General features: G+C 38.4%; 1 protein-coding gene across 1 annotated transcript; it reads left to right on the forward strand.

The window, feature by feature from the left end:
* Nucleotides 1–31912: 31912 nt before the first annotated feature.
* Nucleotides 31913–40963, forward strand: LOC113356725 (histone-lysine N-methyltransferase ATXR7-like). Its single transcript, XM_026599936.1, has 20 exons — nt 31913–32051; nt 32174–32358; nt 32464–33061; nt 33218–33334; nt 34349–34657; nt 34766–34846; nt 34955–35179; nt 35263–35523; nt 35640–35930; nt 36033–36488; nt 36672–37020; nt 37154–37294; nt 37458–38131; nt 38213–38335; nt 38455–38535; nt 38845–38898; nt 39015–39166; nt 39596–39693; nt 39991–40107; nt 40569–40963. The coding sequence occupies exons 2-18, from the start codon at nt 32210–32212 to the stop codon at nt 39615–39617; spliced, it is 4083 nt and encodes a 1360-aa protein (XP_026455721.1). The 5' UTR covers nt 31913–32051; nt 32174–32209; the 3' UTR covers nt 39618–39693; nt 39991–40107; nt 40569–40963.
* Nucleotides 40964–72089: the final 31126 nt, after the last annotated feature.

Genomic DNA, 72089 nt, shown 5'->3' on the forward strand with positions numbered 1-72089 from the left:
AAGTAGGCATGCACGGGCGGGTGGCTGCCATTAATTCCTTTCTCACGAAAAACTATCTTTTAGGGTTTTCCCCTTCTTTTTTTTGTGTGGTCGTGCACATAGTTTCTGCGGTAAGATGCACGCCTTCTTGGCCGAGAGCATACTTTCCGCTGCAAGGTACGGCTCTGGCGAGTGGTGTGTTTTCCGCGGCAATGTAGGGATATTCTTGCACGAGTACCAGTTCCCACTCCTTTGGTTATGCGTGTTATGACTTGCGACTAAAATAAATTGGCTTGCGACCAAAATGGATTCTCCGTTATTGATAAAGTAGTCTTCATGCGCTTTTTTTTGTAGTAACGTTTCTTCGTCTTGTTCCATTGTAGTTACTTTGAAAGTGAAAGCAGCGTAAGAAGATTTCGTTAGGATGTCACCTGAGAAAATCCCCACCACCACATTGAAAAACGTTGGCAACTCCAAGCCAAACACGGATGATGAATTCTTTACAATGTCTTCCACAGCTAGAAGAAACCATCCCAAGTATGTGGTGATCCTTATGACTGGTTCGGAGGGTGAAGGAGACTCCCAGTCGTTTCGGTCAGGGGGTGTAATACGGTTTTGTCTTCAGAGGAAAAAGTATTTTGCTTCTCCTGTTGACTTTAAAATCTGTCAGAGTCCATTGCGCTCTTTTGATAAATGGATGGAATTCCTGATAAGTCAGGACTGCGTAAGAGCCAACTTGACCAAGGCGCGAATCATCGATGTTGTCATGGCTTCTGCAACACTTCAAATCAGGAAAGACATCCCGGGCTTGATCACTTTTATCTCCATATGGTGTCCAGATACTCATACGACCATATGTAGGTGGGGTGAAATGACCGTCTCTTTAGAGAGTGTATCCATCTTGATGAACCTTCCCATAACAGGGAACCTTGATGTCATATTGTCTGAAGATGAAGAAAAGATGTGTGTCGTCCTTGTCGCGAAGACAAAAGGGTTCGTTCGGAAGGATTACGAGACGAAGTGCTTCTATGGTTGGTGGGTGTCTCAATGGTTCCCAGATGAGCTGGAGCCGGACCAAAAGAATAGTACGCTTCACGTCGCGGTGTTCTTGGTTCTTGGGTTATCCAGAGATATTTTCGATGATGGCTCTGGTAAGAAGGAGATAAGACAGGAGCTTATTAAGTTTTCCATCAAATTAGCGAAAGGTGTCGTTCTCCCCATCGGTGGCTTATTCCTTGGTTCCCTGTACACTCATTTGGATCATCTAGTTGCGGACATTGGCGCTTAGAATGGTTACATGAAAGTAGACTCGTATGTCCACGTCGCTTTTCTCCAAGCGTGGTTGTGGGAGCATTTCGAAAAATATGCTCCCAAACCGTTGGCTTCACTTCCCGAGTCTTGTGGTGGCTCCAGGATACTTCGCTGGTGGAATAGGTGTCCCAAACCCGGATCAAACCTGGTTGATTTTCTCGACAACGCGTACACAGTTAACTTTCGTCCATGGGCCCCGATGCATGCATCCATAGTTCAGGTGAACACTTTTGCTTCTGCTCCGAACACGTCTTTTCTTTCTGATGAAAAGAATATGAGCATTGGAGAGATTGTATTCATGCGAAGCTGTACGCCCTGTCATGTGTCGTCTTTCTTTCGAGGATCTTTCAAGGCAATCTCTTATAATATTGATAGGGCGGCTCGGCATATGGGATTTGATCAAAGGGTCCCATTTACTCGTTAGCCGGCTGCTCCAGAAGACTTGTTGCCAGCGTTCTTGTGCCGGGTAAAAGCCTCCCTTTCTTGCTCTCAGAACGGAGTCCATATACTACCTACAAGTATAACGCATTCTGGCATGATGAGTTTCTTGCCATCCATGGATTCATGAATGATGTAGTGAAAAGTACTCGCGGCAAGCCTTCCCCTGCGATTCTAGCGAAACATCCGTTGTTGAGGGATCTTTCTTATGCTAAGCGAAAATCTTCCAGCCCGGACGTGGATAGCCCCCAGGCAAAAGAGCGAAGGTCTAAAGACCGTGCAGGTGGTTTTCATGCGGATACGGCAGTCCCCGTGACCTTAAATTCTTCCAACATACGGGTATGCATGACTCCTTATTACTTTTACTGGTTTATTCAAGCCTTCTGATTTGTTGCTGAACGTCTTCTATTCTTTCACAACTCAGGGCCTTGACAACACAAACGCCTTCGCCAGGCTTGCACAAAATTCGGCGACTAAGTTTCCTGAGGATGAAGAAGAATCCAAAGAAGAGGAAAGCTCGGGATCCAGTGGTGATGACGGAAGTACTTCTGAAAGTAGCGCTGAGTCTTCTTCCAGCGAGTCCGCTGACGAGTCGGTGAGTTTCCGCGTGTTTCCCCTCTTGTTTTCTCCCTTTTTTTTGTTTGAAATAAATGCCAAAATCGTAATATCACAGGAGGAAACCGCTCCTGAAAATGGCCTCGAAGTAGAGACTCGTCTCAGTGAAGATGCGGCCTCATCCCCAATTACGGAAGCCGCGCCTGCTGGAAGCTTGGAAAAGGAGGTTGATGAAGACGTTGCCGCAACCCAAGTGGTGGAGAGTACTCCAGTGACTACTGATGCAATTGTAGTTAGGAATCCCTTGCCGGTTGTCGATTCAGTTGCGTGGCGCCATCTTCACTCCTCCATACCTGGTTCCTTACCCGGATCACGTGTTGATCGGGGGCTATAGTGTGACGGCCAAGTATGCGGTACTATACACCAAGATATGGGAAAGATACAGACATATCGCCACGACCAAAAAGATCACTAGTCGACTTGCGTTATTCAAGCGTGTGGAGGAAGCCTTATCTTCGATTGACGACATGTGCAATGTGACCAGCCACACTGTTTCTGAGGATGTAATCTCAAGCTGGAAGTTTCATCGTGACATGTGCGTAGACTTCGAGTTTAACGCTCCCTAGTTTGTTGAGGGTTTTTCCGAGATCCAAAAGTTGCAGGCCGAGGCGATCGAAAGTCCTTTTGCAGATGTGATCAAACAGCAGGAAGCGGAAGTCAAAAGGTTGTCCAAAAAGTTGAAGCTGAAACGGGCGACTCTCCAAAGCACGAAGGAGGCTTTCTCTAAGAAGAGCAAGTCATTGCTGAATAGCTTTCCTTGAATGCACTTCTGTCTTCTGAACTTCTTTACTTAGGTTTTTTTTTTTTTGAAAGGCAAACGAAACGCCTAGTCTATGGTTTAATTTATTTATTTTTTGATTTTTGGATTGGTAGATAATTGTTTCTTATAAGAGTTTTTGGATTGTTTTGGAATAATGGCCCTTCGATCAATCAATATGTCAAAATTTGAATTGCGAATGTAAGTAGCAAAATCATTCGGGAAAATTGTGAAACCGTGAATGTTGCATGAGAAAAGGAAAGATATGAAATCTTGGGGTGATTGGGTTATCGGCTTCCATTGTGAATGTGAAAACCCAAACAATAGATCATGTAAACATTGTCTGACAAAACTTACTCACTTTAGGGTCTTTCACCAAAACAGAATCTTCAGGGAGTAAATCCGAGTCTTTATGCGACGCCTTCCTTACCGCGAAAAGTCCCCATTCATTCTTTATTGTCTGTGAAACATCTTCATGTCGATTCGCGGTAAGGCGAAGAATATCTAGTCCCCAGACGTAATTCTCCTGAATCCATCTTTTCCTGGACGATGCGCTTCGAAGCATTGCATTTACGGTAGGATGATGGAATTGAGAGTTGAATTTGCAACCAAGAGATTAATATCCCACTTGTAGATGGTGTATTTTCGACAAAGGCTAATACCGTAAACCCATAATTATACGAACTTCTGATCCAGCAATCAGACGCGAGTATCGATACACGGGTCTCTCATCGAATCTCTGACTGAGAATACTGTCTCTCAGAGTACATGCAGATATGTAGTCTCTCGGCTAGGCAACGACATATCTCATGAATATTGAACACTTCAGTAATTACTTCTATATAGAATCACGAGATTGGACGGCACCTAGACAACTTGCCTGCTAGTATAGAGCAATAACGTCTTCAGGATACAAACAACAGTTTTCCCTGACTAAATAAAGGATATGACGCTTCAACTAGCTAATGCCTCTCAAAATAATTAATGCTCCTAGATGATCGTACTAGTATGGAGCCATCAATTCATTATTCCTAAATTCTTGGATTCATCCACTGAATTTCTGAAAATATTCAAATATTTTCGTAATATTTCGTTACTTCAATCTATGGTTCTTCCCAACAGAATTCCATGAGTTAGTAATAAATATTCAACGTACGGGCGTCTGAGTTACCTTCAAGTAAGCCCCGACTCAAAAGGTGCAAGTGTATTCGACGATGATGCACTAACAATCACCTGAACGCACGAACGAGTATTTCAAAATACGAAGAAACGATGAACCTATGCAAAATATGAAAGAAAATAATAAATAATAAAATATTAACCAAGGCGTTGGGGGACTGGGCCCACTAGACGGTCGGCCGTGCCGTGGCCAGTCCCATGCCAATTTTATATTTTATCATATTTTTGTTATTTTCCTTGATCTTATGAAAATCCTTTCATTTGAACAAATATCCTTCGTTTTGAGGAAACTCCTCAGTTTCATGGTGTTTCCTTCGCACCAAGGAAATAATATAAAATTGGGAAAAATGCCATGGGGTCGTGTTTATGGGACAACCGGCCATGCCTTGATCCCTGCCGGCCCCATACCTCATGGTTCCTTATTATTTTATTAATATTTCCCTAATCTCATGAAAACTCCTTAATCTCATGGTATTTTCATAAAATCATGAAAAATATAATATAAAATTAGGGAAACTCGTGGGACCGGGCCCCAGCGGGCTGGCCATGCCCTAGCCGGTCCCACACGTCCCTTTATTTTATTATTATTATTATTATTTTAAATTTCCTTGATCCCATGAAATTCCTTGATTTCATGGTATTTCTCTCAAATTATGAAAATTCCTTCAAATCATGGAAATAGTACACAAAAATTACATAAAATTAGGGAAACGCACGGGACCCGGACGACCATGCTCAAAGCCTGTCCCACACGCCCTAATTTTATTATTTTAATATTATTCGATCCCATGGAAACTCCTTTACTTCAAGGAAACTCCTTAATTTCAACAAACTCCTTGATTTCATGATATTTTCATAAAATCATGAAAAATAATATAAAATTAGGAAAAGGCACCATGGGACCGTGGTCACTGGCCGGCCGACCATGTCTTGGCCTCAGCAGTCCCACGCCTCATCATTCCTTCATTTTATAATTATTTTCCTTCATTTCATGAAGTTTCCTCAGTTTCAGCAAAACCCTGATTTTGTCATATTTTCTCAAATGGTTGCTCAAACGCACGCCAGAAAATATCAAAATTCTCAGGACTGAGACACAAACGTTTTGAAGACATGATCATGTTACCTTGACCGACCAAGGTTGGCTCTTTGGCTCGCAAGGAGCCAGTCCCACGTATTCTCATGATTTGACCTAATTGCACGTATTAGGTCCAAAACTCCTCCAAATAATTTTGGAATTTTCATAGAGTGATCGTCATTCGATCTCGTGACCATCCATGGCCGGTTTCATGACCCCTTGGTTGGTCCCTTACCTCTTCATAATTAATTAGGTTTTGTCACTTAAGGCTCAGACGAGCATTGTATGAGGAATGATTGAACCAGCATTTGATCATTCTTTCACCAACTCTTCAAGAGATCTTGGTATTTTCTCACTCGAGCATACGGGCGCTACATGGTCGATCCATGATCCCATGTTGCCGGCCCCTCTTTCATTCCATGGTTGAATTTTCAATAAACCATCAAATTGGTCATCAATTGATCAAATTAGGGTTTCTGAGTCCAAGGATCATAATTCCAAATTCGAACGCTAATAATTTTGCGACGATCTCATGATCATCATTTTATTATACTCGGTTCAACTATCAGTATTCTAATTAATGTTTTATTTTGGTCACGCTACCAATAATTCATCAGACGAGCAACACTTGCTCAGATGAGCAATATTTTCTCAAACCAAGGAATATTAGTTCAACTCTCAATATTCAACAATTTATCGAATGAGCAATACTTGCTCGCCTCAACTATCAACGTGAAAATTATACCTCTGTCTCAACAGACACGTTCAATTCATGAGTCTCAGAACATTTTGCAAAATCATGTTCAACTCAGCAAATACATGGACTCATCGTCCCATGAAGTCATGAAGTCAACAACTGACTAATTACACCACGAGACGTCAATCGTGTCACATGGGGGGATATTAACTAGGGTTTTGGTCTGGCGGTCTACTCCACGTGTGTTCATACATACGATGAAATGTGAGCAAGTCGTGCAATCAGTTGAAGGAGTTAACAAAGTAGTGGATGGAAAATCGACCAAGTCTCCGCACGATGAGCAACTGGTTTCAAACACGATTTCCATTTCCCCACTCTTTGATTCCATCAACTGTCACACTTCATGGGATCATGGAGTCTACAATTCCAGCAATATAAACAAGTCTCTGAATCATGATTGAAAACAAGGGGAATCTCACGTTAAACAAACAACAAGAGATTAACAACTCATCATCTGAGCAATTACTCTCAACAGAGATTCAATAATTCAAAACTTATCTTTATTCAGAATACACAACACACCTACAATCTTTGATTACCATCGATTCCACACATTTCTCAGTTTCCCTCCTACAGATCGACCCATCCTCTATTGTGACCAAATTTACTCTGGAATGGCCATTGTCTTGGTTTAGGCCGGGGTACTGCAGATTGATATCTCGAATTCAAAGCACTCCCTTCTTGCAGTGCATCTGTGTGAGTTTGAACATTTCGCTCGGTTCAAGGAGTCTCCTCCGCACGGTCGTCTCCTCAATTCCGTAAAAACCAGCAAATCGTTTTTCCCCATATACAGATTGGCGACCATAGTGGGAGATCATTCTCTCGGTTGCAATCTCAATTCTCACAAAGATGGTCGGTCTTAGGTCTGGTTCAGTTACCAATCAGGGTTCAACACCTGACCACAATATTGCAAGCTTTAGTGGTACTGCCAACACCACTCCTCCGGTGCAACCTGCTACTACTACTCTTCCGGTACAACCTGCCCCCACTACTCTTCCAAGTGCTCCGGTGATCACCCCTATAAGTGATGGCACTGGAGCCATCAACAATCCACTCTTTGGTCGGTCTTCTGAAGAAATCAGAGAAAATCCACCTGCCATTGGTGATCTCATGAAGGTGCAAGAGACTCTTGCCAAAAATCAGACTGACATGGCTGCTACTCAGAAAGAATTATGCAATTATCTCAATACTCTTACAGACAAGATGTCAAAGAAAACTCAGGAGAAAGGAAAATCTAAGGAAACATCTTCCGGCGCTGATCCTAAAGTCACTCCAATCCATGTAGTAGATGATGAAGAAGTTCATAAAGCTAAAGCTGCAGACAATCCTCCAGCGAAGGAACAGTCCAGTTTCATCACCCGTGAAGACTTGGAGCGCCTCTTGGAAGATTGTGGAAAACATAAAACTTCATCTGTCCATCGTCACCAACCTCCATACCTTGCTGCTACACAAAGGATTCCTCTACCAAAAGGTTATACTTCTCCAACATTCACACTTTATGATGGAACAGGCAATGCACGAGAACATGTTTCCCGGTTTCTGGAGGCATTGGGCGAACATGAGCGCAACCATGTTGTTCGTCTGAAGGAATTTTCAAAATCTCTAAAAGGCAGGCATATACCTGGTACAATAACATCACACCAGGAAGTATTACTAGTTGGGGAGAAACGATTAATGCTTTCTACATAAAATATTTCTTCGTCTCAGAGCAAATCACCCTCTCTTATCTTGGAAGGATGTTTCAAAGGAGCAATGAACATCCTAATGATTATATGAAAATGTTCAGAGTTCAAGCTCTGGACTGTCATGATCCAAATGTCACAGAACAACAACTCGTGGACTTGTGCATCAATGGAATGATCCCGGTCTACAGAGCTTTATTGGAAAATCTCAGGTTCCATACTTTCTCATAAGCGGCTAAGAGATCTACAACTATTGCACCTGCTTTACTGGAAAGAGTAAAGTCTGCAAGATCGAGGAACCTCGAAGCAGCCGACACCTAGTCAACAATCAGTACAATCTCCAGCCTTCAAAAAACGTTGTTGCTGAAAGGAATGAAAGGAAAGCCAAGACACAGCATCGAAGCGCTTCTCCAACATCCCAGTATACTCTAAAGGCGCAAAGAAAAGATAACCAATCCTGAAATGCACAAACCTCGACCCGACATCAACGAACAGGAAAATGATCATACAGACTCAAACTTCCCTCTTCTCATGAAGGAGCGGTCGAGTTACTGGAAGTCTGGGTTCAAGATGGTGCAATCAAATTTTTGTTCATCAGGAGAGAGCCAACTGAAGAAGAAATGGAGAATCCCAGATATTGTCGCCTTCATGGGTTCTTCAATCATCCAACAAGTGATTGCAATATTTTGAAGCACATCTTCAAAGAGAAGGTCGATCCAGGAGATCTTCAACTAGGGACTGAAGGAGCGCACAAAGATCCTCTCTCAATCAGAACTTCAATTTCTCCGAACAATCATTCAACGAAGCAGTTCAATCCTTGGTCGAACATATATGTGAATTGCTCTATCTGTCTAAAGCACAAAGGAAAGACATGTTCACATCACTGAATCATAGCGTGTCAAACGTCTTTCCATCTCGGAAATATTTCATGAACCTTCAGCCAGAGATGCACGACTGGGGACTGCTTACCACATTCCATCTCATAGGAAATGAATTCGGAAGAATGATCGATACTGACACCGCCATCAACGTCATTCCACTGAAAACCCCTAGAGACGCAGAAATCACTCGACAATAAGCTATTCGTGATCCCATCTCAATCAGAGACCTTGAATGATCGCTTGGAAATACTTATGGCTACATCACTCTCAAAGTGAACATAAGTTCAACCTGGACATAAACCAAGTTTCAGAAAGATCCAGGATAAGACATGTTCTTCAGACGAGCGTGGATCCACGCTGAAAATATGGGTACTGACAAAGCGCCTTTGGTTGCACATCTCTCCAACAAAGAAAGTTCTGATCCAGAAGATTTTGCGGACATTCCATCATCAAAGCACTTGGGGAATTTTGAACTTTGACGAGGTTAACGCAAGAACCTGCAAAAGATGCATAGACATTCATCAAGAGGTTCCGCACTCAGGAAAGTGTCATTCCTTCCATGTGTATGTCATTTATTTCCTCACATGCTATCCTATCATGGGGACTTAATATGCTGGCAACTCTGCTATTGCAAGACGAATGGTAGCTTTACCGCATTAGTATTTTACCATGTGGTTGAATCTGACATTTCTCCGAATCGAACACTGAGGCATTCATTACTGAGATGATGTCCAAGCCTGGCAAAGAACACTTTGGACGTTGCCTTGCAGGAGTGTTCATGTGTGCCATAAAATCAGAAAAGCTTTGATGTCTGCACAAGTGTTGAATCCCATTACTGCAACGAAAGGAGTCTTGAATCAACAGAAGATATTCAGGTCCGAGATGATCAAACCTAATATCTCAAGGGATATGACGCTTCAACGCTCAAGCATCTAAGAAGCCTTCAAATTGTACTCCCAATCAAAGAGTACACCTTCTATAATGGCGCCTCTAGCTTCAACACAAATATCTCGACGATGACACACTGATTCAACACCAGTACGATCAAAGTGTAACTGAATTTATCCCATGATAAGACTTCTGAAGCATATGCAACATCATTCATCCATGGATGGCACAAACTCCTTCAACATACATCGGGGACTTGATCTTATTGGAGAAATCAATTTTATTTCAATAAATGTTATCCACATAACAAGTTATTGCAACTTGATGTGATTCCATGAAACTTCATCAATGGGTTTCTCTACATCACAAGCCCCTGCACGACTGAGGAACTTCCTCTCTTCACCGATCACACTCAGAATGGAAACTGTCGCTGCTATCTACCGCAACAACATCGATTCCCTGACAAGGCACTTCACAATAAAGGCTCACTGGATGAGGGAGTAAAGACTATGTCGATAATCATGGATCTATCCTTTTCGGTCTCTGGAGCAACTCCGACCATAGTATCGTCATCAACAAGCATTTCTGGAGAAAATTCTATCGTGATCCAGCATCAACGACGGTCTCAGGCAGCTTCATCAACTATCCGTTTTCTGAAGTACTCGATGGATCAGACTTCTCCAAGCACTAATAATTCATATAAAGGTGTGTAGACATGAAATATGTTCACATGAAAGTCTTTCTGAAGCTTGCACAATAGGCGGACACAATCTCAAGTCTTCTACAAGATGTTCTCATCGCCTCTACAAATGAGATACAACATACTTCAGCCCATGGGTTTACAAAAACGTACTAATAAGTGAGTAATGGTACAATACTTCCTCAACAAAATATGTTCTTCTATGTCTCTTCTACAACATACCAAAAGGGCGCATCAATCGGACATACAAACTGAAAGATATGGCCTTTACCGTCAGGTCTACGAAATCTAAAAAATTTGTACGGGATTACAAATTACAAATGTTCACGCTTATTTGGCTGACCTCTACAACTCCAAATTGAGCGATTCGTTTCTCATGTGATAAATCAGTCTCTTAGCTTCTAAAGTTGGTGTCAAGCATCGAATTCCGACGTCGTATGAGGTACCTACAGCTTCCATAGCATACAACATGAAAGCTACAATTCTTAGACGAGATTCATAACTTCCACAGTCGATCGGTGTCCACCAGGTATTTCCACTAAGTACTTTATCAAGGTACCTCCAATATCGACCACCTAGATCTTTACATCAATTTTTATACCTGGGTCCTCTATCCAAGTCTTGCCAGAAGAAGAGAAAACGAAAAGGAGAGATTTAACAAAATACTGGGGATTGACGGTCCACTGATCATGACGATCAGTTTCACAGTCCAAGACCCGTGGCACCAGACTCTCATGTGCTAATCTTTCATCATAAAAGTAATGCTACCACCGAGACATGAAACCATGGTCATTACACCACCCCCTCTTGAGAGCAACCTGAGTCATGGTCCCGTGACCAGGGTTTCAGAAGTAATGTTTCTACGACTGACAAAAACAAGATGGATGCAAGCACCATGATCATGTATCAATCAAGGGGTCCTGATATCAAATGAATCAATGACATTGGAATCCTTCACCAACCGTTCAAGACACAAGCGAATGGCCCAAAGACACAACAAGAGTGTTTTACAACAAGCTCGTCTGAGATGATTTTACACTGTCGCGCAAAAAGAAGCGATCTGGGAGATATTGGTGAAGAATCTAGGTATGAGTCATATACCATTCTCTTTGTATGGATGTCTTCTACAACATATCCAAAATTCACAGCAATTGGAGAAACGAGCAAAGAAATGTGTCCAAAACATTGGACTACATGCCAGCTGAAAATTTTATGGAAATCTCCTGAAAGTTTACTGTTTCGCCTATTTTGGTCCCTAAACATGATCAAAACTCGAAAATATTCTTCTCTAAAGCTTGGAAATCTTTTGAGGATGAAAAAACATGGGTACACCGCGAAAATTCGACATCGGACGAAGATTCCACAACGTTTTTACAGAAAGAACGACTTCTGAATTTTATGATGACGAATTATAACGAAATTCTTCGTCCATCCACATATGAATCAAGATCTACACCATCAACACAAAGCCTGACTTCATTCAGCCGATAGTCTCATTTGCTGAAGTCGGCGGTGCTTCTACTGATAAGGGACGACTCCCAGATGATCGAGAGACATACAAAGTACCAGCTTTCCAGCGTCTCTGAAAGGTTGATTCACCTCGGCATGAACATCTGCAGAAGTCTTCATCTTTCAATTAATATTGTGGAGCGTTCGCTGGAAGATCCAGAAGGGGGTTGTAACCAGAAGTCACCACTATCTGAGGCGAAATACATGGAGTCATGGATATACCAATAACAAACACGCAACAAAAATGGTAACAATCCAACTCTTACCTATTTACAATTTCACTAGCTGTAGTGATTATAACGTCAGAATTTCGAAAACTTGCTCGTTCCTTCAAACCTGCAAAGACGAGCAAAATTCATTATTCAAAATCATGACTTGATTTTCACAAAACCGTGAACAACCCAAGTGAATTTTAACATCCACTGGTTTTTCAAAAATTGGACAGACGTCCATTCTACATTTGTGAAAACTCACATACAGACATTATTTAACCATGTATAATTGTCTACTTTCAACATTTGTTCAAAATCGTGATTTTACAAAATATATAAATATTTAACGTGAAACTCACGTAAATTTGAAAAATATATCTGTATATTTTTGCTCCCTCGCACGAGCATCTGTCTTTGAAGCGAGAGTATATTTTCAAAGATTTCTGAAAGCTCGAAGATAAAAAATTTCATGAAAGCTCATAAACAAAATTTTATTACTAACAGACGCCCGCACGTCTATTCAAAAAACTTTTCTCTCGTACGAGCATCCACCTTTGAAACGAGAGTTTATCCCACTTTGTGATTTCTCACATATTTAAAAAAATAGAATTTCGGTTTTCGTGAAAGCTCATAGACAAAATTCTATATCATTAGACTCAGGTCTATTTTGTTTGTTCCTTAAACTAACGCACGAACAAGCATCTATTCCTAAAACAAGGATATCTTTTCATGGGCCCGACCCGTGAATCCTAAATCGACCAAGGTTCCGTCATCACATCAGCGGTTCTACACCAATTTATGCTCATTAGACGATGCTCTATCATGCCACTGGGATCTTCGTTCAAGCCGTGGTTCGCTCGCGCAATCGAAAATCCGGTAACATCTTATCTTACGACTAAGTTCAATTACTTATTTCGTCCATAACTGGAAAATCACCATCCAGTGATGACTGAGGAACATGACTGTCTCTCACTAAGCAGGGGAATTAATGTAGATGGTGGATTTTCGACAAAGGCTAAAATCGTAAACCCATAATTATACGAACTTCTGAGCCAGCAATCAGACGCGAGTATCGAGACACGGGTCTCTCATCGAATCTCTGACTGAGAATATTGTCTCTCAGAGTACATGCAAATATGTAATCTCTCTGTTAGGCAACGGCATATCTCATGAATACTGAACACTTCAGTAATTACTTCTATATAGAATCACGAGATTAAACGGCTCCTAGACAACTTGCCTGCTAGTATAGAGCAATAACGTCTTCAGGATACAAACAACAGTTTTTCCTGACTATATAAAGGATATGACGCTTCAACTAGCTCATGTCGCTCAGAATAATTAATGCTCCTAGACGATCGTACTAGTATAGAGCCATCAATTAATTATTCCTAAATTGTTGGATTCATCCACTGAATTTATGAAAATATTCAAATATTTTCGTAATATTTCGTTACTTCAATCTATGGTTCTTTCCAGCAGAATTCCATGGGTTAGTAATAAATATTCAACGTACGGGCGTCTGAGTTACCTTCGAGTAAGCCCCGACTCAAAAGGTGCAAGTGTATTCGACGATGATGCACTAACAATCACATGAACGCACGAACGAGTATTTCAAAATACGACGAAACGATGAACCTATGCAAAATATGAAAGAAAATAATAAATAATAAAATATTAACCAAGGCGTTGGGGGAGTCCAAACCCTAAACAATGTGTTGCACGGGGGTACTTTTGATTCGAGAGATCAATCTGTACAAATCCGGCCTAAACCAAGAAATGGTCATTCCATACTTGCTTCGGTCACAAAGTGAAGGAGAAGGATTAGTCTTAGGGAGGGAAGCGAAGAAAGTGTTGAGACCAGAATAGTTGATTCTGAATGTGTGGTTGTTTTACGACTTGTATCAGAAAGTGAAACTGGCTTGCAGAATGGAAAGCTACAAGGTGATTTCTGAATGTTGTAGTGTTCCCCTGACCAAAACTTTTGTTTGGTGGAAATAGATGAGACCTATATATACAAGTCGCAACAAAACGTACCCTGGCCTCGTAAGAAGTGGAAACAATTGAGTGATGGAAGAAAGGAGTAACGGGTAACGCCTGGAATTGATGTTTCCATAATGAATGATACGTTTCACCATTATTTCTTGCCATTACTAACCGCCCCTCTTTATGACACTTTCTTGTAATGGGCGCATTGCACGCCGCACGTTGTAAACCGCCAGACCAATACCCTGATGAGTATCCCCGAGTTTGTGACATGTTTTGATGTCTCGAGTGTTTTCATGGAAAACGTGTAGCACTTTGCTACGTGTGGCAAGTTAAAATTGAGAGGCCTGCCGTAGGTAAATACCACGTGATGTTATTAGGCTCGTCTTGGCTGGTCGCCTAAAACTTGCCACAAGCTCGCCAGCTTGGTGACGAACTTCAATGGTCGAGATCGCGTCTTATGAAATAAGGGTAGCCGTTAATCGTGGCTACCTTGCGTATGCGTTTGACGAGTTTGGTGGCGCAGCCAAAGGATTTGGTGTCGTGACCAAAGAGTAGGCATCGTAGCCAAGTTGGTGCCGTGACCAAAGAGTTGGCATCGTAGCCAAGTTGGTGTCGTGACCAAAGAATTGGCATCGTAGCCAAGTTAGGGTTTGGCGGCACAAACCAAAGGATTTGGCGTTGTGGCCAAAAAGGGTCGCCACAAGTCTTTCAGTTTGGTGGCGACCTTGGACGGCTGAGATCTGCATCTTAGGTGAAAGGGTGGTCGTCGATTATGGCTACCTTCCGTTGGCGGCCAGCGGCATGGCGGCATGCTTGTGCACGCCTTTGGCACAGTGGCGTGGCCAATTTAGGGTTTGGCGGCACAAACCAAAGAATTTGGCGTTGTGGCCAAAATAAGTTGCCACAAGTCTTTCAGTTTGGTGGCGAACTTGGACGGACGGGATTTGCATCTCAGGAGGAAGGGTAGCCGTTGATTATGGCTACCTTCCGTTGGCGCCTGAAAACTTTGTCTAAGTTAGGGTTTGGCATATTGGAACCCTAATTAGCGTCCCTTACTAAAATCGTTGTAGAATTATCGTACGAACTCGGATTTTGACGGTCTGCCCCTCCATTCTGATTGAAAAAGAATTATCTATCTCCCCGCACGGGAATAGTTAGGTTTTAAGCTCGTTTAGGAGGTGAAAATAGCTCTACAGTAAAACTCATGAAGAATTCAGGAGGGATGTTGCGAGACCGAGGTGGCATAGTCGTGACTGTGGCGTGGCGGCATGGCCAGAGTTAGGTTTTGGAGCGACCTGATTGGTCGATGGGAAGTGGGGACGGCAAGGTAGGGTGTGGCCACACTTCCAGTGCGATGTGGAGGATTTAAAGCGACCTGATTGGTCGAGGGAAAGAGGACCGACAATCTAGGGAGTGGCCACACTTCCAGCGCGTTGTGGCGGATTTAAAGCGACCTGAGGGAAAGAGGGCCGGCAAGCTAGGGTGCGGCCATGCTTCCAGTGTGATGTGGGGGACTTAATTGCGTAGTTTGGCTAAGCATAGTTTCGACCAACGGGGTCTAGTGTACTACGCGGGGCGCGAAACCCTAATTTCTGCAAGTTAGTCAGGTTTATGAGTTTTTTGTGAGTTATCACAATATTTGGCTGGATTTTGTATGCTTCCACAAAAATCTTTATCTACAGAATGCAGTGTGCTTTCCGTCTGAGCATTTCGCGCGATGGCCTTAACTTTGGTACTTGGAGGTTCATGTTACTCCGCTGCGAGTGAACATATATCCGTCATGCCATACCGATATTAAGGGTTCTGCCGGGGAACGTAGCACAAGAAAGGTGCTCAGCGATTCTTGTATTGGCGAGGCGCCGAAATTTACAGAGTGCTTGGGATGGTTGCCACATCCGTCGGTTTGGGTAAATTTCACGTAAATATATTGAACGGCTCAATAAATACGTTAGCGGAGAGGTTGACACTCATGGCTCCGTTTCCTTACAGAGTGACGTCACATCAGATGCAAGGTTTTACGATTTTGACCGTAAGCTAAAAACCACCATCAACACCAGGCACTATAGTTCGAGATGATCCGAACTGGCCTTTGATGAATACTCAAGTTATTTTTGAGTCTTTGCATGGCGATTGCAACATATTTTCTTTGAGACTTCATAGAGAGTTTCTTTGGGTAATTTATGTTCCTGCTTTGAGCTCGCATAATTATTTCTTTGGAGAATTTCCGGAAGGAGAAACATTGAGTAAAAGCTTATCCGAGAATTCTGGACATACCGATGATCGTATGAATTTGCTTCATGGTGTTGCCCTCTTAACTTCTGTTTCGAAACTGAATCTTTTACTTTCAAGTAAATTTGGTTCATTGAACAACGACTATTTGGCATTCAAAAGGCTACCCTGTAGAGAAGAGTTTGATGAAGATCAAAAGCTATTAAAAGAGATAAGGTCTTGTAAGTTAACTCATAATGGCTTGACGTACTGGACTTCAATGTATGCATATTCAAAGGAGGCTATGGAAATATTTAGAGTGTTTAAGAAAGCACGTATGAAAGATGTTGTCTTGCTACATACTTCATGGGCTGTTTTCTTTTGCACAAATGGTACGGGGGGATTTATTGAGTCCTTACTGTGTGCATTAACAACCAAAGTTTCTCGATTCTACATTGTCACTTATGATTCAGTGACTGCTAGCAGTAGAGTTTTGAATGGAGATGCATTAATAATTGGCCCATGGTGCCAAACATATTATCATACCAAATTCAAGGAAGTTGACATATTGCTGCCAAAGAAATTGGTGATTTTTAATACTTATCACAAGAGAAGGAAGAAACATGATATTTGGTTACCACTTCTAAACATTAAGATGAGAAGATGTCATCTTGCAGTAACTGTTTTTACCACGTACTCTAGTGAAAGGTACGATTTTGGTACTGCAGTAGTCATGAAGATTATCACTTTGTCGCTACTGAAGTTGGTAATCTTAGTTACCTTTCACCACTGCGAGAACACCATGTCTCGTGTTGGAAATTATCATTTTCATTTTGATAATAGGACATTCTCTGATATAGAAGCCGTAAAAGCAAGATATAATCACGTTGTTAATCAAGGGATTGTGCATTTTCGAACCGGTGATATCATGAAGGAATACTTTGCAATATTTATCAAGTTCTTCGAGCTCTCTTCGTCAACCCTAGTGCATGCAGCGGAAAATCTAACTCACGAGCATTACGTGAGTAATAATAGAGATTTTGGTTCTTTGCTTCCTGATGACTTTGAAGATGCAGAATTTGAATTACCACTCAGGGGGTGGAGCAACATTATTTTGACTGGATTTACACTAGGAGTTATTACAAGCATAATTACTGCACTGGTTTCAATTTTTGCAAGAACAATAGGTGCACACACAGTTGTTCAAGCTTGGGACTTATTTTTTAATCGTAGTAGTTCTTTCGAACCAGATGAAGCACGTCTACCAACTGATGTTGCAATTGTAGCTATTGGATTAAGAGATACTGGACAAAGATACATGGCAATAAAAGACTTGTTGGTGGATATTAATTTAATGGAAACCATAAAAAGGATTAATGGGAAAAACATGGATACATCTCATTTTATTCGAGGGTCTACCAAACAGCATGGATTTCCAGTTATGACTTTAGTTTTCGATGGTGGAAAATCAACAGCAACACCATGTGATAATAAACTAGTTAATTTTTTTTTGCTGAAGATATATTTTGGATCAACCGAGCAGAAGGTGGAGTGAGAAGTTTTCTAGCCACTACTAACGTGGTTCACAACTACACCAGCATTGTTGATATGATTTTCGTATTTGATCGTGGGAAATTTAAACACAACTCTTATCATGTTCTGAGACACATTTTTTGGATGTTTTTGTTTATGATCTCTAAAGCTACGAGTTTTGTGTTTGATCGTGGTAAGCCGGTAAACTTGATATCTACATTTTTCATGGAGAAGAAGAACTCGTATTCTTTGATGAAAGCTCGAAGCCTAAACAATTATATGGAGATAGTGAAGATCTTTTTACTCGAGGACGAGTTTCTTTCAAGAAGGGGGACTGATGTAGGACATTTGCGTCTGTATCAACAATGATTGTTGATCCTTTGCGTATGTATCAACAATGATTGTTGACCCCTTGCGTCTGTTTTAGTTTATTTGCTTTGCAAGTCCTTTACTTTCCTAGTTAAGGTAGAATTCCTTTTATTATCTTTTTAGTCGGTCATGCTAGCTTATATAAAGGCTAAACCTTCTTGCTTAGAGTTTAACAATCTATTATCAATCAATTATCAATATTATGATTATCTTTATGAAACCCTAAAGTCTTGATCCTAGAATCATATTTTATTAAGTTTCTGACAGAACTTAAACTCTTTTCTCATCTCCAGCAACTAGTTTGATTTCACCCCTATCAATCCTGGTCCGTACTACATTAGGTAGGGAGAAGTGTGAAAGGTGAGTTAAAGACATCATCATAGTTGTGTAGAAGAGATGTAATCTCAGGAGGTGTATGAGCAATGGGTGTAGCTGAAATGGAGAAAAATTGGCCAATAATAGCAGGTGTGTGGTTTTTAACAAATTTGAAAAAAGATTCACCACTGAGTAAGTTGCAAGAGGGCTTATCAGTGTGTCCTTGCAATGTAATTTGTGCACCTTGATGCTGAAAGGAGACCTTAAGGTCAGCTAAATTGAAAACAACATCCCCCAATCTCTTGAGCCAGTCAACACCCAAGACCATGTCACATCCCCCTAAAGGAAGCACTCTCAAGTCACTAGCAAATTTGTACCCCTGCATAGACCATTGTAAATCCTGACAGACACCATGGCTGACAGTGGTGTCACCATTTGCAACAATAACCAACATTTGGCCAGTAGGAGCTATGTGTAAATGTAGTTTCTCCACCAAAAAAGAATCCACAAAGCTATGAGTACTACCAGTATCAATCAAGACAAATATATCCTGATTCAGAAGTTTACCTGGTACTCTAATGGTGCTTTGGGTAACAAGACCAGTCAATGCATGAAGAGATATCTCCATGGTTGTATCTCCAGAAGTTGATGGAGAAGCTGTCTCTTCTTCAGAGTCCTCAATAGGTGGAGAAGTAGTTTCTTCATCAAAAGCCACTAACATGAATAATTGTTGCGTTTTGCAATGACGGCCTGGCTTGTAAAAAACATCACAATTCTAGCACAGCCCTTTATCCCTTCTGGCTTGCATCTGAGCAGGAGTGAGTCTTTTAGTAGGTGGTAAAGTTGGCTCAGGCTTAGTTGGTGTAACAGGGTGAGTAATGATAGGTTTATCAGAAGAGAAAGATGGTCTGGGGTATATTGGTAAGTGGTGGTAATGAAGGTTTATAGCTTGAAGGTGGAGAGAATGAGCTAGTAGATGGTTGAAATTGTCTGGGAAAAGTTTTGTAACGCTTGGATTGAGAGTCAACTAAAGCTTGTTGTAATCGAGCTAAGTAAAAAGCCTCAGAATCCGAATTGGGTTTAGACATTTGAACAGGGTTACAGATTTCTTTCTTCAATCCACTGATAAAACTCATGGTGAAATAATCATCAAACAGATTTCGATTATTAGCATTCATTATAGCTTTTAAAGATTCGTATCTTTCATAGTATTCCTCCACAGTAGTAATCTGAGACAACTTATTAAAACTGCCAACATAATTATCATAGGCTACATCTTCGAATCGACAACAAACATCATGAGCAAAAGTAGACCAATCAATAAAAGATTTACCCTCTTGATAATCTAAAAACCACGCATCAGCCTTATCATCTAAGTGAATAAAAGCTATATCTACCTTCTTAGAGTTGTCGATAGAACTTAAGTAGAATTATATCACATTTACGAATCCAAGCTCTCGGATTAGATCCATCGAAACGAGGAAAATCAATCTTAGGTTGGCGAGGAAAATTACCTGAAGTAAGAAGTAAACCAGTACGATGATCAGAATCACTACCTGAAGGAACGTTTGCAGTTTCACCATTTGGATCTGGCTGAATTGGAACACCGAGATGCTTACAGAATGTAGCAAATTGAACACTCAAAGTTTCTTCAATCGAAGTCATCTTGAGTTTGATGTCGGAGACATCTTTTTATAAAGATGATAAACATTCTCCATCAAGCTTTTGCTGAATAGCAACGTCCTTTACTATAGGTGCTTTCTCACCTCTTGTCATGAATCAAAACACAGGATCGAACTAATCTGATACCAAATGTTATGAATCAACAAGTTGGGTTGAATTCACACACAAAATAACCTACTCTTTTCAAAGGAATTAGCCTAAATTTTCATTAATCTCTTTCTTTTTACCAGATTCAACAAAATCATTGAGAATAAATACATCAATTATTCCTCACACTCTCAGCTTTCTACTGTAGCTGTTAGATCTCTTTACCTACTAATCCGTGACTAAGAAAGACAAATAAGATAACCATGGAATTAAAGACACGTACACACTTAATTTGACCAATCGGTTAACTAGGAAGTGACTATTCGGCTCACTCAAAAGTTAGCCAAGGGTCATATGGCTGAGTCACTAATAGGCATATGACATCAGACTCAATCAAAGAAGTATCTCCAAGAGTTATATCTATGTTTCTCAATGTAATCAGCAAATAAAACAGATAAAAATCCGTGAGCCTGATTATTATGAGAAACAACTTGAACGGTACCAAAGACCAATGTTCAAGTGTCAATCAATTTCAATCAACAACCAAAGGTTGGATTTACCAATTGATTGAACTACGCACAAAATGTGATATTTCAATTATATAGAAAATTTAATGCGGGAAAGAAATAACACAGACACCAGAATTTTTGTTAACGAGGTAACCGCAAATACAGAAAACCCTGGGACCTAGTTCATATTTGAACACCACACTGTATTAAGCCTCTACAAACTCTAGCATACTACAATTTAACTTCAGACTGGAATGTAGTTGAGCCCTAACCAATCTCACACTAATTAAGGTACAGTCGCGTTCCTTATGCCTCTGAATCCTAGCATGACTCTACGGACTTGATTCCCTTAGCTGATCTCACCCACAATTAAGAGTTGCTACGACCCAAAGTCGAAGACTTTATAAACAAATATGTCTCCGACAGAAAAGTCTATTCTGATAGATAAATCTGTCTCCCACATAAGTATCTCTGAATTTTTTGTTCCATCTTTTGATAAATCAAGGTAAACATGAACCAAATGATAATCCGGTCTTATGTTCTCGAAGAACATCCTAGAAATATCAATCACCTTACGATAACTTAACTATATGGTAGTAGAACAAGTTATTGTGGAATCACAAAGAATGAGACGAAGAGCTTTGTGATTACTTCTTATATCTTACCTATCAGAGATAAATCTCGAGCAAATCTTAGAGAATATAGTACTCAATACGATAGAACAAGTAAGATCACAGTACGCAATTACAGAGAAAATAGTTGGGGTTGGCTTCAAAATCCCAATGAAGTCTTTAAGTCGTTAACCTATAATGGTTTTAGGAAAAACCTAGGTTAAAGGAGAATCGACTCTAGTCGCAACTAGTATCATACAAGAGGTGTGGGGATTAGGTTTTCCAGTTGCTAAAGTTCTCCCTTATATAGTCTTCAAATCAGGGTTTGATAGCTTTGAAACAAAGCAATCAATATTCACCATTAGATGAAATCCCGATTTAAAACCAAATCAATATCTCTCCACCATTAGATGGTCTTAGCTTGTTACAGACAAATGAAATATACCTTCATTTATATATGAGTAACCGTACCTAAACGTGTATATTGAGTTGGCTCAATAACAGTTAACCGAAGTTAGCCATGTGAACACTTCTGTATTAACCACATTCACCTAACACTTCTAGATCAAATGATAATCAAATGAATATAATTGTATTACTCATGAGTTGTTCAATTGTTTATATTCTCATAGAAGTATATAAGACATAATTGGAACAAAATCGGATTGATTCAAGAGAATCATTTCGTGAACAATTTAGCCACGGTTTGCAAAGATTTCATTCCTTAATTTATAAATGTATTTTTTCATGAGTCATACTTAACCGGTTTTAGAACTTAAACCAACTCAGTCTGCAAACGGGTACGCAAACTAGAGTTCCGGACTTTGGTCATGTCCGAAAATTCGCAAACGGGTATGCATATTGTCGTACCGGACCTAACTTGGGTGAAACCGTTCGCATACTGGTATGCATACTTGGTCCCGGACTTTCACAGTTAACACTGTTCGCATATTGGTACACAAACTTGGTTCCCGGACCTGAATGATACTACAACAATTTGCATACTAGTATGCATACTGTGTTATATCCAGACAATGGTTATTGTTCTAAACTTCCATTTCAATCATTGAAACATCTTTAGAAGACGAAAATAGCTGTCTCAGACAAACTATTAGCTTATAAGTAATTTTCAAGTGATCGAATGATCAATACGAAACATTCCGAGTCTACTGTCTCACACAAATCATGTAAGATGTTTCAAGGTAATTTACACATGATCATCTTTTGATTCATTATTTAGTTTCCAACAAATGAATTGTTTCCAACTAAACTCGTTAAGATTAATGATGAACGTAATTAAAGCAAAAAGCTTTCCAACACATAATATAAGCGAGTTAAACTCAACTCGAAATATCAAATGTGTATAATGTAAAAGTCTATATAGCTATACGACTTAGTCTCATTAGGACAAAATATAATAGACTTCTGAGTGATACATAAGTTTTAGTCTCCACATACCTTTTATTGATGAAGTTCCTCCAAGCTCTCCTCAGTAGATCTTCGTCTTCAATCGATGAACGCCGTGAAGTCTAAAGCTCAACTACACATTTTATCCTAATCTGATACATAACTATAAGTAGACAAGAAATCAAGATTTATAATTTTGATCACCTAAACTTGACAAACAAGCTTGAGATAACAACGCTTGCGATTTCGACCGAGCAGTGCTCTAACAAAGACCCAAGCTCAAGAAAAGGAATATATAAATTAAGATGGTGAGATCAGCATGCCGCGGTGAATTAAAGATATTGGGAATAACCTTACATGTTTTGATAACATAACTCAATAGTCATGGAGGCATGAGAACCATAGAAGAGCATGATAAAAGAGAAGTAGACTTTCCATCTCACGTTAGACCACTAGAATGAGCACCTAATGAATCAACTACAAGAAGCATACACATCAAGCCACTCCTTATAGCAGTGAACATCAACATGAACCGTCGGGACTCTCATCTTAGACATACATGAAGAGTAGTGGAAAATACAAGGCGAATAAAATATAACTAAACATTTTAGAGTCTCACCCGCGGGCATGGGCCCATTTCCCGGGAAAGGTATTAGCAGAGAAAATCTCAAGTTATAGGTCCACCTTTGCTAGAGGTCCGAATCGTCTTTCTAGTAAGGAAAAAAATGAAAAAAATGACTTGATGTGCTTGTCGCGTTGATCATTCATCATCTTTTACCGTAAAATATGAATCAGTCTTCTTTCAACAAGTTGCATGAAACTCTCGATTTTTGCGAGTTTGATTGGTTGCATGAAACTCTCGATTATGCTTTTTTCAGTAGGTTGAAGTGGTATAAAACCTAGTGAGCCGAGCATACAAAAAAATAAGTATTATCTTTTGAATTTAGTTAGTTAGTGATCAAAGTCGAGAGTTTATGCAACTTGCTGAAACAAGATTGATTCTTTTTTTACGATAAAAAATGATAAATGATCAACACGACTAGCACATTGAGTCATTGGAAGATTACTATACAGAGGGTCCAGTATATACAAAATTCCACAATGATTAGAAGTTTTATTGTCTCATATGTTACTGGGAAAAGAGAAGCTATGTCCCAAAGCAAAACTCTGACCATGTGTTATTTAAGAATGAACTATCAAAAACTCACAGTTTAGTAGCTGTAACTGGTACAATTTTTTTTTACATACGCAATAAGACAAAAAAGAAAAACTTTCCAGACTCCACAATTTTTTTTTTAATTTTGTGCATGGATTATGAATATGCATCGATTACAATCACTGCATTATCAAAACCAGAATTACTAAATCTGCAATATTTTACTAATAATCTCTACCATCTTCCTCCTACTGAAGGAGAAAACAAAAATAAACATAGGTTCAAAATTAAAGTTGTAGTCCAGTAAGTCTTAAGCTGTATAACTAATATTTCTAACTACGTTTCATTTGGAACAGAAAGAAGCAACCAACCCATCAATCTACTCGTCATCGAAAAGACTGAATCCCATTTCCTCGTCGGATTCTTCTTTGTCTTCTACTTTATCCTCTTTCTTGGCCTCAGCGGAAGCAAGAGCTGCAGCACCACCACCTGATACAACAACAGCCATTGGTGCACCTCCACCAGAAGGAACATCAGCCAACTTCTCCATTCCACTTGCAATTAGCTCTGTGACTCCACACTTTTTATGAGTTTTGGCATTTCTCAGTTTTACGATCAAAATTCTCAAATTAAATTCCATGACAATTGCTTTCCTCTAAAGAGAAGTCTTTTCCTTATTAAAACGTCAAATTTTTTTAGTATTTACATTTAATTTAAGCCATGTTGATATGTTAAATTATGCATTTACGTTACATGCCACAAAAATATGATTTCCCAATTTTATCTTATTTTCCCCATTCTGACAAAATAACTACATGAATGTTTAGGTAATTCCATTAGGAAATAATACAACGATTAATGAAAGTCAAAAGTACGATATATCCCACACGGTTGTGCGATCCGCCCTTTATATATACGCCTTTAAGAATGAATCTTTGATACATAAGTCATTTAACTTATGTCTTTCACGGTGGCTTAATCGCACTTGTAGAACCTCTCATAATCCAGTTTAGATTCGAGCAAGAGAGAGCGTCTAACCAGACCGATGTCGACGACTAATAAATGTGAAACTGCAGTTTGAGCCTAAATCAAAGTCGAATTCTTTCATTTTTTTGGAAGCAAACAACTGTTGAATCTATGACAAATGGGAAGGGAATCTATGATACAAGCTCAGGTCTTTAACCATATCCATCCAGAGGAAGGTATGGGCCACAATCTTATGGTGGATTGCTTTCTACAATTATATTTTGACTTTCACATGTGATATGATAAATTAGGTTGCAACGAAAGCTATGAACCTCCAAAAAAGAAAAAGATTGAAATGTAGGACGAGCTGTTGCGCAAAAAGAGAATAGTCAACGGAAGGGGCTCACTCCTAGCCCAATGAATGTAGAAAAATTTGTTTCATTGGTTTTAAATTTCTCTTTAGAGACAAGTAGGGCCTATAACATCAATAAAGTTTATGAAAGTTTTTGGTACTATGTACGAGAATGTATCTAACTATTACGTGCTAATAAAAGGTTAATGTCAGCGCTATTCATTGGCTCACTCCTAGCCCAATGAATGTAGAAAAATTTGTTCCATTGGTTGTAAATTTCTCTTTAGAGACAAGTAGGGCCTATAACATCAATAAAGTTTATGAAAGTTTTTGGTACTATGTACGAGAATGTGTATAACTATTACGTGCTAATAAAAGGTTAATCCCAGCGCTAGTCGTTCTGTGAAAACCCTGTCTTCACTCTATTGTGGAAGCGTTGGTCTGTGAAACCTACAGTTTACTGCTCTTAGAATCCACCTTTTCTGCATTCTTGTTTAGCATTAAGTACCCACCAAGCCTTTCTCCTAGAACGAACCATAAATCCAAGGCTTCCGTATGAGTCATAGCTTTCCCAATCCCTTATATTCGCTTGGATCCCTGTAGCTCGGACAATCACCCCTAGAGCATCCCACTCTATACATTGACTCACGTTATAAGCACTTTATAGTCCTTTAAAGCTCGGCGCTATTGTTCGTTCCTTAAATTCTTGTAGGTGTCTTGGGGTCTCCAGTCTAAGGCCCTAAGAAATGTTTCTAGGTTTTTGTAATAGCCCAAAGGAAGGTACTACAAAATTTGGGAATCAAAGAGATCAAGATGAAAACAGTTTTAAGAGTGGTGCTTTGAAGTTTACGAGAATGACTATTTTCCTTTACAAATACCTACGGGTAAGGGATATTGGTTCTCTCGCATGCGCAACTGTAAGCAAAATAACAAGCTCATAGATATCTAGCTATACCGGTCTGCGGTTTCCGCTACGAATAGGTTGATTTTCCTCATTTCATATGATCCCATGTGCACTAACTGATACCTGCTTTAACGCCCCTACTGGAAATTTTTGAAGCGAACTGATGGTAATAAGTTACAGCTTGAGTCCACATAATCAAAATTTTAGCAGATGATATTAAAGTTGCTCAAGATTTTTTTTTTAAAGCATTGTTGGTGACGAGATTGTTGATGTAGCCGTAAAAAAGGAAGCAAATCCAAAGAACCATCATTTAGGGCATACAAGAAAATTTTGGGACATATTGAATAAGACAAAAACAGAGTTGGAAATAGTGTTTCTAGGGTATCCCTTATCCAACCTATTTTCATAAATGCTAAAATACCCCTGAATGATTAGTGTTTTATTAGTGTTAATTTAATTGATTAGTTATTAATGATTGTAGTTAGGATTAGAGTTTAGTTTAGGATAATAATTTTCTTTTTAAATAGATTGAGTAAGTAGAAAAAAATAAGAAGAAGAAGAAGAGGAGGAGGAAGTAGAAAAAAAAAACCTTTTTTTTTCTTTGAGATCTTTGTGATTGTTGATAGATGTGTGATCCAAATTCGAATGAGGAAGGTGAATCTTCATCACGTAAAGCTAAGAAAATACATATCAATTACGATGGAGATCCGGAGATGGCTTATTTGTTGGATTATGAAAAATGATTTTACCCAAACTCAATTTCAAACTCAACTTTTTTCTCAAGCTCAAGATGATGACTTTTTGGAGCCAAATCCCGAAGATGGGTACATGGATGAGGAACCCAATGCTAATAATACATAGATATGGTTGTAGACGTTGTTTATTGCCCGTTTTGTAGCTTGAATTCACCAAAAGTTTTGATTTTTGTATGTAGTTCGGCGTAACAGATTTAGGTTCGGAAGATAATTTATATGCCGAACCTTGATAAATAAGAACAGTTCGGTTTGTACGATTGAATTCTTTATAAGCCGAACTGTCATAGAATTATTTTCTCGCCAAATAAATTCCATTGTTCGGATTAAAGAGGATGTGATAATATAATCCGAACCATATACAAAAATATTTATGATTTACAGTGGAATATTCGGCTCACACGTGTTCCAGCCGAACATATTATTATTGTCTTGATAAGACACAAGTCTAATGGTTCGGCTTATAATATTAGTCGCCAATAAGCCGAATGCATATATGATAAGTAGTTCGGTTTTTCAAGTCAAACACGAATGAGCCAACTTCAAAGATCGTCTTTCAAATAATATTGCGAATGAGCGGAACCTAACCCCAAACGATAGTGAAGTCTACTAATGGAGAACATCAATGTCCAAATTAAACTCATTCAAATCAATGATATATTATCGTCATCTTCAAGAGAATGAAAATGTGAAAACAACGCAAAAAGAATGAGGCCATTCCGACATCGGACGAAGAAGTTATGGCCAAAATAAAATCTAAAAACTTGAGTGTACAGAGATAAGTTCGGCCGATAACTCATCATCACGAGTTAGCCGAACCTGGAGCCTACAAATCAATATTTTCGAAGTGTTTACAGAGATAAGTTCGGCTTAAAAGTAATCTAATCGAGTCAGTCGAACCTGACAACCACCTGGGTAAATTTCATTTGTCAGGTTCGGCCGGGAAAGGTTGGCAAGGTATTAGCCGAACCTGACACTGTTACGAGACATGTTTGGATGCAAAATTGACTTTTATCTCAAGGAGAAACGGTTTCAGAAGGGTTCTAAAGCCTAACTTTGAGAGCTCTATATAAGAAAATCCTTAAAAAGATATCTTTCAATCTTTATCATCTCTTTACACCGCATTTTATCATTCATATTATCTTCCACATCATAAAAAATACATCCAAAGGTCTAAAACGACATGCATCAATTTTGAGAATAAAAATCAAGTTAGAGGTTCACGATCACCACCATATTCATCATACCCTCCTCCCCCTCCACCACCATCTTCATCATCACCTCATACTACACCCTTATTTTCATCATTATCATCCTCTTGTTCTACAGGAAAACATCCACCCGTGTCATTTCCCCTTTTTCCTGCATGTAAGTTTTTGGTGCCACCACCTCGAGGTTTGGGAGTTTTTGAATTAGAAGGAGTCACTTCCATTGTTCTCCTTTTAAGCTTATCTTTGAATTTTCCTGGATGGGTGCTAAAACAAATGAAACACCTTAATTAATTTTTCAAAATAAATAAATATGACTCTACTAAACAATGTTAGTCACCTATAAATGGACAAGTTTATAGGAAGTTATTAGCCATACACAGAGTAAAGTTCGTCACATTCGATATTTATCGAAATGAGCCGAACAATGTGCCGAATAGTGTAAGATGGATTATTCAAGTTCGGCTGATTATCATAAAAAAAATATTTATAAGCCGAACATGTAGGTTCGACTGTTTCGATATTCAAAATACAACATGTTTTTCAGCCGAACTGTTCTTCGTCTGTAGAAAAAAAAACACTACTCTGTAACTACCCAAATCGCAAGGAATCATCGATTACATATCATGAAATCAATGAAATACGAAAAAAAACAAGCAATGGTTTTGTGGGAAATACCTTTGCACGTGCAATTTTATCTCTCCAGCACCAATTACTCCACTATCCTCTTCATCTCCATCTTTTCCAAAAACCCTAGATTGAGATGCTACAGAAGCAAGACCAGGATTCGGTGCCTTACCTCTAGCACATCGCTTATAAAGAGGTGCCATATATGGGTTTAATCGAGAGATTAATCGAAAAATCAAATTTTGAGAATTTGATTGATGTTTTTGGAGAAGAAGAGGGAGAGAGAAAGGGTTTTGGTTTTTAAAAGTTTTTTTTTTTTAATTAACTAACGGTTAATTAGTGGGTAATGGTTAATTAGTGGGAGGATAGTTAGTTAATGGATGGTTAATTAGTGGGAGGATTTTAGGATTAGAATTTAATTTAGTGGAAGGGAAATAATGTAATTTAAACTATATAAGGGTATTATAGTAACTTAAACATCACTAGAACACCCCTTATCATCTTGCATTGGATGGCATAATAAGTCTGTATGCCCCAAATTTTTCATGTATGCCCCAAGTGAAAACTACAGGGAGACCCATTCTCCCAGATTTTTCGACTGTCAAACCCACGGACAGAAAAGTTTAGGCGCGCACCCATTTTCCCGTCAAAAATTCGTAGCAGACCCATAATTTATGAAATTCTGCTTCTCAGTTTTTAAAAGGCCAAACTACCCTTTTCTTCGAGCGACGAACAGAGAGAAGCGAGAAGAAAACAATGGTGAACTCCGATTCTTCGTTTTTAACATTTGGATTTTTCCCTTTGTCAAATCTTTTCCCAAATCCTTTTCTGAATAATCTTCTCAATAAAACTAGGGTTTCTGTTTCAAAATCTGCGGTTTAAATCTAGGGATTTTGGGTTTCTGTTGTCTTTGATTATTCGAGAAGTAAAAAGAAATTAAAATTGAAGTTGAAAAGGGTAAGAAGTGTGTTGCAGTATTTCGATATCAACTGAATTGGAAATTTTCATACCTTATTTGTCTCCATGTTTATGATCTCAATCGGAAATTTATGATTAGACTTGAATTAAAGATGTTATGCATAATGTCTTATGCATAACATCAGTTTTGTTTAGATGCATAAAACATTATGCATTATTTTGTTTTAGCTGCATGATGTCTTATGCATTACTTTTTCACTTTTCTGGTTATGCATCAGTTTTGTTTAGATGCATAAGATATTATGCATTATTTTGTTTTAGCTTCATAATGTCTTATGCATTACTTTTTCACTTTTCTGGTTATGCATCAGTTTTTTTAGATGCATAATACATTATGCATTATTTTTGTTTTAGCTGCATAATGTCTTATGCATTACTTTTTTTTCACTTTTCTGGTTATGCATCAGTTTTTTTTAGATGCATAAAACATTATGCATTATTTTTGTTTTAGCTGCATAATGTCTTATGCATTATTTTTTTCATTTTTCTGGTTATGCATCAGTTTTGTTTAGATGCATAAGACATTATGCATTATTTCGTTTTAGCTGCATAATGTCTTATGCATTACTTTTTTTCACTTTTCTGGTTATGCATCAGTTTTTTTTTAGATGCATAAGACATTATGCATTATTTTGTTTTAGCTGCATAATGTCTTATGCATTACTTTTCTCACTTTTTCCTGTTATGCATCAGTTTTTTTAGATGCATAAGACATTATGCATTATTTTGTTTTAGCTGCATATTGTCTTATGCATTACTTTTTTCACTTTTCTGATTTATGGATTTTTATGCACGTGCATAATGTCTTCTGCATCATTTTGTTTAGTGCATAAGACATTATGCTATTATTATTTCTGCATAAAACATTATGCATTATTTTTGTTTTAGCTGCATAATGTCTTATGCATTACTTTTTTCATTTTTCTGGTTATGCATCAGTTTTGTTTAGATGCATAAGACATTATGCATTATTTCGTTTTAGCTGCATAATGTCTTATGCATTACTTTTTTTCACTTTTCTGGTTATGCATCAGTTTTTTTTAGATGCATAAGACATTATGCATTATTTTGTTTTAGCTGCATAATGTCTTATGCATTACTTTTCTCACTTTTCTGGTTATGCATCAGTTTTTTTTTAGATGCATAAGACATTATGCATTATTTTGTTTTAGCTGCATATTGTCTTATGCATTACTTTTTTCACTTTTCTGATTTATGGATTTTTATGCACGTGCATAAAGTCTTCTGCATCATTTTGTTTAGTGCATAAGACATTATGCCATTATTATTTATGCATAAAATATTATGCATTATTTTTGTTTTAGCTGCTTAATGTCTTATGCATTACTTTTTTCATTTTTCTGGTTATGCATAAGTTTTGTTTAGATGCATAAGACATTATGCATTATTTCGTTTTAGCTGCATAATGTCTTATGCATTACTTTTTTTCACTTTTCTGGTTATGCATCAGTTTTTTTTTAGATGCATAAGACATTATGCATTATTTTGTTTTAGCTCCATAATGTCTTATGCATTACTTTTCTCACTTTTTATGGTTATGCATCAGTTTTTTTAGATGCATAAGACATTATGCATTATTTTGTTTTAGCTGCATATTGTCTTATGCATTACTTTTTTCACTTTTCTGATTTATGGATTTTTATGCACGTGCATAATGTCTTCTGCATCATTTTGTTTAGTGCATAAGACAATATAAGGGAAAATTTAGCTGCATAACTTTTTTTCTGTTTCTTCTACTTGATTTTTTCTTCTTCGTCTGTTTCATCCATTTTTGTTGAAATGTATTCTAGGGTTTAGTCAAAAATGATTTACTTCTTTGAATCATCGATTTTAAATGATTTATTTCTTTAAATGATGGAGAAAAAATCTTTGCAGATCCGTTACAGAGATTAATGGAGGAATAGGGAAAGAAACCGGCGGAGAAGAAAAAAAATTATGCCCAAAAACGATGAAGGGTAATAGAGTCTTTCAGTATGTTTTAAATATTTTTAAATAATTATGGATGCGACTGTATCAGAAATTAATTGTGGGCCTGACGGTAAGAAATTTTTTTTTTTTGGGTCTGCGCCTAAGTTCCCCATGCCCCAAACGAGGGTTCAATCCAAAAGGTAAGAGTGTGGGTTCTTTACTCGCTCTCTAGAGGTCTGAAACCAAGCCCAACTTAGGTTTCATGACGGGTATCAAACCAAGCCCTTTCACTCCCATTACATATCCCAATCACTCACCTTCCGCGCTGGAGAGAAAGTAGCAGAACGAGAGCGAGAGAGGGATCTTTATTCGACGGGAAAAAACCCTAACAAACACACACACTCTCTCAATTTCTAGGTTCATCTCCGTATCAAAATATCCCTAAACCAAAACAAACAAACCCCAACTCATTGCGATTTAGACAAGTAATTTTGTTTCTTCGATTTGTTATATTACATCAATCGATTTCTCAGAAGAATCAATCATTCTTCGATTTGATCAATCCAAAATTACGTTTTTTTCTTCTTCTTTTTCTTTTGTCATACAGGTTGAGTTTGATAGTACGAGTATTCACATACGAGGCATGGTTGCTTCAACTGGTCATGGTTTTTGTAACTCACATTATCAACATGATGATCCTTTTTTCATTTCTAGAAAGAGGCGAAAAACATTAAATTCCCAAGTGATCAATACTTGTATAGGCGATATTGCTCATACTTCTTTATCCAATAGGTATTACTTACTAACATTTTATTCAATTGTCTCTTGTTGTTGTAGAAAGGTGTGAACTTTTAGGTTTTTAATGATAGTTTTCTTGTGAAATTTTGTTACTTTTAGGTGCTCGGGGTATGAAATTCATCGTTCTTCGTCATTTTGTGATCCTAGTGAAGGATTAGGTTCACATGTTGCAATGGAGGGTAGTAGTACACAGCAGGACAGTAGTGGTGGAGGAACTCCTAACTCATGTAGTGGCGGAGAAACACACTGCCATGACCAGAGTTTACCTGGATATACTCAACCTGTTTATGTTAGTGGGTGGATGTATGTTAATCAAAATGGGCAAATGTGTGGTCCGTATATTCAAGAACAGTTATATGAGGGTTTGTCAAGTGGGTTCTTGCCAGAAGAGCTTCCTGTATTTGCTGTTGTAAACGAAGCCTTACTTAATTCAGTGCCGTTGAAGTACTTTAGGCAATTTCCCGACCATGTAGCTACTGGTTTTTCTTATTTAAACGCAAAGGTACAAGCAGCGGCACCATCTAATCAGTTTACGAATGGTTCTACTTCCAATGGAGTCGCGACTTCATATGAACAACTGAATTCATCGAACTCGCAGTCAATACCACATTCACATGTTGGCGATGCTAATCATGAGTCTGAACCTCAAAGTTCGAAAAGTGAAGCAACCAATCCAGATTCATCAGATATGCCTGTGGTACTACTCTTTTGCCATTTTAACTGGTGTATAAGTGTTGGGTTTGTCAATATTTCTGTTTCCCATGTAAAACAATCTCCTAGTAGGTCAATTTCCATGTGAAAAAAAAGTAATGGTTTGATTTTTTTATCCCCTTCTTTTTAATGCTGGATGCAGTCCTACGAAGAATCTTGTTGGGTGTTCGAGGATGAGGAGGGTAGAAAACATGGTCCACATTCGCTTGCAGAAATCTATTCGTGGCATCAACATGGATATCTTCCAGAAACTTTGATGGTGAGCTGCAATACTAGTGTAATAGAATAGAACTAGCTTTATTTAAGCTGGTTGTTTTAAAACTCAAATGAGGCATGTTGTTAATAAGAATTACATATTCGTTAACCCTATGCTCTTTGCTATATATAAATCGCAAGAAAATGTGAACCAGAATCAAAACTTGCAGACTTGTAAATTACTTCCTTCATATCTTTTATCTTGCTAGCTTTCTTTGATAACGAGTAATTTCCCTAAAATATCTGAACGTGATTGGCGAGTTAGTTTTGCTTTTTGTCAAGGGAAAAAGAATAGCTTATGAGATTAGACTCAAAAGTTTTTGTAACGAATTATTGGGGCACCTCTTTCGACGACGTTGGGACCTGACCAGAGCTTCTACTTGATGAAGTTTATACGAAATTCACTAAAAACTTGTTTGGAAGAAACTTATATAGGTACAAAAGAATTTAAAGATAGCCTCCGAATGCTCTGACATTACGTGCGAACAATCTTTAAATTGGAGTAGTGTTAGTTCTTCACATTTGTCTTGCCATAGGTGCCAACCTGCTCTAAACAGGATGGCAGTTCTGCGTGGATGTCTTATATTTGATTTTGACTACATGTTGCGATTCTTGTGACTATGACAGCCGCTAACTGATTGAAGTATGTAAATGAAAAGTTATTTGTCAGATTACATCCTTAGTAGGAGCATCAGCATATGTTGTACTCCTGAAAATAGTAAGCTTATTCTTTTTTGTAATATCCGTTATATGCATTCGCTTGACCGTCCACTCAATCCATATAGGAGTTCCATAGCAAAAGTTTCTGTCTGTATATATTTCTGTATTAGTTGGCCATTTGTTGGAGCTTTATTAGTATTTTTTGTTTAGTGTTAGCAATAGAAAATACATAAATGACAAGCCGAGTTCCATGATGTGCTTGAAATAACATTCTTCAGATGGATTAGTTATCTTGTTATACGTCCGTTGTAGGCTATGTTTTGAAACTGAGTTGCTCGACTTCTGAATTTTTTTGTAGATTCGCCATAAGGATAGCAGATATGAACCATTCACTCTTTTGTCTATTCTAAGCACATGGAGAACAAATAGTTCCAATGTTGTCTCTCCAGAGAATTTTAAAAACGACGACACCAGCTTCATAGCCGATGTATCAGAAGAAGTTTCTACCCAACTGCACTCTGGAATAATGAAAGCAGCTCGTCGAGTTTTGCTGGACGAGATAATTAGTAGCATAGTACCAGATTTTATGGCTATGAAGAAAGCTCAGAGACTACTTGAAGCTGAGGCAAGAAAACAAGCTGTCAGCAGTTGTCCAACAGACAATAAGGTGCTACAACTAGAGTACTGAAATTATTCAACAATTTGGGTGCTGCTATGCTGTTATATTGGTATGCTGGCAGTGACACTATCTTGTAATTTTTTTTTGCTTTACCAGGCTATGGTTGTTCCAGAGAGAAAAAGTTCTGTCGATTCAGGGCTTGAGGATGTCAACAGTTGTTGTCCAACAGACAGTAAGGTAAATTACAACTAGAGTACTGAAATTTTTCAACAATTTGGGTGCTGCTATGCTGTTATTTCGATATGCTGGCAGTGACACTATCTTTTAAATTTTTTGCTTTACCAGGCTATGGTTGTTCCAGAGAGAAAGAATTCTGTCGATGCAGGGCTTGAGGATGTCGTGCCTTCGCCAGATGCCTGTGGAACTCCTGTTATGTCACAGAGAAATACACGATCTATTCGGAGCAGTGAAAGAATTGCAGAGTCCGTGGCGATAAAGAAATCTCAGAGACATCTCAGATACGAGGCCAGGAAACAGGCTGCCAAGGCTTGTCCTTCCGCAGGCGAAAGGGTACTTCAAATTCGATACACAGGACTAATATTGGATACAATGAAAATGGGGAATATTGTAACTGTGCTATTTTTGCTTAACAGGCCGAGGTTGGTGAAGAGAGCAATAACATTGCTGCTTCTGGGGACGCAGCTGCTGTTCTTACACCTGATTCACAGGAAGTTCCCACGCAATCTCCCAAAAATATGAGATCGATTGGAAGCATTGGAAATTTTACGGGGGCAGTCTCGGTAGCTCGCAAGGCATGTTTTGAATCTTGTATGGAGGTCATGTGGAATGCTGTCTTTTATGACCCAGTATCATATTATTCTTGTAGCTGGCGCAAGAGAAAACGCTGGTCACAGGTATACTGTTATAGATTCCCAAGTTGTTGTTAAGCTACATTTTGAAATTGCATGTCTATAGTTCCTGGCTTATAATTGCTTTTGTATTTGAAACTCATGCTTCAATGGTTCTTCAGGATCAAACCGACGCAGAGTCTCCTGTTTGCGTCAATGATGAGGGTCCTCCAGGTCTTAGACCTCCGTTGGAGAACCCTGACACTTGTTCACAGTCATTGTCCATCTCAGAAGTAGATTCTTCTCAGAAAATCGAAGATATTCAAGTGATGGTAGAAGGTGCACTACATTTGTCTGCACAAGTTTCTCTGACTGAGTACTGTAAGGATTTTTTGGAGGAGGAATGTGCGAAGCTGAAGGCTTCTGCGGAGGGCAAGGATCCAAGTGGTGTCACCTTTTCAAGGAGTCCTACAGTGAGTACCTATTTAAGTCTTCTACGCCGGCAATCTATTTGTTTTATATATTTTGGCTGGGTTTGATGGCGCTCAAATCTAACATGAAACAATTGTTTTCAGGATGTTGTTGATCTGGAAAAGCGCGCTGGTGAGTCTTCTGTTTCTGCAGAAGCTGTTCCATCAGGCAGTCTCCTGACTGCAGCCACATCCTCCCTCACTTCTTCGCGAGGTCAACCTGAAAATTTTCTATCAACTCGTTTTGAAAGTGCATTTGAGAAACTAGGTTTGCCAGTAGTTGATGTTGTCGATGACCAAGACTTTGATGAGCCACCTCCACCTGGGCTAGATGAGAGTTATGTATATGCTGACCCATCTCAGATTATCAAGTACCGACCATCCAAGTCTGATGAGTTTGTTTCCAAGATGGGGGAGTTTGTTTCACTTGCAATGTTTCGGCAGAAGTTGCATAAAGACGTACTTGGAAAATGGAGATCTACAGTTTTTAGCAGTTCTCTTCATCAGTGCTTCACTACATGGCGTGCTTCACAAAATCCCTCTGCAATAGCTATTGCTGATGTAAGTGCGCATGCAATTTTCATTTCTCTTTCTCTTTTGCTTATGCATTATCGACATGCGGTGTACCTTATTTTTCCCATGTAATCCTTGTGACTTGTTGGTTGTCTTCTTTGGATTTGTAGTTCCATAATTTCTCATTTGATGCATCAGGTCCTGTTAATTTTGCTTATGTATTTTTTTCAGGAAGGAACATCAAATTCTGGCAAAGGAAGAAATACCAACTCAGCTGCTTTACTAGGAAATCACGGAGAACAAAGATCAAGCAGTGCACCACCGCGTAAAAAAAAGTCGGCTCGGAAGAAATTAGGATCTTTATCTGTATGTTTGGCTTCGAAGGATATTCAGTTGCTGCATGATGATGTGAAATCTGGTAATCAGGAAAGTGGTATACTTTCTGAATCATTGGAACCGAGAGCTGTAGAAAATTTTCCAAAGGTTAATATAAGAAAACTAGCATCTTCTGTGAAGAATAGCAAAAAGACTCGGAAAATTGTTGAAAACAATGGGGCTAATGAACCGACCAGGAAGCCAGGTACATGTTATCCGAGAAAAATGATTTGTGCTGTTCAAAGTATGTTGTTGCTGTACCATCTTTTTTTTAGGAAATCTAAAATAAGAACTGAATTGAGCGAATCACTTATATTGTATTGCTTTTTGTGATGCAGGTAGCGACAAGGTCATAGAAGATGATGTAAATGATACAGCTAAGGACCAAATTGGCACAAAGAAGGTTGTGGATACCAGTGGTCATGATCCTAAATCTCGGAAGGAACATAATGGGTGTAGTTCTGACAAATTACCTAGTTGTAAGTACCTCCTCCCTTGGGTGCTTGAACTATAAAGTTGATTGTTGAATGTTAGTTTACCTGTGAGTCTGTGACCCTTCATGTATGTGGCTAGGAAGCCCCTAGTCCTGGCTCTATGAAGTTACTGTTGCAAATTGTTTGTTGATACATCGTGTTTCTGTAGCTAACCAGGTGTTGCATCAGAAAAGAAAACAATCTTTCAGTGATCATCCTTCATCTCGTCCGGCTAAAGTATCGAAGACACCTAACATTCTGTCATTGGCTCTTCCTTCTCAAGAAGAGAAAACGCTAGACAGAACCAGTGACCCGTCATCATCTTGTTCGGCAGAATTTTGGAATGCAGCAAACATAATCATTGGGCTGGCTTCACCTCCTGTTGGAAACACGCGAAACGGAATTAATGACCAGTCATCTCGTCCTGGTACATTTGCGAAAGTTCCAAGTGGAATCGATGACGAACACTCATCTCGCCGTGCTAAAGTTTCGAAAATATGTAATGAAACTGCTGCGAAGAAAGAAAACAGCAGAGACACAGCAGTTCGGAAGGTCAAGTCAAGTAAAATCAGAAAACTTAAGACATGTCCAAAATCAGATGGGTGTGCTCGGGCTTCTATCAGTGGCTGGGAGTGGCATAATTGGTCAATTAAAGCTAGTTCTATTGAAAAAGCTCGTGTTAGAGGATCTCACTGTGGTCAGGTTCAAAATTTTGGTTCTGAGTTCTACACGTACCAGTCTGCAAATGCAAAAGGTCTATCTGCAAGAACAAATAGGATTAAGCTTCGAAATCTTCTAGCAGCTGCAGAGGGTGCTGACCTTCTTAAAATTACCCAGTTGAAGGTAGTTAATTAAATTAATGCGTCATACTTAACATGCCACGTCTTTTTGTTTGTTAGGACTAAAATTGTGCTTTCTTTCCAGTCAAGGAAAAAGCGACTGCGTTTCCAACGTAGCAAGATCCATGATTGGGGTCTTGTTGCCTTGGAACCAATCGAGGCTGAGGATTTTGTGATTGAATATGTTGGTGAATTGATTCGTCCTCAGGTACATACTAGTTGACTCATTTTAAGGAATACCACCTCTAGTAGAATGGTTTTAGTTCTGTCTCACATTTTGTGCTTCTGACAAGTTTTATTTTTTGTTTCCTGTTTCCCTCTATTCAGATATCAGATATACGCGAGCGTCATTATGAAAAGATGGGAATTGGCAGCAGTTATCTTTTTAGGCTGGATGATGGTTATGTGGTAAGTATGGAATTTGCTTTTAAGGATAGTTTATCGGTCATATTGTGCGCCTCTTTGAGGTTTATTTGTTTCTTTCAAACATCTGTTTGTTGATTATTTTCCTTTTCCTTTTTGCTTATGCTTTATTTATATTCTGGGCTCATGGTTCTGGTTTTCACCAGTGCATCTTTTTGTGTAGATTTGGCCTTTATGGTGATCATACTTGGAATATTAGATAATGATATGTCATTCGAAATAGACTTGGCTTAGACACTTCCAGAGACAGCAGTTGGTATTTCTCCTAATTTTTCCTTCTCGAGATATTTGTAGGTTGATGCTACAAAGCGTGGTGGAATCGCAAGGTTTATAAACCATTCATGTGAGGTAGGTACTAGTCCTCATGGACTGTTTTCTCTTTTTTTTTTACAAGAATTGAGGCACTGATTATCTTAGTTGGTATAGTTGCTTCTTACTATTTTCCCTTCGCTATTCTATTGCAGCCTAATTGTTATACGAAGATTATTGCTGTCGATGGTCAGAAAAAGATCTTCATTTATGCGAAACGGCATATCTCGCCCGGTGAAGAATTGACTTACAATTACAAGTTTCCACTCGAGGACGAGAAGATCCCCTGCAATTGTGGTTCTAATAGGTATGACAATTCGTTGTTTGTTAATTGTAGAGAGTATAGAAGTGGCATGTAAATAATGGTTAGGCCTATGTGAGAACCGTCAAACCGATTTAAGAGTTGATAACTTGCAAGATATACCTTCAGAAACCTAGGAACTCATTTGTTTTACACGTCCTCAGCATGTAACAGATCCATAAGAGAAGAAGATGGGATCATCCATTTCATTTCTGTGTAAAAGAAGTGTTTCTTTTGCGTCTTTCAAATCCAGTCATCAAAGATCACAACTGTGATGTGATCAAATCCATCTTCATTTATTGTTTAAGAGGATGCCTCTGAAGTAAAGTTTTTTTTCGTTACACATGTCGAAGGAAACTTGTCACTCTTGGTAATTATTGTCTATGTGCCTAAGGCATCTCTTCTGCATGTGTTTAATTACCGATTCTGCTTCAGGTGTCGTGGATCAATGAACTAGAAGCTTGGGTCGCTATCCTTGGTCTGTATTTACCTGCTGCTGTGCTGCTACTTCAACACACAGCTAGAGATGAGAGGTACATTATTTTTTAATTTCGTTGATTGACTTGCATTTGATTGTTAGGACTTGTTGGCACCTTGGATAAGTGAACTGTATCTGCTAGAAGTTTTATATATTGGATTATATATTTGTGATGAAACATCTTTACTGGTAGGAATGGTAGGAAAAATGGTGTTTATGGCCCAATACTAGCCTGCAATCGATAGTATATGACCGTTCTGTACCGACGTCCCGTTTGTTTCTATTCTTTACAGTCTAGTAATTTTTCTTAATTTTTTTGTTTTGTTATGTTTTGAATGGCCTTGTCTTTTAGAGAGCTAAAGTGACTTTAGGTGGCTGGCCAAGAAGTAAAGCTGGTTCTTGCAGAAGCTTTTGTGATCTTAATCCTTTGTGGTGGAAGACACAACTGAAGGAACAATATGAGATGCAGGCAAGTTTTTAACCGTATTTATCATTTGGCTGTACACATGTAGCCAACTCAGCGCAGGATTGAAACACTTACGATTTTAGGGTCCATTTTTTTTCTTCAAGATTTTGTTTCCATGTCAATAAATAACATGGTCACACCTTTTTATCAAAATCAATGATGAGAATATTGACCAAATAGTTAAAAAAATTGTTTGTCAAAAGTGATAGGTTTGGTTGACTTCAAGTTAGTTTATCTGAACTTCATGACGATTTATGCTCAAATTGTTTTTGGAGTGGTGAGGGTGGTACTGATGTGGTTATAACTGGTGACAATTGTGTATGGCTGGTTTTGTTTAATCGGCTTCATTTCTTTCTCCTCTGCGCACAGTATTGGCAAAGAGATAATGCTTCTACTTCACTGCATGACAGTTGGAGAATTTTATTGATGTGCATTTTGTAATTTTTGTTATTGTTCATTTCCAGAGTAAGGGTGCGTCATCAAGCTTCCTGTGATTCCCCAGTTTTGGAGTTTTCACCTTGTCTTCAAGATCTGTCAAAGAGTAGACGGTTAAGTTACGTGCACATGTAGGTTGGGTCTTCTTTGCAGTGCAGATGAGTTTCTTCACTTGGTACTGTAAATCGGCTTATTCTTTTTCCTACCGCAAATGGGGCTGTTGGAATATCAAACCTCTGTACAGAAACAGTCCATCAAATTAGTTAAATCGGTATAAAGATATAACTTACAGAAAGACTGATATTAGGATAACCTTTCAAATCTTGGTATCTCACTTCATCGTGTCCTTTTAAAGGTTTGTGAATATTTCTATTTTGTTTCAATGGAAATCATTTTTTGGGCGTTCTGTCGTCATTTTGAGTGTTCTCTGGATGTGTATGAATGGATGACGATAGTTGTGTAACTCAAGAAAAAGTGAAACAGACATCGTTTTTCTCTTGCAGAAGTTCCAAGCTGCTTGGGATTTCTTTCGGATAAGTAGTACATCCTATTCTATAAGACTTGGTGAAAACCCTGTAGCCACATTTAAGCAATTGGAAATTTTTATGAGGTGGTGGTTAAATATTAGTAATTCAAAAATGTTTGGTGTCCAATTGGCCTAGGTTGTGTTTTCTTCTCGGTATCAATCTATGACAGGAACAGCGTTATGGTCGTTGCCAAATTTTAGTCATGTCACTTTGTTGGGTGGTTCTTATCAGTTTGTAGAATGAAAAACGTGACTTTTTCAGCACACTTCATTCTTTGGCATGTTACAGGTGACTTGCTAAGAAACGTACCAAGGGATCCAAAAACTCTCCATGATCACTACGTGGGTTTGATTTAAGCTTTTTATATTTCGTTTGCTGGCCTTATTAATTCTTAGCCATACTGAAGAAGAAGAAGCAATTTTGATTCATGAATGAATTGGTTGAGTAAGGGTGAGATTCCATTTTGCAATTAAATTTTCTTAGACTACAAGAATAAATCTATCCATGTATATTTTTATTTTTTTGCAGGAAAATCAAACTGCCAATCAGAACTTTTGGCGATTATCAAAGATGTCCTTGTAACACTGGTATGAGTTCCTCTCTTTAATTAGTAATTTTAACGTCATTTTACTCCCTCTAAATAGGTGAAGGAGAAACTCCAATTTTTCACTACATATAAAATCTTGCTTTCACATTACACTCTTATGGGCCCACACCATCCCATTAAAATTCCACGTAACTCTACATGGGACAATAAGAAAGCTGATCAAAATTCTGAAAACAAAGAAATGATTGGTGATGTATAGGTGCAACATTGTGCTGGTTTTTATTGTGGGATGGGAATGTGCCTCAGTGCCGTAGAGGTCATTATTGATTATAAAAATGCCTTCAAGTCTTGTTTTCTTGTAATGGTAAAATAAAAGTCTTTATTGTAAAAAAGAAAAGAAAAAGGGTTTTGAAATTAAATGAACACCATGAGCTAGCTGCATCAAAGAGAGGCAGGGGAGGCAAAGAAATTTTATGGAGAGGAGAGAGAGGGAGAGCACTGGACTGGAGTATCTCTAAATTTTCTGCATGGGGAAAGACTGGTGTGTTCGAAAGACAAAAATATCAACAAATAGGTATTGTGACCGGGATTCTTAACTCCCTAGTCTATGCAAACCCAATGGCTTAATCTCCGAACTCCCAAGTAGAGTGGACAGATTAATTAGAAGGTAAGGCCTAATACGACCTTAGCTCAACAGGAAGAGTGAAGGGAATGATTGCAGTATAGAGTTACTGTGTCAGATCCTTTGGTTGCCGGTTCGAATCCGGCAGGTCGTGGGTGAGAAGGCTTCTCGCCGGGTGAAACAAGGAAATAACCAACTTGATTGCTTCTTCCATGGGTGCCACAACATGAGCTTGGGAGCTTTGCACGGATGCATATAGTGTTTTTGCTCATTTTGGGTGGTGACACATGTTGCCCTGATTCACGGCTTCAGTGCATGCAAACCCATCATCAAGTGATGGATGGAAGACTAAGGCGATCATTTTCTAGAAGCTCTACGCTACGGTGTGGCTGGTTTGGGTGGTGATTTGACAGTATTGGACGCATATTGAGATCATCTTATTCCATCCTTGGATCACTATTTATAATCAACGTTGTTAAGTTTGTAAGCTTATTCGTTGCTCGAAATATTTACACGAAAAAGAAATAACCAGACTAAATTAATTCAACCCCAAGCAACGGAGTGCCCAAAAGTTGAGTTGATTAATTAGTACTAATACTGAATGCTAACCTGCTGTGATAATACTAGAATATGAGCCCACGCGGCCTTATATACGCACATGGCAAGATTCCAAAAGCTTTTGGTGTGCAAGTGCAAAACCCCGCAGCCTCCCTTCTTAAGTAAGATCAATCATCATCGCGGTTCTATGACTGCGATCTTGTTTTCACTCAGCATATCGAAACTTGCAAGGATCCTAAGAGGGGTACCATTTAGGGATGTATCATTTCAATGTAAAGAATGTTTTGTCTTATTTGAAATTTGGTATACCTCAACAAAAGTGATAACAACTTGAGCACACAGTCACAGAATGAAGGGGGTGGTGCCACAAATCAAGGTTGTGAAATCGTAAATCGAAACGCAAATCGTTTTTCAATTTTTGTGAATCGAATCGTATATTGAATCGCGAATCGTAGATTCATGGTTGATTATTAAATCGTACTCCCTCCGTTCTTTTTTAATAAGTTGGTTTTGTTTTTAGAGAAAATTAAGGAACTTAAGAGAACTAATCATTGAAAGTGGTCCTCATGACACTTGTCAATAATAAAAGTGAAGTGAAATGGTCCCCACGACACTTGTCAGCAAAAGAAATATAGTGAAATGGTCCACATGACACTTGCCATCAAAAGAAGTCAAGAGAAAAGTGGTCCCAGAAGACTAAAGTAACATTTGACTTTCCCAACTAGGAAACCAGCCTATTTTTTTGAAACATTTATTTTAGGAAACCAGCCTGTTAAAAAGGAATGGAGGGAGTAAAATTTTTCCAAAGACATTGTAAATTAAAACTAGAAATTTATATATATAAATAAAGTTTATTTTTATACAATATTTAAAGAAATGTTGTGGAGAAATAAACTCAACTAATCAGAATACATATAAATAGGTATAAGTTCCTAAATATCACTAAACGGGCAACGGCAGAGTATGGTCGGAAGGTCAGACATGAATCTGGAGGGTAGGAGTTCCAAACCTCTTAGACCTATCTTTTTAGGTGTTTAATAATAGAAATTTATACTTTGACTGGTCAAAGTAGTTAAGAATCGCATAAAAAAAAATCTTTTTTGATGTTTAATACTCCCTCGATTCCTTTTTTATCAGTTTCAAAATTGTGTCCAGGATCTGTTTATGGTCATACTTTTTCAAGGAACTCTCTAATATACCCTTAAATTCTTTATATTCATAAATCTATTTTTAACGTGACACAATCTAAAATATTAAAGAAATTAGTATAATTGAGGAAACAAATATATCCTTCATTTCTTTTAAGGAAATATACATTTAACTCTAAAAATTAGATTCCTTATAAAGTTTATACTTCTTAAATTCAATATCTTTTAAATTTCACTTTTATATTTCGTATTTATAATTCTCACACCAATTTTGGATAGTCTTTATTGCTAGCATTTTTATTAAAATAAAAAAGGTAAGTAACTAAGGGTAGTCAAGTAAAATAGTACGGTCTCCTTAATATTTTGAGAAAGTCAAAGCGGACTGTCTTTGTGAAACGGAGGGAGTAGAAATTATGACTTTGACTGGTCAAAGTAGTTAAGAATCGCATAAAAAAAGCATCTTTGCCATTCCGGGGTACATGCGATTCGCCCATACGGTTCACAACGAAGTGTAAAAATTTGAATCGAATCGTGCGATTCAACTCGTGAATCGCACGATTTTCACAACCATGCTACAAACTAATCTGAATAGGATTTTCAAGTTTCTTTTTCTCTTTTCATTTTCTTCTGAACTTTTTTTTTTAAATAAGAAAAACAAAGTTCTGCACACTACCTTGAAGAAATAGTGAGATTCAAGTACACCGGCCAGTTTAGTTCAGGATTCGTGCTGGCGTACGTGATTAAATTATCTAGATGGTGTTCGACCCATCTATAATTGATTATAGCCTTGTTTCAAATAGTTGATATGTTTGCAGCAAATAGATTGTCTTGTCTATTAACTAGATTATTAAAGGACACTGCCTAAAAATTAACTAGTTGTAAAAATTAACTAGTTGTCGATCGTAGTTGCCAAAATGATTGTTGTTCTTGAATATATCCTCTTTAACCTTAGCATAAATTCTATTTAGCAGTTGGTGGCTTGGGAGTCACTTTTAATACGATATCCACTGAGTTCATTTCCCCACTGGAAAGCTGCTTTGACTCCATTTCGCTCTCAGAGATCTCTTGAGTTCCACCCCGATGATTCTCCTCTTGCTTCTCTATATGTACATGTATCATCCAACAAAGTTAGTCCAATTGCCGAGTCACGGATATCTGGTAACATGGACAGCGCTATGTTGATTTTTAGCCATGAAAACCGGATAACTGTTATAATTGAACCTTATAATTTTTAAGCTTTCATCCTACATAGTACTGTAGTACGAGTTTGGGAGAGAGCATAATTTTTATTGTTCACATGTAAACACTCATTTATATATTTCACTATGGTATTAGCAACAATTATTTTGGTATTTGTCACTGTTTGTACCATAATATTTGGACGGTGATATCGACTAACCAGCCTTATTCACAGGAACATTTTCGGCTCACGCCCAGCAACCCGTTTTCACCGGCCCGTTTCTGCCAATCTGTATCCATGGTCCAATAGGAAGGTTCTAGAATATACATATCTACAAGTCGACACAATTGTATAAATACAGGGACTCATAACCCTAAAAGGGAGATAGAAGATTACACCAAGAAAAACCCTAGAAGAAAAAATGATTGTAATCTCAGAATTAATGAAATATATCTCCCTAGGGAGATTCATCCGTGGATGTAGGCATAACTAGCCGAACCACGTAAATCACCAGTCTTCTTTATTTATCTTTGATTCATGTTTGATTCTTATTTTATCATCATCATTTGATCATGTTTGGTAGGATTTATTCTTGCACAAACAGTCACCAATAGCCTTGTTGCATCTGGCTTTTCAGATGTGCCAGTAAACAGTGCTACATTATTCTACCCAACCCATATATTCCCCATCCTTGACCTTTGAACTTAAATAGAGTATTTAACCAATCATGATAATTAGTGGCATTTTGTTTTACATATGTCATATTAAAATTTAAATGATTCCAAACCTGAGTTGCAAAATTGCATCCAGAAAAATATGAGTTAAGGATTCATTATGCATATGACATGACTGACATGTTGTGTTCACATTTGGCAGAATTGCCGCTATTCTTTCACTATTGAGAAGAACGTCATGAGTCATTTTCCACATAAACAACTTGATTGAGGGGGAAACTCTTAGTTTCCTGATGGGTGCCCACATAGTAGTATTGCATGTGTTGTTATTTAATTTGTTGTACAAAAATCTAACAGAAAATTCGCCATCTAGTTTAAGGTTCCAAATGGCTTCATCCTCTCCGTCATCAAGATGAATGTGTATTTGTTTGATGATGTTTATAGTTTCTGTGTCAAAACACCTGGTCAGCTTGGAGATATACCATTCTTTTTCTGATGTTATTATATCACAAACTTTGTTAAGATCCTCTGCTCATATACTTGGTTTCACTAATGGTGGTTTTTTATCCTTGATCCAATAGTCAGTCCATATATCTATGTTGTCTCATTTTCCTATGATTCAAAAGCTATTGGTTTGAACCTGTTCCATTCCCTTTTTTATCCCCTTCCATATTCAACTGTCAGTTTTTTTAGGTTTAGTGTCTAAGTGCATTACGTCTTTGTTTGTGGTAGTATTTGGCTTTTAGGATCAATGCATGTAATCTTTTAAGATTCTCCTTCAGTCTCCATCCCATTCTGCTTATCATGGGAGTGTTAAAATATTGTATGTTTTATATTCCTAGACCACCTTGGTCAGTGGAAGTATAAACATGGTCCAGGCTTTGAGATAGAGGCCTTTAAGATTGTCAATATCCTTTCCCCACCAAAAATCATGTTGTACCTTATTCATTTCTTTACAAACTTTTTTTGATATTCTAAAACAGTTCGCTTGATATATGCTCATAATAGACGTTAATTACAAATTTTATTAGCATGGTTTTTCCCGCGATACTCATTTTTCTTCTTCCAACCTATGAGTCTGTTTTTCGTGTTTTTAACCATAGATTCAAATCTCTTTACCTTAGATTTGTTAGTAAAAAGTGGTGAGCCGAGATATCTATCGCCACTTTGTTAGTAAAAATTGACGAGCCTAGATACCTTAGATTTTTTATTGGATTCATCACGTTTCAGTTTGGTGTGTTGATGTTGGTGTTTATGTTACCGTACACTTCTCTGTTCCACTTATTTAACATTGGCTAATCTTTTTGTTAGGAAAAATGCAGGAGAAACCTGAAATGTTAATATTCTAAGAGTCTTCGATTAAAGGTTTGCATTGCGGATGGTCCATCCCAGGTCCAAAGTACTTGAAGGGTTTGGCATTGTCCTTTCACTGAGTATGGTTGTTTAAGCTGATAGGTACATGGTACGAAATTATGGAGGTAAATGAGTTACACTACAACAAAGAAAGGTGTTTAACCATTCACTATTAGTTAAGGCCATATCTAGTCGTTGTTCAGTAAAATCGTTATCATTTCTTCGATTATTCCAGGTGTAAGGGTATCCTGTAAATCCTATATCATGAAGACCTATGTTGTTTATCATGTCTAGGAAGGTATCAACTTCAGTTTGGTTAAAAGGAAATATACTTTATTTCTCAGAATCATGTAAAACTATATTACAATCTCCAATTATGATCCATGGTTCATTGATTCTGTTAGCCATATCTCTGATTGTTTTCCATGAATCATACTTGAGATGCCTGTAAAGACTACCTTAGAATCAAGAGATGGTCTAGTGAGAATTTATGGTTTAAATGACGAGGGTACCCAAGTACACCACAATCTTTTCGTTTCAACCTATAAGTCTGATACCTTGAGTGATCGTCTATGGACTTAGTCGAGACAATACAACTCCAAGATACTCACTTGATAATAGTTACGGTTCAAAACCGATTTACAATAGGATCAATATCAAGTGATTAGGATTAACTTACAGGTGTATTTACTTTTAATTATAATTGCGGAATGCAAAAGTAAATCACACAACAAGATTTTGTTAACTAGGAAACCGCAAATGTAAAAAAGGTCCCGGGACCTAGTCCAGTTATTGATGGTGGTTTTTAGTTCAGGGACAAAATCGTAAAACCCTGTATTCAATGCGCCGTCATTCTGCAAAAAGACTGAGCCATTCGAAAGTAATGAGTGTCCTGACCTATTTACTTACATATACATTGAGCAACTCAACATATTTATAAAATTCCCCCAGAATGGTGCATGAAGCAACAATCCCAGATATTCTGTAAATTTTAACCTACTGCATTATTCATTAACACATGGCCTGCCTAGTATTTTCTTCTGCTATGTTCCTAGCCGAACTCTCAATATTGGCCTGACATGACGGTTAATGTTCACTCGCAACGGAGTAGTATGAATCTCCCGAAGTGTCAGTATTGAGACCTGCATGAAAACACTCAGTAGGCTACACCACTCTCTGACAAAGAGATCGGCGTGTCGACACACTTTTAATTAAAAGTTAGCTCGATCGACGATGTTTAAATTCCTTAAGGAAAATCTAGACTGTCCATGTCAGTCTTTAAAAACGATCACGGCTACATGATTTGGCCACACAATTCGACAAGCTTAGCCTACTCCTAGCGGAAGTAGGCGATCATAATGATGACCACCGGTGGGCCCACTAACATCCCAGCCGGTCGGAATCCATCTAGTTCACCCGCAACACCCTCAAACATTAGCCAGAACATGGGTGATCGCGCTGTTAAAAATCTCAAACGAGCTAAGACCGACCAAAACGGTCTCAAAAACATCACGGTCGCCCAACTTAGCTAGCCTAGTTGGACGGATTAGATCTTCCTTCGAACAATTAAAGAAGTGTTGGCGTGTTCATCGGCGACCGAACTCTACCCATGGTCGATCGACCTGCCCGCGGCGAGCCAAGAAGGCACCAAACCGTTTGCCCAAAATAGGGCGATTGCGCGGCTCTTTAAACCCTAAATTGAGTTAGCAACATTACACAACTGCCGCAAATCGATCATGGCCACCCATCTTCGCCGGCTTAGTCGGACGACCTAAATCCAATTTTAAACGGCCAATGAGATGCTGACAAGCTCGCCGACAACCCATATTTATGTACACTTAATCGACTTGTCCAAATCAGTGACAAACACCCCAAACCGTTTGGCTGCACGACTTTAAACTCTAAAAAATCAGTCAGCGGCAATGAACAACTGCCGCAAATCATCTCGTCCATCCAACTTCGCTAGCCTAGTCGGATGGTTTAGATTTATTTTCAGGAGGCCAACAGGGTAACACTGTGATCATCGGCCACCCCTTTTCCACAGGGAGTGATCGACCAAGTGGTAGTTCACCCATGGGGTTCCCAAACGATCGCCCAAAGGTGGTCGATCATGCTAATTTTTAAGACGTTCAATTCGCGACTAATTTGGACGAACTCTAAAACAACGATGTTTCCTGCACATCGATTATTTTCAGCTGCTTATTTAAAAGCGATGCTTTATATACATCGATCATAAGCGATGTGTTATAAATATTGATTTCACAAATAATTTATTATTTGACCAAAAAGCATTATGTGCTGCTTTTATCCGGCGAGTCTCACGACTTCACCCATTTACTCGAGACATCAAACATGTTACAAACTGGAGGATGCTCACTGGGGTATTGATCTGGAGGTTTACAGCGTGCGGCGTGCAACACGCCCATTACGAGAAAGTGTCGGGAAAGGACGGACGGTTAAAAAAAATGGGAATAATGGGTGAAAGTGTGCCCAGTTTTCCCTCGTAATGGAAACATGGTGATCACCACTTTTTACACAACCCCACTTCTCCACTACTTAAATGCCTCCACTTCCTACAAGATCAGGGGTGCGCTCAATGACTTGTATAAATAGGATTTCAACCTATTTCAACAGGGGAGACAAGTGTTATCAATACAAGTATCCAGAAACCATATTCTGATACAAGTCATAAACGTCCATACCTTCATAATTCAACATTTTGATCTCAAACACCTTCTTCGCTTCTCTCCCTAAGATCAACCATTCTCATTCACTTTGTAACTGAATTGAATCTGGAACGACCATTTCTTGGTTTAGGTCAGAGTCTTACAGATTGATCTCTTGAATCTAAAAGTACTCTTGTGCAGTACATTTGTTTAGGGTTTGAATCTGTTTCTCATCAACACATCCAAATTTACCAAAAACAGCAGAATCAGTTTTTACCCCAAAACAACTGGCGACCACAGTGAGAGATTAATCTCTCGGTTGCAAGAAATCAGTTTCAATCTTCATTTCAATTTCCTCAAATTCAAGATGGTAGATCTTAGGTCCGGGTTACTTACCAATCCTGATGCTATGGGCGCTGATCACACTCCTGGTGCCAATATCCCTACCGTTAACACCAATGTACCGCCTGCCAGCACAGTCAACACATCGCATGGTGTTACATCCTCTAGCACCAACACCAGTAACGCCGAAAATATCCCCTCTGGCGTGACGCCTCCCATTACCAGAGCCAGAGACAGAGCCGCTGCTACTCCTAATATTTCTTCGAGGACGACACCTCCAATCGTCACCAGAGCTACCACCATTTCTTCTGCGGGACGAGAGACTGGAGGAGTCAGAGGAAGCCAACCCCCACTCACCATTGTTGATTTGATGGAAAGACAAGAAGTTCTCGCTAAGACTCAGACTGACATGGCTATGACTCAGAAAGAGGTACTCACTTTCCTCAAGACGCTAACAAAGCGACTACCAAAAGAGCCTCGTCAACCCATGGAGACAATAAGGAGGACTTTTAACACTCCTGGCGCGAGGGCTTCAACATGGCGGGCCTTCATAGATGAGGAAGTTCGTGTGGCTCCTGAACGCTCACGAGAAAGGGATCAGCCATCAAACTTCATCACACGTGAAAATTTGGAGCGTCTCCTCCAGCATCGAGACAAAGAAAACCCGGTGGACATGCACCAACACCAACCTCCGTATCCTCCTGATGTGCAAAGAGTTCCTTTCCCAAGGGGATACTCCTCTCCTCAGTTTTCCCTCTATGATGGTACTGGTAACGCTCACGGACACATTTCTCTTTTTATGGAATCCTTGGGAGAACACGAATACAATCATGTCCTCCGCCTGAAAGAATTTTCAAAGTCGCTTACCGGAAGAGCGTATACATGGTACAACAACATCGCACCAAACAACATATCCAACTGGTGTGAGATGGTCACCGCTTTCTATAAGAAATATTTCTTCGTGTCCGAGCAAATCACTTTCTCAGATTTGGGAAGAATTTTTCAACGAAACAACGAGCATCCAAACGATTACGTCAAGGGATTCAGAATTCAAGCTTTGGATTGTCACGACCCAAATGTGACCGAACAGCAGTTGGTGGAGTCATGCATTAACGGTATGGTTCTCATATATCGTGCTTTACTGGAAAACCTGCATTCTCAGACGTTCTCTGAACTCCATGTAGCTTCTAAGCGGTCGGCTATGACCGCACCAGCGCTGTTAGAGAGAACCAGACCGACCAGGGGAGAAGATGCACGCGAAACTCGAAGAAACAGACACCTCATCAACAAGCAATATAACACCGGTCCTTTTGTAAGCGTGGTAGGTGAATGAGGGAAAAGGAAAGCTCCAGCAGCGGAATAACAACCCAAGCATGCAGCACCAACGCAGACAACTCCATCCCGGAAAGTCGCGGCTAAGACTCATATGCAAGAAACTGGAGATGCTGCTCCAGACTTCCCATTTCCAATGGATGAAGTCATGGAACTCCTAGAAGCGTGGATTCAAGATGACGCCATCAAGCTATCTCCTCTCTGAAGTCCGCCAACCGAAGAAGGGACGTCAAATCCCAAATATTGTCGTTACCATAGGTTTGTCAACTACCCAACCAGTGACTGCAACAAGCTGAAGCGCATTTTCAAAGAGAAGGTAGATGCATGGGAACTTCAATAAGGAAATAAAAGAGTTCACAGGGACCCTCTTCCTGTCAGGAGTTGCATGATTTCTGGGGACTCCGTCCACAAAACTGTGCAATCTATGATGGAGCATTTATGTGAAATTTTGTATTTCTCCAAGGCGCAGCGTCAAGACATGTTTGGAGCCCTCAACTGTGTCGTATCAGGCAAGCATCTATTTCCAGTCAGGGAAGCCGCTCCCAAACCCCAATCTTTCCTGGGAAGCGCGACTAATAGATGCAACTGGGGACTCCTAACCACCGCTCACTTGAAGGATGTCGAGTTTGACAACAAACTGATTGATGCAACATCTGATTTCAATATTGTCACTGTCAAGACTCTGAGAGCTGCAAAGACTTCAAAGCAGGAAGTTGTTCACTACCCAACCATAACCAAAACTTCAGAAAGAGAAGCCAGAGATGCTTACGGGTACATTAATCTTGAAATCAAGGTGGAAGATGCTCTACCACACGCTAAATTTCATATAGTTAAAGAATACCCGAATTATGATATGGTCCCGGGGTGCTCATGGATACACAACAACAAGGAGAAGCTAGGAGTACGTCCTTTGGCAGTGTCTATACCTGAAAGGATCTCCAACAAGCCATCCAATCCTGAGGACTACTTGTTGCCTATCAACAACTTGCGAATGTGACACAATTTCCTGGAGAGAGCCCATCGTCGTACATTCGAAGATTCCGAACTCAAGTAAGTCTTATTGAACAACCATTTTTGCAACTATCACTCCTCCTTCCGCCAAGGCTTGGGGACTCGATCCGACTATCAACCCAGCCGTCACTAGGAGATGTGAATGGGATTCTGGTCCTTTCAAGTATTTTATCAAAAATTTAGAAGTTGTCTCAGTCAAGGACGACGAATCTAAGGATCAAATAGCTGTGCAACATCCAAACCCATTTCAAGTTTGTGATACGGTGGTGAAAGTTGCCGCCCAGTCTGCTCCGCCTGCGGAAGGGAAAGACGAGCCATACTTAGTGGCAGAAGTTATCTTAGGAGGTTACTGCAAGCTCATCAACGCCGACAAACTAGAAGGCGTGGTAATATACTCTCGATGGCTCAAACCTTTCAATAACTAAAACGCGGTGCTACCTCTTTCCTCCAGCGTTCCCTTTAATGTTTTCCCTAGCAATTTCCCTTTCCATGCAATATTTGTAATTCCTCCAAAATGATTCCACTGCTTGCATTCATAATTAGGTTTTTAATTTATCAATTCATTGAGATATCATTTCCTTTTAAAAAATCTCTTTACTCATGATTCATGAGGCAAAGCCTCGAGCGAAACCGAACCTTCATCGTTACCCATTGATTCAAACCAGAAAACAGGGCAAGGGAATACATAAAGGAAGAGAAATGGCAAGGGAATGGTCAAGCAACCAGTATGTGATTTTTAGGGAAAGCGTCTTTTGTACCCTAAAGTCTAGCCTGCTTCAATGAAGAAACGACCTATCAATCACCGCGCGGATGATTCTCGAGCTTCTTGTTCACGGAAGCGCAATACATGTGATGTACGAAGATAATGTTAAAGGGAAATTACAGTGTTAGAGCATTGCTCGGTCAAACTCGCATGCGTTGCTATCTCAAGTATGTTTGTCAATGTTAGTGATCAAAACTATAAGTCTTGATTTCTAGTCTACTATAGCTAAGTCTCGGACTAGGATAGAAAGTGTAGTTGAGATCAAGGACTTCATGGCGATTCATCATACAAAAATAAGAACTACTCAAGGAACCGGTGGAACTTCTCGACAAAAAGTTATGTGAAGACTTGAACTTATCTATCACTCAAAAGTCTATCTATTCTATCTCTTACTTCTTGAGACAAAAAGTCGTATGCTATATATAGACTTTGATTATACACAGTTGGTATTTCGAGCCGAGTATACCTCGCCTATCTATATCTCAAAATATATGTTGGTAAGCTTTTCGCTTCGACCAAGTTTATCTTTATCTAATGAAGAAAGTCATGATATGCTTCAATCACTTTGAAAATTGTTGTGACGAAGAATATTTCAATGATTGGAATGAGAGTTTAGATTACATAACCAATGGTGGACATAGGCATTGTTGTGGAAACACATTTATGTATAAGTCCTATTCCTTGAACCAAAGTTTGCGAACTTTGTTGATCAAGAGAACCGGAAGAATGGCGTGAGCCAAGTCCGCGAACTCAGTCTGCGAACTGCCGAAGTTCTCAAACCCGAGAATTTCTGCTAGAGTTGACAAACTAGTGCGTGAAGCTAAGTCCTCTAACCCAGTCCGCGAACCGACGAAGTTCTCATCCCGAGAATTTATGTTGGAGTTTGTAAACTCTGCCCGGTAACTTAAGTCTGCGAAGCAAGTCTGCGAACTTAAGAAGGTTATATATCTGAAGATGATTTCTGAACTTAAACTTAAAAAGACTAAGGAATGCAGTTTGCAAACCGTGGCTATAAAAGTTCATGAACCGATTCGAGTGAATCAAATCATCTTTGCTTCAATTGTGTCTTGTGTAGTTACATAAGAATTCGTTACAATTGAACAACTCTCTAACCAGTTCATTTGAGTCATGTGAACTAGTTATGGTGAAGAAGAACATGGTTGATATGAAATGCTCATATGGCTAACCTTTTGGTTAACTATTATTGAACTAACAAGTGCATACATTTGGGTACGGTTAACAAACCTAGAAGCGTGCACTTCAATTGTGTGTAACAAGATAAGTTTTCGATCTAACGGTTGAGAAATATTAGCTTGAATCTAAATCAGGTTTTCATCTAACAATGGATATTGATTGCTTTGTTACTAAGGTAACTTAATGGCAAACCCTGATTCGAAAGGCTATATAAGGGGACATCTAGCATCAATGCAAAACTAATCCCCACACCTTACGTGTGATACTAGTTTGCGTGCTAGAGTCGGTTCTCCTTTACCCTTTGGTTTTCTTGTTCTAAAACCAGGTTAGCGACTTAAAGACTTCATTGGGATTGTGAAGCCAGACCGATACTACTTTATCGTAGTTGTGTGATCTGATCTTGCATCTTCTATCGTACGAGTAAAATCATATTGATTGGATTGAGATTGATATCTCCGATAGGTAAGATATAAAAAGTAATCACAAACATCTTCGTCTCATTGTTTGTGATTCCACAACATCTTGTTTCGCTACCATACGATTAAGATTGTTGTGAGGTGGTTTGATAACTCTAGGTTGTTCTTCGGGAATATAAGACCGGATTATCAATTGGTTCCTGTTCACCTTGATTACTATCAAAAGACGGAATAAAATCTTTTAGGGTTTATTTGTGGGAGACAGATTAATCCTTTGATAAACTTGTCTGTGTAAGACAGATTTGTTTGTCATCAAGTCTTCGACTTTGGGTCGTAGCAACTCTTAGTTTTGGGTGAGATCATCTAATGGAATCAAGTGCGCAGTATCCTGATGGGATTAGAGGCGTAGGGAGTACAACTGTACCTTGGATCAGTGGGAGACTGATTGGGTTTCAACTACAGTCCAGTCCGAAGTTAGCTTGGAGTAGGCTAGTGTCTGTAGCGGCTTAATACAGTGTGTGTTCAATCTGGATTAGGTCCCGGGGTTTTTCTGCATTTGCGGTTTCCTCGTTAACAAAATTTCTGGTGTCTGTGTTATTTCAGTTTCCGCATTATATTGTTTTATCTTTATAATTGAAATAATACAGGTTGTGCGTTAAATCATCAATTAGAGTAATCCAACCTTTGGTTGTTGATTTTCATTGATTGATCCTCGGATATTGGTCTTTGGTACCACCCGAGTTATTCCTTGTATTTGATTAGGACTCGCTGATTTCTATTAGCTTGATTAAATCAAAACAAGAGAGAGATATTAACTCCTTGAGATACTTTCACCTAGATTGAGTCTGACTGTCTAGTTGATTCTCTAGAAAGTATTTCGGAGTTAGTCCATACAGATTGCTAAGAAAAATATTGGGTGGTGTTGTTAGACCCCCCGCTTTTTCAATTGGTATCAGAGCAGGCAAACACGTTCAAGACCTTACAAGTCTGTGTTTGTAGCGATCTGACTCTATGGACAGTAGTGCTATCTCAATAAATGCACCACCAGATCCAGGGATTTCAGAATTCTCTTCCATGACTGATATAATAAAATCTGTAGAAGAAATTCTATCTAAACCTCCACCAGTTTTAAAATCCCTTGAAGTGTTTTGAGGGCTTGAAAAGAAGCTTGGGAGCTTATCTCTTGATGTTGAGTTATACCTCCAGAAAGAGCAAGAATCTCTTGACAGGCTAAATCAAGTTATGATGAATAATATTCATGTTGAGGTTGATATTGGTTTACTAATCAGTGAGAGCAATGCTCCTCCTCTGCGTAATAGAATTAGTTGTGATAAACTAAACGAATTACAAGAGGAGTTTAAACCTCAGTTATCTGAGTGTATCACCTCAAAGCATGAATTGATTCGTTGCTCAATTCCTGATACTTCCTATAAAGATAGTAGTATTCTATTGTTTTATGATGAATCTAGGATGTCTCTTTTTATCAAAAGAGTTTCCCTTCGCAGTATTAAAAACTATCTGCAGAAACTGTTTTTTATAAGTTGGAAAACAAGAAATCAGAAACACAAATCTTTTTGGTGTTCTCTTGAAGTTCTTTGATGGACTTATAAAAACAGTTTCTTGGGTGTTTCTCAACACTACAAGATTTAAGAGTTGTTGGAAAGAAACTCTTTCTTGGTGCCATGGTGAGCAAGACATTGTTCACCTCAACACAACTTGTTTGTGTTGAAAGTGCATCCTCACCAAGAAATGCCCTGCTATGTATACCGTGAGGGAAGCACAACAACTGGGGCGCACATATTATATTCGGTTTGGCTGTAGAATTCAATTGGACTTTTATAAAAAGGTATGTCTATAAACTTAAGCAAGTTTTATGTTTTTATTACTTGTTTGAGTACTTATAATGATCCATGTATCTTGCTTATCGTTTATTTCTACCTAACTTGATCTGTGTTTAAGGTTCTTAAATGTTTAGGTTTGAAAACATTGGTTCGGGATGTTTGCACTTCATGGTACACATACCAAGTATGCATAACATCATTTAAAACCAAAATCCAGGGGTTTAAGTTCGCAAACCCCGTCTGCATACTGCTCCAGGATACGAAAATTCGTTCACAAACCCGTATGCATACTTGACGTCGATATTCGGTAAACTTTTTTTAGCTGTAACTTCTTCGTCCGAACTCGGATTGACCTCATTCTTTTTGCACTATATTCCTCTTTGGATTCTCTTCAAAATGAAGATGACAAACCTTGAATTTGGATGAGTTAAGATTAGTATTTGTCCTGTATCTTGTTTTTGAGTATTTTGCTCTGTTTTGTTGCACTTGTTCCACTTCTCTTGAACTTGGGCACTTGGATTCTTGGAGTACTACTCTTCTAAGATAATTTGTAGCTTTTACAAGAATGTTGTTGGTGAATCACAAATAAGGAAGTTCAAGAATGGAAAGTAGTACGCAGTGCTATGGAATTCTTGAATGTTCACAATCATCCTTTGTGAACTTGGTGCATAGTCGTTATTGACTTTGTATGTTCTTCTTTGTTAAAAAAATCTTTTTATACGCCTTTGGTAGCTATTATTGGTGTAAATCCATGCGAAAAATATTGATTCTACCCTATAAGGACAAATCATCTTGTATGTGCATTACGAGTTTATCTTGTTTCCAAGGAAACTTCTTATGAGAATTTATTCTTATTTTTGAAGGATTACTAGAGTTTGGAATAACCATTATTGTGATTACACATTGCTATGTCCAACGTTTTCATCTTCATGTTTTAAATTTATTGGTTTAAAAAAAAATCTAAAAATATTTGGAGGATGATGTTTTTGCAGTATTTAATCTTTATGATTTGTTATATTGCAACTTGTTATGAGATATTGGTGTTTACGTCTGTGAACTATGTTTGTCCCATACCTTGTCAAAAGTAAAGTCGTTTATGATCAATATTCATGTATTGGTTAAAGAATGAATGGACTTTTGACAATTACAAAAGTTAAGCCTATATTGTCAATCTTTGATGGAAGATAGGTTAAAATATTTTTTTTGCAAGGATTATGTCTATTGAATGTCGTTATGCGAATAGTGATGGAAGATAGAATGAATCCTTGTGTATTCCACAGTATTGATCTTTACTGATCCATATTTTATGTAATACTGTGAGGCTCCGTAATGTGTCTTATGTTGAGCACTAAACAACCAAGTTGATTATTTTTGATTGGCTTTGTTGTTGCTCTGTAAGGTACTATATGTCGAGCATTATGAACTAAATTAATCATCTTGTTTGGTTATTTAGTTATTACTCCATAGGTTTTTCTTGTGTTGAGTACATGAACGGTTAAGCTAATCATTCCATATGGTTAAACTTAGTCGTAGCTCCGTAAGTTTACTTATGTTGAGCACAATCAATTAAATTGATCACTTTTTGTGTTTAATTTGGTTGCGTATTCCGATTAAATTAATCATGGGTTTACTTGTGATTATTTTGATTGAGTTTTTGGATATAAAAATCATTCTTATGGTTTTGGTGTCCAATAAAAATCCTTCTTTTCTTTTGAAATTAAGGTCGCTCGTTGTTGTTCTCTCGGGAATGACATCAAATGGGGGAGAGTTCTTTTGAACTTGTGCTTAATGGTCATATCTTGAGGGGTGTGCGGTTGTGGAATTTTAGAGGGGTTATTGTATATCTTTAAACTCCTTGATGAATGCATTTAGCTTCGGCTTTATGATTGCATCTAAATTAGTTGGTATGTATTTTTTCTTTTAGTCATGAAATGTCTCTTACGGAAATTTCATTATGATCCCGTTCTTGTACCTTTGCCAATTTTATTTATAAAAAGGGGGAGAATTAATATGTAGTTCATACTACAAATACATATGGTTTTCGGATCATTGTGTAAGGGGGAGTGGTTTCCATGTGAGATGGAGTATTGACTAAGGGGGAGTGATACATATCACCATAGTATTATTGTTGAAGTTGTGATATAATTGAACTTTGACACTGTGTAATAATATTATGACATTATATAACAATGATCGAGAATTATGTTTTCCCATTGCTATAGCTACGGATCTTCAACAACGGTGATGCTAAACTTACAACCTTTGGGATCATTGGAGTACTTAGAAATGACGAAGATTTCGAGGAACGTTGAAGATTAGACATGTGGAATAGGAGCTACTAAAGTTTTCATTATCTTTTTTGTATTCCATATGTATTGATAGTTTTATCACTAAAATTGACAAAGGGGGAGATTGTTAGAGCATTGCTCGGTCGAACTCGCATGCGTTGCTATCTCAAGAATGTTTGTCAATGTTAGTGATCAAAACTATAAGTCTTGATTTCTAGTCTACTATAGCTAAGTCTCGGACTATGATAGAAAATGTAGTTGAGCTCAAGGACTTCATGGCGATTCATCATGCAAGAAGAAGAAATACTCAAGGAACCGGTGGAACTTCTCGACAAAAAGGTATGTGAAGACTTGAACTTATATATCACTCAAAAGTCTATCTATTATATCATCTACTTCTTGGGACAAAAATTCATATGCTATATATAGACTTTGATTATACACAGTTGGTATTACGAGCCGAGTATACCTCGCCTATCTATATCTCGAAATATGTGTTGGTAAGCTTTTAGCTTCGACCAAGTTTATCTTTACCTAGTGACGAAAGTCATGATATGCTTCAATCACTTTGAAAATCGCTTTGACGAAGAATGTTTCAATGATTGGAATGATAGTTTAGATTACATAACCAATGGTGGATATAAGCATTGTTGTGGAAACACATTTATGTATAAGTCTTATTCCTTGAATCAAAGTTTGCGAACTTTGTTGATCAAGAGAACCGGAAGAATGGCGTGAGCCAAGTCCGCGACCTCAGTCCGCGAACTGCCGAAGTTCTCAAACCCGAGAATTTCTGCTGGAGTTGACAAACTAGTGCGTGAAGCTAAGTCCGTGAACTCAGTCCGCGAACCCAGTCCGTGAACCGACGAAGTTCTCATCCCGATAATTTCTGCTGGAGTTTGTAAACTCTGCCCGGTAACTTAAGTCCGCGAACCAAGTCTGCAAACTTAAGAAGGTTATATATCTGAAGATGATTTCTGAACTTAAACTTAAAAAGACTAAGAAATGCAGTTTGCAAACCGTGTCTATAAAAGTTCATGAACCGATTCGAGTGAATCAAATCATCTTTGCTTCAATTGTGTCTTGTGTAGTTACATAAAAATTCGTTACAATTGAACAACTCTCTAACTAGTTCATTTGAGTCATGTCAACTATTTATGGTGAAAAAGAACATGGTTGATATGAAATGCTCATATGGCTAACCTTTTGGTGAACTATTATTGAACCAACAAGTGCATATGTTTGGGTATGGTTAACAAACCTAGAAGCGCGCATTTCAATTGTGTGTAACAAGCTAAGTTTTCGATCTAACGGTTGAGAAATATTAGCTTGAATCTAAATCAGGTTTTCATCTAATGGTGGATATTGATTGCTTTGTTACCAAGGTAACTTAATGGAAAACCCTGATTCGAAAGGCTATATAAGGGGACATCTAGCATAAATGCAAAACTAATCCCCACACCTTACGTGTGATACTAGTTTGCGTGCTAGAGTCGGTTCTCCTTTAACCTTTGGTTTTCTTCTTCTAAAACCAGGTTTACGACTTAAAGACTTCATTGGGATTGTGAAACCAGACCGATACTACTTTATCGTAGTTGTGTGATCTGATCTTGCATCTTCTATCGTACGAGTACAATCATATTGATTGGATTGAGATTGATATCTCTGATAGGCAAGATATAAAAAGTAATCACAAACATCTTCGTCTCATCGTTTGTGATTCCACAACATCTTGTTTCGCTACCATACGATTAATATTTTTGTGAGGTGGTTGATAACTCTAAGTTGTTCTTCGGGAATATAAGACCGGATTATCAATTGGTTCATGTTCACCTCGATTACTATCAAAAGACGGAACAAAACCTTTTAGGATTTATCTGTGGGAGACAGATTAATCCTTTGATAGACTTGTCTGTGTGAGACAGATTTGTTTGTCATCAAGTCTTCGACTTTGGGTCGTAGCAACTCTTAGTTGTGGGTGAGATCAGCTAAGGGAATCAAGTGCGCAGTATCCTGCTGGGATCAGAGGCGTAGGGAGTACAATTGTACCTTGGATCAGCGGGAGACTGATTGGGTTTCAACTACAGTCCAGTCTGAAGTTAGATTGAAGTAGGCTAGTGTCTGTAGCGGCTTAATACAGTGTGTGTTCAATATGGACTAGGTCCCGGGGTTTTTATGCATTTGCGGTTTCCTCGTTAACAAAATTTCCGGTGTATGTGTTATTTCAGTTTCCGCATTATATTGTTTTATCTTTATAATTGAAATAATACAGGTTGTGCGTTAGATCATCAATTAGAGTAACCTTTGGTTGTTGATTGTCATTGATTGATCCTCGGATATTGGTCTTTGGTACCATCCGAGTTATTCCTTGTATTTGATTAGAACTCGCTGATTTCTATTAGCTTGAGTAAATCAAAACAAGAGAGAGATATTAACTCCTTGAGATACTTTTTCCTAGATTGAGTCTGACTGTCTAGTTGATTCTCTAGAAAGTATTTCGGAGTTAGTCCATACAGATTTCTAAGCGAAATATTGGGTGGTGTTGTTAGACCCCCGCTTTTTCATACAGGTTCGTGGCCAATCCTTAATTTTCATCGTTGCATCTCCTACTTCAAGATATTATTATTAGGTTTACGTACAATTACCATGGAGGTGATATCCGGCCACATAAAAGGAAAACACATCACCGCTTATGTGTGACGCAGTCCCATCGGTCGCGCCTCGATAGAAGAGGGGATTCTATCGAAACCCTACTGGGGAGCGCTACAACTATAGTCTCAAGATAACGTGAATAAAAGAATTATTATTTGATAAGGTTCAGGCTCCATACATATAAACAGAAAACCACTGAATGCCAAAAACGTCTACAAGCTACGAAAAGATGCTAAAAAAAATAAAAAAAAAAAGAAAGAAAAATGATAAAGTGGGAAATCTAGTTATCGGCGTTAACACAGGGATCAATGGCGCCTTCACTAGAGTCTTCATCGGAAGCTGCTTCGACATTTTTTCACAAGGCGCCCCCACATCCTCTCCAGAAGCCGCCTCGACTTCCCTTTCAGACGCCGCTTCAACACCTCTTTCAGCAGCTGCTTCAATGTTCCTTCCAGGAGACGCTTCAACATCTTCCTTAAAAGCTACTTCAACATCCTCTCCAGATGCCGCTCCCATGTTCTCCCCAGCATCCACTTCAGCGTTCCCTCCAGCAGTCACTTCGATATTCTCTACAGAAGTTACTTCGAACTCTTCCTCGGAAGCTGCACCGACATCCTTTTCAAAAACTGCTCCAACAACCTTTTGAGGATGTTGCGGTTCGTCCACATCAGAGTCGAGAATTATAACCCCATTATGAATAGGGTAATCATACTTATTCCCACCTGGAGATTGCTTATGCTCAACCCTCCGCCGCTTCAATCGAGCCGAGAATCTTTCAGCCCAAGCACTCGGGGGATGAGACGCTTCATCACGTTGAAATGCTTCATCACGTCTCCACTTATCCTCTATACTAACTGAAGCCATAAAAGCTTAAACACGCTCTCGAATGACGCATAAGTGCACAAGAGACATACCTTGTATAGCACGACCAGCATCGCGAAACGAGGAATCTATTTTGGCCATCACCTCCATGAATGCGTTAGCCCTGGGTTTGTTGACTTCAAATCTCTTCTCTGGAGAAGTTGAAAAATGATCATCACCAGCAGTTCCCATCATATACTGCAAAGAGGCATTATGATTATATCAATAACTTATGTGATATATAAAAAAAAATCAAATCAAATCACGTGAGAACATGACGCAATACCTGGAACAAAGAAGAATGCAATTTTATGATAACTGGAATGAAGAAGAAAGAAACTCTCTGATGATTGGCGTAGAGAGAAAGACTCAGGTGTTCCCTTTATATTCCACAAACCAGCAGGATCCCGGGAAGAAAAAGAGTCTCTACCTGCCATGAATAAAGGCTTCAGATGCGGGATAACAGTAAAATAGATGCTTATCTAAAAACAACCGACGTATGCTGAAAAGAAGCGTATCTTGATCAAGAACCGAGCCAGCCTCTATCCTGGTATTGTACTCCTCTTGTGAATTTCTTCGACTGTCACCATCTAGTGCTTACCCCGCAATAGTGTCACTATTATGTGCTAAGCAGGGGACTTAATGTTGATGGAGGTTTTTAGTTCAGGGATAAAATCGTAAAACTCTGTATTTAATGCGCCGTCATTCTACAAAGAGACTGAGCCATTCAAAAGTAATGAGTATTAGGACCTCTTTACTTACACATATATTGAGCAATTCAACATATTTATAAAATTTATCCAGAATGATGCATGAAGCAACAATCCCAGATATTCTGTAAATTTTAACCTACTGCATTATTCACTAATGCATGGACTGCCTAGTATTTTCTTATGTTATGCTCCCAGCCGAACTCTCAATCTTGGCATGACATGATGGTTAATGTTCACTCGCAGCGGAGTAGCATGAATCTCCCCAAGTGTCAGTATTCAGACCTGCATGAAAATACTCAGTAGACTACACCACTCTCTGACAAAGAGATCAGCGTGTCGACACACTTTTAATTAAAAATTAGCTCGACCGACGATATTTAAATTCCTTAAGGAAAATCTAGACTGTCAATGTCAGTCTTTAAAAACGATCACGGCCACATGATTTGGCCACGCAATTCAACAAGATTAGCCTACACCTAGCGGAACTAGGCGATCATCATGATGACCACCGGTGGGCCCACTAACATCCCAGCCGGTTGGAATCCATCTAGTTCACCCGAAACACCCTCAAAAGTTAGCCATAACATGGGTGATCGCGCTGTTAAAAAGCTCAAACGATCTAAGACCGACCAAAATGGTCTCAAAAACATCACGGCCTCCCAACTTAGCTAGCCTAGTTGGATGGATTAGATCTTTCTTCGAAAAATTAAAGAAGTGCTAGCGTGTTCATCGACGACCGAACTCTACCCATGGTCGATCGACCTGCCCGCGGCGAGCCAAAAAGGCACCAAACCGTTTGCCCAAAGAAGGGCGATCGCGCGGCCCTTTAAACCCTAAATTGAGTTAGCGGCATTACACAACTGTCGCAAATCGATCATGGCCACCCATCTTCGCCAACCTAGTCGGACGACCTAGATCCAATTTCAGACGGCCAATGAGATACTGACATGCTCGCCGGCAACCCATCTTTATGTATACTTAATCGACTTTTCCAAATCAGTGACAAACACCCCAAACCGTTTGGCCAAAGGTAGGTTGGCCGCACGGCTTTAAACCCTAAAAAAATCAATCAGCGGCAGTGAACAACTGCCGCAAATCATCTCGTTCATCCAACTTCGCTAGCCTAGTCGGATGGTTTAAATTTATTTTCAGGAGGCCAACAGGGTAACACTGTGATCATCGGCCACCCCTCTTCCACATGGAGTGATCGACCAAGTGGTAGTTCACCCATGTTGTCCCCAAACGATCGCCCAAAGGTGGTCGATCATGCTACTTTTTAAGACGTTCAATTCGAGATTAATTTGAACGAAGTCTAAAACAACGATGTTTCCTGCACATCGATTATTTTCAGTTGTTTGTTTAAAAGTGATGCTTTATATACATCAATCATAAGCGATGTTTTATAAATATTGATTTCACAAATAATTTATTATTTGACTTAAAAGCACTATGTGCTGCTTTTAGCGGCGAGTCTCACGACTTCACCCATTTACTCGAGACATCAAACATGTCACAAATTGGAGGATGCTCACTGGGGTATTGGTCTGGCGGTTTACAGCGTGCGGCGTGCAACGCGCCCATTACGAGAAAGTGTCAGGAAAGGACGGACGGTTAACAGCAATGGGAGTAATGGGTGAAAGTGTGCCCAGTTTTCCCTCGTAATGGAAACATGGTGATCACCATTTTTTACACAACCCCACTTCTCCACTACTTAACTGCCTCCATTTCCTACGAGATCAAGGGTGCGCTCACTGACTTGTATAAATAGGATTTCAACCTATTTTAACAGGGGAGACAAGTGTTATCAACACAAGTAGCCATAAACCATATTCTGATACAAGTCATAAACAACCATACCTTCATAATTCAACATTTTGATCTCAAACACCTTCTTCGCTTCCCTCCCTAAGATCAACCCTTCTCCTTCACTTTATGACCGAATTGAATCTGGAACGACCATTTCTTGGTTTAGGCCAGAGTCTTACAGATTGATCTCTCGAATCTAAAAGTACTCATGTGCAGTACATTTTTTTAGGGTTTGAATTCGTTTCTCATCAACACACCAAAATTTACCAAAAACAGCAGAATCAGTTTTTACCCCAAAATACGAGTTTTGAATACTCTCAGAATTAAGCCACTATACAAAGAACAAACCTAACTTCGTATAGTTGAGACTTGAGACCAAGTAATCTACCCCTAGTTACTTATTTCCCTCAGTATCCCTGCGCCCACAACCGTCTGGTCAACGCACGTGAATCCCAAGACATAAATCACTATCTTGAGTTGCTTTACCGATGTACAGTCTTAAGCATTCAAATCCTTTTGAGTGTCTTCCAAACAGTAAAGGAACAAAGTTTTTTGGTAACTACTCCAATAATATTTTAAGAAAATATTCGTTGAGTTTTGACAAAGGCTCTTCCATTTAAACTTCGATTGTCTTGTATTGTACCTGAAAACCACAAACTTGATTCCACTTATGATCGATCACACACAGAACAAAGTCTGTTAACAATGGATTATCACAAGTTGTCTACAGATCTAAACACAGTTATGAATATCATGTCAATACTTTGATCTAGTTTGAGTGACCTTATGTCATAAGAGAAGGCTATCAAGAATAATCAAACTAGGTGCAATCAAAGTTTCAACAATCGTTAGTCAGTCAGATCAACAATCGAAAACTAAAATAACAATGCATCTAGTTTCCGACCAACGATACTCGTAGAGGTTCTTGATCCCACATAAGTCTTTAAACGAGGGTACGTAAGAGATTTCGCTTTATTAGGGTACTTTCCTCTCTGGATAGTCGGCTTCACCAGAAATAACACGAATGATGTTTGCCTGGCTCTTAGGATAGTTTGTAAGAAATGCAAACTCAACTATTATAGGCCAAGGTTGTGTGGAAACAAGGAAATTCCAAAATCGAAAGATTTTCAAGATATGCAATAAGTACCTAATTTCGGTTTTCATATTTCCAACTAATATCCAACCTGTAATTCTGAAATCTCTCTTCAGAAAATACCTAATATTAGTTTAGCACTTAACTAATATATCCTTTCAAGAGATATGTTTTGATTTATTCGAAAATCTTAATTAAAAGATTCTCAATATTTTGGTTTGGGATCACCTTGAGTATCAAGGAATATCTTTGAAAAACTAAAGATAAGAATTATATACATGTTCAAATTATGTCAACATCTAGAACTTTCCTATTTGGCAAACCCTAATTCCAAACTCACACAAAACCGTAAGTAATATGTGAATGTTGAAAAATCAGTTTTGCTATTGGGAAAGGTTCTACCATGACTCCTAACATAGGTTAAGATCGATTCTACCAAGTCTCCAAATATAGGTAAGGATCGGTTCTACCATGACTCCCAAAAATATAGGTTCGGTTCTATGAAGACTCTCAATATAGTTAAGGGTCAGTTCTACAAAGACTTCCAACAAAAGCTAGGATCGGTTCTACCATATATCCAAAAGTAGGTAGGGATCGGTTCTACCATAAGTGTCAACATAAGTTAAGATAGGTTCTACCATATATCCCACCTTAGGTTCAAATTGGTCATCCAGTAGATCTTCATAGAAAACCGGACCAGAACACCTATTGATTTCTTTTCGTTTTACGAAACAAGTTTTGTATATGTACTTCCTTTAAACATATGTAATCAAACATAGTTTCCTAGGATGAAATCACACCTTTATCCAATACACAATCAAATAACGAGTTATATAGATTATGTCGATGTCGCATTTACGAAGTTCAAAAGATAAACATTATACTTCGTAGTTAAGTATTCTTCCTTGACACTTTGATAATAATAAAATGACCAAGTCTAATACTAGAGGATTAATATAACCTCACATGTAATGTTTTCAATCCTAAACGAATTGAAAGTAACCATATGAATGGAAACAAGTCAAGTCTGTATCACTAACCTCAGGTGGAAGGATGATGTCTTCATTGTAGTCGATATGTCTTTACATTCTTCAGGTCTTCAAGGCAAAACTTGTATGTCTCAACATTCCTAGACTTTCTAGTCTAACCTAAGCGAAGTCGACTCTAGTACATTTAATCAAGCGACTCTAATTAAGTTTTGATACTAAAATATGACAATCAAACTTGACATGCCAACGCTTGGTGGGTTCAACAGAGCAATATTCTAACAATGGTGTGGTCAAAAATTATGGCATTTATTTGGTTATGTTCATAGTTCAGAATTGTCAGGTTCACATTTTATTTCCAGTCTAGAATAAGCTCTCCTACAGTACCTCTAGGAGGTACTATAAGATGGTTCTGAAGTTTGGTTTCGTAAGAATTATCTCCACATTCTTAGTTTGTTGTTTAGTTTCTGATATAAAGATTATATCTGGATTTTCATGATTAAGAAGATCATTTAAACTAGAATAAGTTCCTGGTTTGTTTGGGCTTCCTAGGCCCTGACAATTCCAAGAGATAGCCTTGAAGAATTGCCAAAAGCAACACACCTGTGGATATGAAGGTTCTACTAAGTTATTTCTTTCATGAATGGGGGTTCTGTATCTAGCATAATCTGAACAGTTGTTACCATGCTTGGTCAAGTTCCTATCAGTGTGTCTAGAATCGTCAAAAATCAAAGAAAAATATTTTGACATAGTATTCTTACAACAAGCATTATGGATAAAGCTACTAATAGAGTATTTCATACCATCAATTGTAAAATTAACAATGTTTCTTAGCATATCATTTATATCAAAGTAGCAGAGAGACATTTGAAAATTAAAAGTTTGTGCTTCTGGATTACCTCAGAGTAGATGAAATAAATTTTGTTGTTAGGAATTGTAGCTTTCATACTTATCTGTCTTTTGGTTCTTGCAGAGCTCGTAGATTGTAACCGAAATTCATAATCACTCCCCTTAGGTGTTTTTTTTTTTTTTTACTTTTCCAGTTGTAGATAAATATGAAGAATGAGGCAGCTACGCGAAGAACTCCCGTAATGGTAGAACCGTTAGACGATTTTTTTAAGGAAATTAGACATCAAGAAATTAGGTATAAAAACTAAAACCCCTGGATTTGAGATAGGCAACAGACAAATAAGAAGAAAAACAAACAAATTAAAGATATCTTAAGCAAGTAAACCAGAAAAGGAATCAAACTCAAAGAATTTCTAAAACAAATATGAGAACCAAGCTTTAAAGGAAGCGAAATAGATACAAAGCACTACTATTTATACGAAAATCAAACAAAAGAAGATAAAAATTAAAGGAGAATATAAGAGATCTAGAGAAGAAAAAAAGACTAATAAGCTTAAAACAAAGAAGGATTGGTATCAAATTTCAAAGCTTTGAAACTTTGAAAAGGATCTTTTGTAGTTGGGATAAAGCGGCATTGAAACTAATAGAAGCAGAAACGAATTTTAGTATCTTGGAGTCTTAAATTGTAGCTTAGAATATTGGTGTCTTCAGATGCCTAATGAGTCATCAGTGGCTTAGATATGGTGTCTTTGTGCCTTTGTGGTCGCAATCTAGAACATATAAAAGATTTAATGGTGTCTGAAATAATTTGGGAGGTAGCTAATGACTTTTGGGATTAGATACAATATGGGTTTCTATCTGTAGACCATAAATGTACTTAATAATTTTTTTTCGTTTATCATCATCGTCGTCGATAGTGATTCTCGGTTACGATACGGTGGTTACTGGCTATGTTTTGGTGTTTTTTGTGGTGGTGGAAAAATCGCCAGGAGAAAAAAAAGAGAGAGAGAATAATCATATGAGAACAGAGAGGTTGAACTTCAAGGAGAGAGACAAATGGATGACTGAAAAAAATAAACAACCTAAAATCAAATGTCTGATCTCTAAATTCCTGATTTGTGTGATTAACGAGTTCATCTTCCTATACTCCAAGCCAAAGAACATCAAAATCAGGTAATTTCATTTAGTCAAGGTTTCGATCCATATTTTTGTTGATAGCGTCATTTAGATTTGTGTGATTAGTTCAATAAGATTACTAAAGATAGTTAGTTTCTGTTTTACAATTATGTAATTATTCTGTCTTTTTTAACTCTTAGTTACAGTTACAGTCTGTGTCCGCACATTACACAGTTGTTATTAGTTGTCTTTTTTTGTCATGTCTCTGTATAAAAAGACCTCTGATCTCTTTGTAATCTTTAGTCTGTTTTCTAATAATAATATCTCTTTCAACATTTCTCTATGATATTAGAGGGAAAACATCAGGTTTTCCTTCTCGATCCGGTTTTCACTATTCATCAATTCCTTTGTTTCATCAATTAATCTGTTTCTTGGTAGATTTTGCTCCATTTCTTGTTTATATGATCATAGGAAACTTCATCTTCTCTGATCACATCTGTTAAATGATCCAAACTTTCCCTGGTTCAAATAATTCAAAAATGTCTACTTCAGGTATTACTTCAATTCTTGTTCATCTAGTCGCAAATTTGGTTCAACTCAAGCAACGAGATTATAATTTCATCACCTGGAAATATCTGTTAATGTCGGTAATTCGTGAATTTTAGATCTTATCTTTTCTTGATGGAACTAATGGGTGTCCTCCTCAATTTACTGGTCGTGGTGCAAATCAAACTGAAAACCACAATTTACTGCTTGGTGCGATAAAGATCAAACTATCATCTTATGGATTCCATTATCAATCTCTGAAGTTGTTATCCCGTATTTTTTGGTGCCTCTACTTCACATGAACTTTAGATCAATATTGAATCACGATTTGCAAGAACTTCATCAACTCATACAATTCAGTTACGCGCTCAACTTTGGGGTGTTAAACAAGGTACACGATCAGTATCAACTTTCTTGGATGAAGTCAAGAAAATATCGAATGAATTAGCAGCTGATGGATCCAAGATTTCAGATGAAAAACTTGTTGTTATCATATTAGTAGGTTTGAATCATTATTTCTCCTCCTTTTGCACTTCAACTAGAATTCACAACCCTCCTGTTTTCACTATTGAACTACACAATATATTGATTAGTAAGGAAACTATTGTTTCAAACTATCAACACAATTTATCACCTACAAAAGCTTTTTATGCGAATAACAACAACAATTTCAATCATAAATCTCTTACTGCTCATTTCAACCCTACTACTGGTCATTAATCCAATTACAAAGGCAAGAAACTGTTTAATCCTAATTATAAAGGCAGTATCTCTTATAATACATGCACTCATCCTAAACCTCATTATGTTTACTCTGCACCGCAACTTGTTGCCCCGATTTCTGTTCCTAGAGCACAATTTTCAATTCTGACAGACCTGTGTGTGTCAAATCTGTAATAAAACTGGACATACTGCTCAAGAGGCAACAATAGGCTGAATTTTGATTTTCAAGGTAGACAGCCTCCACAAAACCTTCATGCCATGCCTGTTGTAGCCAATATTGGTGGAGATAATCCATGGTTTGTAGACTCTGGTGTTACTCACCACATCACATCTACTACTTCAGGTCTTGAAAATATTTTTTCTTATTCTGGTGGAGATCAAATTAATATTGCTAATGACCGAGGTATGTATATTAATGACATTGTTCATACTTCTGGATACTTACATGGTAACAAGGTATCTTTACCTAATATACTTCGTGTCCCTCACTCTGCTCAAAACTTAGTTTATGTGCATAAATTTATAAGTGATAACAAGTGTAGCATCACATTTAACTCCGATGATTTCACTGTGAAAGATCTCAAGTCAGGGAGGACAATTTTCCAAGGGCCACCTAGACATGAACTATATCCTAAATAAAAGTAACAATTGAACTGTAAAAATAAAACTTACCTCATTCAAAATCCTTAAAAGAAAACGTATTTATAGTATTCCACCAACGTTCTAATATAACTCGCACAACTTGAGTCTTGTGGTTTTGTTTTTCATATGATACAAATGCTGCCAAGGATATCTTTCCACGCCTTTTTGAACAGGCAATGGAAATAGCTCAAACACACTATTGATCTCAGACCACCCACCTCTTTGTTTAGGTAACCCAGCTCGCTCGGGATGACCAAATATATGCCTAGGTACATCTAGTCGTCTAACATTTGCGAACTCTTTTTCTTTGTCTTGAATCCAGACGCCATCACATATTACGGAGATGGATTTTCTTTTGTCTTTTCTGGTTTTTTTTCTTTGTCTGGTTGTTTTCGTACTCATTTTCAAGGTAATTACTCAAAAAAGTTGCTCTTGTTTGCTCTCTAGAGAAGGGAAGAAGAAATATGTGTGAATGAAAACTGAGAAGAATGGTGATATTTACACACGATAAAGCACTGATCTTGGGCGATGAAGTCTCCATCGAACAGTTTAGTCTATACTATCAGTCTAGACTCCACTGCTAGTGGTTGAGTCTCGGTCGCCAATGATCTTTTGTTTATCGCTCGATAGAGGCTCCATCGCTTAACAATATTACCATAGTGGTGCAGCATGTTTTCCAGGCCACCTTGGCATATTTGTGGGTTAGCCACCCCCAAATGAACGAACGATTTTTTGGGGACCATGATTTTTCTTGGGGGACCATGGTTTTATTTTGGGTAAATACATTAGAAGTAAATCTAGATCACCCCTTATCTAGATATTTATATTACTACCTAAATTACCCTCCTGATTAATTTTGGGTGATGATTAGCTAGTGTTAATAATAATTAGTGTAATGATTAGTGAGATGATTAAGTCAAAGATAATTAGTGAGATTAAAAAATCAGATGAGTTTTTTTTTAAAGAAGTAGAATTATTGAGAGAGTAAAGTTAGAGAAGATGAAGAAGGAAAACATGAAAAACGATGGATTTTACCAACCACAACCGGAGGAAGGGTATTTGGGTACCCAGGTATGCTTCAAACTTAGATAATGTTGGTTG

Source organism: Papaver somniferum, chromosome 3 (genome assembly GCF_003573695.1).
Source record: "Papaver somniferum cultivar HN1 chromosome 3, ASM357369v1, whole genome shotgun sequence".
Lineage (NCBI taxonomy): Eukaryota > Viridiplantae > Streptophyta > Magnoliopsida > Ranunculales > Papaveraceae > Papaver > Papaver somniferum.

Excerpts from the sequence above, each read along its gene's own strand:
- LOC113356725 (XM_026599936.1), top strand. The coding sequence starts at position 32,210 with ATGGTTGCTTCAACTGGTCATGGTTTTTGTAACTCACATTATCAACAT. Across the intron at positions 37,021-37,153 it reads TGAACCGACCAGGAAGCCAG|GTAGCGACAAGGTCATAGAA; the intron begins GTACATGTTATC and ends TTTGTGATGCAG. Across the intron at positions 38,899-39,014 it reads TTATAAACCATTCATGTGAG|CCTAATTGTTATACGAAGAT; the intron begins GTAGGTACTAGT and ends ATTCTATTGCAG.